General features: G+C 32.0%; 5 protein-coding genes, 1 long non-coding RNA gene and 1 pseudogene across 6 annotated transcripts; 2 read left to right on the top strand and 5 right to left on the bottom strand.

Annotated features, from left to right (window-relative positions):
• Nucleotides 1–604: 604 nt before the first annotated feature.
• Nucleotides 605–7,363, top strand: LOC114752721 (methylmalonate-semialdehyde dehydrogenase [acylating], mitochondrial). The gene is made up of 17 exons (XM_028941449.1): nt 605–676; nt 781–942; nt 1,078–1,156; nt 1,258–1,412; nt 1,711–1,774; nt 2,671–2,750; nt 3,142–3,207; nt 3,528–3,578; nt 3,693–3,844; nt 4,233–4,323; nt 4,553–4,633; nt 5,573–5,650; nt 5,739–5,774; nt 5,939–5,982; nt 6,062–6,140; nt 6,894–6,984; nt 7,122–7,363. Exons 2-17 carry the CDS (start codon nt 907–909, stop codon nt 7,232–7,234), a joined length of 1,296 nt encoding a protein of 431 aa, XP_028797282.1. The 5' UTR covers nt 605–676; nt 781–906; the 3' UTR covers nt 7,235–7,363.
• A 5,004-nt stretch (nt 7,364–12,367) lies between these two features.
• LOC114752716 (anthocyanidin 3-O-glucosyltransferase 7-like) lies at nt 12,368–14,115 on the bottom strand. The gene has a single exon (XM_028941446.1). The coding sequence runs from the start codon at nt 13,955–13,957 to the stop codon at nt 12,584–12,586; it is 1,374 nt and encodes a 457-aa protein (XP_028797279.1). The 5' UTR covers nt 13,958–14,115; the 3' UTR covers nt 12,368–12,583.
• An 8,139-nt stretch (nt 14,116–22,254) lies between these two features.
• Nucleotides 22,255–24,665, bottom strand: LOC114752715 (L-type lectin-domain containing receptor kinase IX.1-like). The gene has a single exon (XM_028941445.1). The coding sequence runs from the start codon at nt 24,550–24,552 to the stop codon at nt 22,570–22,572; it is 1,983 nt and encodes a 660-aa protein (XP_028797278.1). The 5' UTR covers nt 24,553–24,665; the 3' UTR covers nt 22,255–22,569.
• Nucleotides 24,666–26,365: 1,700 nt separating this feature from the next.
• Nucleotides 26,366–26,979, top strand: LOC114752719 (uncharacterized). Its single transcript, XR_003740887.1, has 2 exons — nt 26,366–26,459; nt 26,597–26,979. It is a non-coding gene; the product is annotated as an uncharacterized LOC114752719 (long non-coding RNA).
• An 8,424-nt stretch (nt 26,980–35,403) lies between these two features.
• Nucleotides 35,404–36,821, bottom strand: LOC114752724 (anthocyanidin 3-O-glucosyltransferase 7-like; annotated as a pseudogene).
• A 7,987-nt stretch (nt 36,822–44,808) lies between these two features.
• LOC114752723 (L-type lectin-domain containing receptor kinase IX.1-like) lies at nt 44,809–46,845 on the bottom strand. Its single transcript, XM_028941451.1, has one exon. It carries the CDS (start codon nt 46,807–46,809, stop codon nt 44,809–44,811), a length of 2,001 nt encoding a protein of 666 aa, XP_028797284.1. The 5' UTR covers nt 46,810–46,845.
• A 2,135-nt stretch (nt 46,846–48,980) lies between these two features.
• On the bottom strand, nt 48,981–50,407 carry LOC114752717 (anthocyanidin 3-O-glucosyltransferase 7-like). The gene has a single exon (XM_028941447.1). The coding sequence runs from the start codon at nt 50,340–50,342 to the stop codon at nt 48,981–48,983; it is 1,362 nt and encodes a 453-aa protein (XP_028797280.1). The 5' UTR covers nt 50,343–50,407.
• Nucleotides 50,408–61,314: the final 10,907 nt, after the last annotated feature.

Below are 61,314 nucleotides of genomic sequence, written 5' to 3'. Positions count from 1 at the left end.
GAAGAACCTCATGACTATATTTAAGCTTACTTGGCACTTGAAAATACAATGGAGCGTCATGCTGAGTTCTAAGCTTTTCTGGTGAACTATCATTAAGGGGGTGTTTAGGTGAAAAGTTTGCTATATACGAAGCAAGTAATTATGTGAGAGGAGCTTTGTCTTGACTTGCATGGAAACACTTTGTTCTTTTGGAGTGAACCAAACACCCCCTAGAATGAATCTGCGGGAAATCTTTGTTTTCCCTTTTATTTGTATCCAACTTCCATTGTGTAATAATCTAAGGACAACTTAGCAATATCTAAACGAGTAACAGGATATATGTTGTCTTGCTCCTGCTGCAATGATCTTGCACCTTCGTGAAAGGTAATTTTTAAGCTTCAAATCTAATTCTAAGTTGATTATTTTGCTTTGTTTCTTCTTTATCATAATGAAAATATAATATTATTTGCTGGGGGCCCACAAATAATTTCACTTTGTCATAAGAAGGTTCAAAGTAGAACTGAATCTGGCTGACTTGGATTTATATGCATGAAACTGTGGTAGCATTAAGATGAATGCTTCTATTTCGGAGAAGTTTCATCGTTTTCTTAATGTATTGCATCAGAGGGTTCCAAATCTTATTGGGGGCAGTTTTGTTGACTCGAAATCATCTACATTCATCGATGTGATAAACCCTGTAAGTGTCGTTTTCATTTTTTAAGAGTGTGGGATATTGAGCTTATAGTTTTCTTTGTTGATTTGAGGAAGGCAAATTTCTGATGATGTTAACGTTGATAATAGGCAACACAAGAAGTTGTGTCACAACTTCCTTTGACTACAGATGAAGAGTTTAAAGCCGCAGTATCTGCAGCTAAAAGAGCTTTTCCATCATGGCGTAATACTCCAGTCACAACTCGCCAACGTGTTATGCTGAAATTCCAGGAGCTTATACGCAGAGATATGGCAAGCATAATAAGATTTTTTGTTACTTTGTTCATTCACGAATGTGTCCCCAACAGCTACACTGCCACCCATACCTGTAAGAGTTTTTCCGATGATGAGATTACATTGCTGATAAATACTTTGCAACTGTTTTAGGATAAACTCGCTCTGAACGTTACCACCGAACAAGGAAAGACATTGAAGGATGCACAAGGAGATGTATTCCGTGGGTTAGGTTAGCCTGTCCATTTGTTTCTGTAGAAGTTAATGTATTGAGAAAATGATTAAACTCATAATTTGATTATGAATTTCTCTCAAACTTTAATTGTCTTGTAGAGGTGGTGGAACATGCTTGTGGGATGGCAACTTTACAAATGGGGGAGTATGTTTCTAATGTATCGCATGGAATTGATACGTACAGCATTAGAGAGCCACTTGGTGTTTGTGCTGGGATATGTCCTTTCAACTTTCCTGCAATGATTCCCTTGTGGGTAAGCTGAACTCTACTTATTGGCGTGTAGTAGGCTATTAGGTGATCTTGAGATTTGGGTGGTACATCTATTTCTTTTATGCAGAGGTTTGTCATCCCTGTTAGCATGCACAATGTGGCAATGTATGGATGGCCCAAACACATCACCTTCGATAATAGCTTAATAAATATTAATCCATATCATTATTAGTCATCAAAGGAATTTAACGTAAATCATATTGCATTTCACTCAACAGTTGTCATTCTGTTCATTAAATCTACTCAGTGACAAATTCCAGATTTAAATTATCTAACTGCAGATGTTCCCAGTGGCAGTTACTTGTGGGAACACCTTCGTTCTAAAGCCATCAGAAAAAGATCCAGGTGATTTTTCTACTTTGGTTTGTCGTATGTTATTACCTTAAATTAACTCATCACATCATTGATGATAAATTGAAATTTCACTTACAATGACCTTTTCATCAATTTAAAGCTTTTTATTCTCATGGCTTTTCTTGAAATAAGTTAATCTGAGTTTTGGAATCAGTAGATGATATAATTTTCTTGGCTATGAACTTCACTAAGAAAAATTTATTGCTAGGGACATGGAATGCTGTCAATGGTCTTTACTAAATATAATATTTTTCAATTCTGACTAGATATGTTCTCCCGTGCAATGCGAAGAGTCTAAGAAATGGGCCACATTATTTATAGCTTATAAATAGCATGGCTTGCTGCAATACATTAGGTATATCACATTGATTAAATAATTAAATTAAATACTACGTAATACATAATAAAAGCTTCTCTGTCTGTACCTGTTATGATCGATGCTTATGTAATAACTGTGAATGCGTGTTTTCTAAACATCACCCTAACATGAAAAATAAGGCTAATGATACCTAAGGGACAAATTCATGTGCATTGACAGTGGCTATTTTCCTTACCTTCCATGGATAATCTTTTTACTTTTGATCGCTGAACATTTACGAATTTGTTTGGAGGGAGATTCTCATGTTCCTGTTTGTCTGAGAAGTCCATATTAGATTTTCAGTATCAATTATAGGTGTGGTCATAATTATTCATCCAATAGTGGATTATGTTTCCTATATCCTGAAAAAGTGACTGTTGGTTGCTGGCACACTACTGTCCCTAATCACAAGAATGCATTCATGCATCCACTTCTATGATTTATCATCTTTGGTTTCTTATGGCATACAGATAATTGTTTGCTGTAGTTGGAACTATATGACCATATCATGACTTTGGTGCTTTTTTAGGTGCTGCTGTAATGCTTGCAGAATTAGCATTGGAGGCTGGTCTGCCTGAAGGCGTCTTGAATATTGTTCACGGAACCAATGTATGTTGTCATTGATTCATTTAACTTCTGTTCCTGACCTGTTTCTTTTGATACATCTCGATGAAAGTACTCACATGCTCACTTGGATTATTTTAATATAACCATGAAGATGTTCTAAATTTTAACTAGAAGTTGAGTGAATTATTGTTTCACACCTTGGGTATTTGAAGGAAAACTCTATTAACAAATTCTAAAACTTTTTGTCCTATAGGCAACTAGTTACGGGTTTAAACAAGAAGTTGGATGTATTATTATTTCAAATGTTGAGTATTTGAATGAAAAATCAATGAACGAATTCTAAAATTATTATTCCAGAGGAAACAACTAGTTACTATTATGCTTCAATGCCACTCTGATTGGATAATTTTGTTATCTTTCCAATTGGTTCCAGGGTATTGTAAATGCTATTTGTGATGACGACGACATCAAAGCTGTATCTTTTGTTGGTTCAAATGTTGTAAGTGATCTCATGAATTTATTATTCCAGTCCAGTTCTTTTATGATGCCTCTTTATATGAACCTCAACTAAAGTTCCATTTTGATCAAGGGAAAACAAATAAGGGGAACTTTTGAAAATGTCATAAGTTCTCTTCTTTGGATGGATGGAAAAGCAAGGGACAGCTAATAAAGTATTATGAAGTTTTAAAATTTTCATTTCTCTTTGGACATTTAAAATTTTATTTGCTAATCCAAGGATAAAACCTGTTTAAATGCTTCTTTCATGAGAATGCTTGTGTTCATTGTATGCTCATCTGATCATCCTTTTCTATTTTTAAGGCTGGAATGCATATATATTCAAGAGCATCAGCTAAAGGAAAACGTGTTCAAGTAAGTGCAGTTCATCACTGGGGTTTCTTTTTCCTTAGAGAGATTGTTTATTCATGCACATGATATGATATGAAATCAACTTGGGTTGGAAACTTAATGAACTCTTGTTTTCAGTCTAATATGGGAGCAAAAAATCATGCAATTGTCATGCCTGATGCCAACGTTGATGCTACTGTGAACGCTTTAGTTGCTGCTGGCTTTGGTGCAGCAGGACAAAGGTGTATGGCTCTCAGCACAGTTGTTTTTGTTGGAGGATCAAAACCATGGTATCTTGCTTCGTATTCTCTTAAACTTATTTCATGATTATAACTTCAACAGCACCTTATACTTGTGATTAAATCTTGGCCACAAGATTTAAAGCAAGTCTTTGGCCTCTGCCTGGTTGTATCGTTTCTATTAATTTACCTTGTACTAAAACATGATTTCACATTTCTAAAGTTAGCAACTTATTATTTCCATGCCTTTCTGTAACCGTGAGGGGATTTGTCAGAGGATAGCCAGGTCCACGTATTTGAACTTGTTGTGATGATGTCTGTGGAAAATGTGTTCCAACTCTTTTTAGCTCCTAAAGCCACTAGCAATCTAGCAGTCTTTTCTATTTATTGAGGCATCTGGAATTTGGGTATAATTGCAGCCTTTATAATATCTTTCCAGGGAATCTATATTAGCGGAGCGTGCCAATGCACTCAAAACGAGTGTTGGAACTGATCCAGATGCAGACCTTGGTCCAGTCATCAGTAAACAGGTTTGTATGAGGTTTTACATGTACTCACTCCACATAGTGGATTTGAATTTTGAGCTAAACATCCCCGATAATTGGCTAAAAAGGGGGGAAAAAAGCCTAAACATCATAATCACAAATCATCAGAATAACTTGTAAGCATTACTGACATGGTTTCTAGATGAGCCTCTTTTTCACATTGATCGTTTGTATAGTTCTAGCTTTTTGTGTGACATTATTACTGCTTCCACAGGCAAAGGAGCGCATACACAAATTAATTCAATCTGGTGTTGAAAGTGGGGCCAGACTGCTGCTTGATGGAAGAAATTTAGTGGTAGCTTCCAAATCCTTGACTAGTTGTATTTTCATGTGTTTATTACACATTTACTTACTTTTGCATGTATGATCAGCATAACACCGTCAATCTTTTTCATTACCAGAAGTAGTTGGAAACTCAGGCAGCTGAAAGATTAATTTAAGTAAATACTCTGATTGGAGTAATCTATTTTCAACACGGCCCTTCCCTTCACCTGCTGAGCTCTACTAGAAAGTAAATAGTAAGAAAAAAATAATATAAAGTAAAATACAAGAGAAACAATAAAAATTTGGTGGAATACTTTACAAAGCTATGTTGACCAGTGTAGATATCTGGACGAGTAGTACTCATTTTTTAAGAGCAATTAGTGTCAACTGCATGGTGACTTGACCACGAGCCTATTCACCTGTTTCAAATATGAAATTTTTTATTTTAGATGTTTTTGGGATGAATTCCTAACTAATAACTCTATCAACCTTTTATCTAATTAGAAGTCAGTACTCAGTAAGCAACCAAGAAGAATTGTTTATTTCATCCCCCATAAATACAAGTAAAAGGAAATGCAATCTCATCCTTTAATCGGCAACCTGGTAAACATCTCATGATAATTGTGTTTAATTCATTTGTTTGGTCGTAGATATAAAGGGGAAATGCCTTATGACATCCCCATATATTTGGTTTGATCATGAGCCGTTGAGTTATGGTAGTTTTTTATCGTCCTTGCTTCCACTCCTCGACTTTCACCAGCCTGAAATTTAATAAATGAAGCTTTCTAAAAGGAAAGGAAAAATGGCACATTGAAGTATACATTAATGCGGAGATATTTCAGAAAAGCTATAGATGAGTTCTTGCATGGTCTTTTCAGTAGACTCTAGATTATCACCTTATAACGATTCCCCTCTTTTTCACTTAAAAAAATGAAGGTTGCTCACCAGTTTACTCATGCGTGGCAAGTAGGTTCCAGGCTATGAATCTGGCAATTTTATTGGCCCAACCATCTTATCAGATGTCGGTGCGAACATGGAGTGCTACAAGGTATCTTCTTTAAAGCCTGAACTGTCCAGAAATGTAGAAAAGTTTACATATAATTTAAACCTGGTTGGCTCTATAATGACCTTCGCAGGAGGAAATTTTTGGCCCAGTTCTTCTTTTCATGGAGGTGCGTTTGTGATCTGTCTTGTCTTTAAACTCCTTTAAGTTAAAAGTTTTTTCCCACCCTTTTTTTCCCTTGTCTTGTATTATATTTGGTGCTGTGTTAGTCTTTTTGCCCCGCATTTTATATAGAAACATGCTGATACAATGATTTTCTTTTCGTCTTTCCAGGCTGACAGTTTGGAAGAGGCCATAAACATTGTAAACAGAAACAAGTGTGTTAAAAAGTTTCTTATGTTTGTGATCATTTTCCGTTGAACAATATTCATTTCTTACTGGTGACTTCTCCAACAGATATGGAAATGGTGCTTCTATATTTACTACATCTGGTGTTGCAGCAAGGAAGTTTCAGACCGAGATTGAAGCTGGACAGGTAGAGTCACTCTAGATGCAATTTCTGATTATGCACATAAAGCAGGGAATTTTCCTCAACTAAACTAACAATTTGCTCCTGAGCTCAATTAATTATATACGACTTCCAGTCTTTTATATAAGATTTAGTTGAACAACAAATTAGATCTTATGTTAAGAACTAGGAGTAATACCTTTTATCCTTGAAAATTAGTTACTTGATGGACTAGTTCTTGGAAGGTAGTAATTTTGTTATGTATTTGGCTCTTTTCAACTGGCCAAGAGATGTTGAAGAGATTGAGAGGCAATGAGTTTATTATTTTAAATAATTAGCCTGCGTATTTGTTAACTTTTGTGGATTTAGACTAAATAAACCTAATAAAAAAAGGTAAACCTTCACTGGGTAACACAAAAAATGCCTTAGAAGGAAAATATAATAGCAGCGAGGGATTTTGACCAGTATATGAAATTTCGCAGTATTTACCGACCAAGTAACCTGTATTTTAGTTTTGGGTGTGTCGTCTTGCCCACCAATAGAAAGGAGAGGACTCAAGCTTTTTCTTGCGTGTTTATTAGTAAGGTCTTTAACAAAAATACCTTGAGAGAGCTTTTTGAGAAACCCAGTCATATTATGTTGGAGTCTAAACATCTGTCATGTTTTAATTGACAAACCTAATATTGAACATGATAAATATGTGCCTAGGTTTTGTTGTAAATGAAAATAACTGATATAAGATATTCTTGTGGATCATGACTTGTCCTGTGCTGAAACCAGGTTGGCATCAATGTTCCGATTCCAGTTCCATTGCCCTTTTTCTCATTTACTGGCAACAAGGCATCATTTGCCGGAGATCTCAATTTCTATGGTAAACAGTTTACCTCCAATCCAAAGCTTCCTCATCCCCACTTCATTTCTTTTCAACTTAAGTTTTATTAGTTACAGATTGTTCATGATTTAGACAACATCACTGAGCTTGTGTTTCGTGGTTTGAATGAACTACAGGGAAGGCTGGGGTTAACTTTTATACTCAGATTAAAACAGTGACTCAGCAATGGAAGGATTCTGCTGGTGGCAGCAGAATTAACTTGGCAATGCCGACCTCTCAAAAATCTTGATGAAACACTGTATAGTAGTTAAATTTGGATCCCTGGAAGCATTTCATATTTTAGAGGGTGAAATAGAGGCAGATAAAATAGAAGAGTGACCTTCGATTCTGTCGGACATATATAAGCACAGGTGAAATCTACTTTTCCCTCTCCCTCTATCTACTTTGGAGGTGAACTTTTTCAGAAGATCCAAATTTATTATGACAGTTTGGTTTTGTCTTTCTCCCCTTCGCCCCCAGGCTTGCTCTGTTCAATGAATAAAGGGACCCTTCCTCTTAGATGTGTCTTTAGATTTTCTGATCTCTTGAATAAAAGTGGATTGTAAATGACATATTTCCGCATCCATAATTTACAAAGATAAATTTGCAAATTATTAATTTTTTTTTTTTTACATATTCCGGTTCACAACATAATCACAGATCACAAGTGGCAATTCAATTCACGATCTAAATTATCATTTCCAGTTCTCTATAAAATCGACACTTTGCAATTTACATTTCGCAAAGAATAAGGAGGAAAGAGAAATCCAGTGCTCGTGAAAATTTAAGATAATTGAGAAGTATTTTTTAAAAAATAAATAAAATAAAACAGATAAAACCAGCCTACACATTTAATTATTGAAAAATTGTAAAGATAAATATTCTCAATGTTATTATACTTTGTTATTATCATAGTCAATTCATTATTATATTTTTTTGTATTTTTTTATTAGTAATAATTAATGTTATTGTATTTTATTTAATTTTAATTAAATTATATTATTTTAATATGACTAGTTTGATTCTAGTTTGGCCAATTAACTTTTAAATCATTACCTTAACTAGTTTTTCACCTGATCCCGTTTTTTAGCCTTGCTATAACTAATGTTTTAAAAGCCGAACTAGATATTGAACCGAAAAACCTAGCGGGTCATGATTCAAACGGTCGGATCGGTTGGACCGATGACGTAATAATTAAATTAAAAATAATATTATATACTTATATAATAATATAAATATAAAAATAGATATAGAAATTATTCTATGACTTGAGAATAAAAATAAACAAACTCACATATAATAATATATATCCTAATTCTCAACTCCCAACACAATAAAACTATTGAAATAAAAATTTTTTGACATTGTACCTTTGAATATGATATTATAATAGTACTATTTTTAATTTCCTTTTCAGCATAGAACCATTTTACTCTGTTTTTTTGGGCCAACTCTTTCACTGCAATTAATACATGTCAGATGGCTTTTTTTTATCCTCACAAGCAAAGATGTCGTTTCTTTTCAGTTTTACTTCTTCATTTTCTAAGTGTGGGGTATAAAAGTGATGTCTTTTCTGTCAGTCTTTCTTTTAAATTTTTGACAGTGCAGCAATAGGAGCAAGACCAGATGGCTTTTACTTTTTAGGTTTTACAGTGTATTCATGCTGCCTATAACCCATAAATGTCGTGGCTTTTTCTCCCCCATATAATTCTCATGCACATGTAGGGCCCACTCAAATATGTAAAACTTTTTAGTGAAAAATGTCGGTGCTTCGTTCCAATGACAATTAATGTGCCAGTTTCCTCATCATATCGGATATAATATTCCTCACAAAATTCCCTTGTTAATAATTTTTCGGGGAACTGCGAAACTGCAAGAATTTCTAGAAAAAATTTTCTCCAACTCTACCCTGGAACCAAAGGGGGGGGGGGACCTGTTCTTTGTAGGAGCAGTAAAACCTACTTGATATCTCTAAAATTCTCTGTAATGTCAGTTTTATTAAAACCTTTTTCTTTGTGTAATGAATTTAAATCCCGTTTCTTACACTCGGATCTCTAACTCTCAGGATTCAGACTATAAGATTACAGAAAATAATGGCGGGAACACATAACAGCATTTAGATAGGCGATACTATCTCCACTCCTGAGAACTAGTTAACTAATTTTAGTAAATTAAGAAAATAAATTACGTTATTTATTTGTAATAAATATGTATCATCTTTTTTAAAATATCTTTGCTAATCAAATTTATTGGCTAGAGCTATCATTATTAAAAGGATTATCTTAAAAAAATAAATAAATATTAGAAATAAAGTAGATTACGGTCTTATATTTAAAACTAAAATAAAAATTAAATGAAGTATTATGTTAAATAGCACAGGCAGTATAATATAACATCAACAATTTAAACAGTAAGGCTAATTATGTGTTCCTTTATACATCTCTTTTTTTGAAAAATAATGAAGAGCAAATGTAGAAGATGGGGAAAATGTATAGAATGTGTTAATTAATAATAAAATAACCCAAGCTCAAAGAAACACAAAAGATGAGCCAAATGTGTGTGTGTGTGTGTGTGTTTGTGTGTGTGGTTTACGCTGTTTTAACCTTTCAAAGCAAGAGATCGATCAATCCGAAAATGTAAAACTCAATTCAAGATCCAGCTTTTTTGAAAAAGACGCAATTGAGGTACAACTAGAAAGAATTTTCCATGGATTTGATAGTTTTTTCTTAGTAAAATCTTGATTTCAAATATATGATAGATAATTGTACGCGTGTCCTCGGTAATTTTTCCGTATATGCTAAACTAATTATGTAAACTATTTAGGATGCTCCCTATGATTTAATTTAATGGCTTTATTAATTAACCTGTAGCTACTCTATATATATATATATATATATACATATTGTAATGATAACTTCAAACCTTGCTAAGGACTGTTTTGATTTTGCTTTTTTTTTAATGATTTCTCAGAGAAAATAAATCAAAACTACACAATTTTGGACTATTTTTTTAAAAAAATTGTTAAAAAATACAAAACCGCGCAGTTCAATCACAGTAATTATATATCAAAACATCTATAATTTTAGCTAATGATTAAAATAAAAAATAGGAGGAATTATTGTTAGGTCCGAATGAAACAGGAAATGACGACACATTTAAAATGCTCACTTGCTTGGGACCTTGTAATAATTCTCCTAAAAAAAAAACTGAAAAATTGGGTTATTGTAAAAGACATGGGATATCCGCTGTAATGTTTACATTCCTTTGTAAAGGAGAGGACATTTTGTCTGGATGCCATCACTGCATAGTTGTTTCTATCTGCAAAATCTGGTGTTAATTAATTTCACATCACTGCTCTTAAAGTTCACACACCATGTGTTCATTGATTGTGCAACGACCTGTCAGTTGGATAACCATAAATACGGCAATTTAAAAAATATTTGGATGAAACCAAACTATAGTTTAAAAAATAGCTTTTGAAAAATAGATTCTAAGAAAAATAAATTTTGTGAAGAATAGATTTTGTGAAAAATTGATTCTGATAAAATGAGAGTGTTTAGATAATTGTTATCAGAAGCACTTTTTACATATACAAATTACTAAAAATGGTATAAGTTAATATGATAATTATATAAAGGATAGATTTTATAATATATTTTAATTTGAAAAAATAAAATTGTTAATAAAATAATTTTTATTAACATAATTAATAATATATAAGATAATATAATTAATAATTAATTAATATGTGTATATATATATTTATAAATTATAAAATTAAATATGTTTATAAAAATGATTTTTTTTCTAATAGAAAAATATTAATTTGCTAGGAGCAAAGGACCGAAGGCGGAAGAGAAATGAATAATTGAGAGGTATATGTGTCTGGTCAAAAAAACAAATCTCATATCTGAAAGCAAACCATTTGACACTCTTCTATCATTTTCCCAGAAGCAGGTTCAAAAAGCGTCTCACAAAACCATGATTTTGAAGCCAAAACCATGATTACTGATTTTATATAGGTGTTTGGGTAATTTTTTCTGTAAACGATGGTTTGGTTTCCCAAACCATGGTTTGGACAATCACTTAAACACCCCCTTAGCCTAAAAGTATCTAGGCAGTGTTTAGGTGAAACAAGAAACATTTTTAAAAAGTGTTTTTATGCTAATCAAGACAAACTTTTTTTTATATATTTATTTCGCATATATCGTGAAATTATTTTTAAAATTATAATTTTGTTTTCACCCAAACTCTTCCTTAATCTTGTGGTACCGGTAATCTAGTGGTATAGGGACAAGATGTGCCCATGGTGGCTCTAGGAGCTTGTTCCGCAGCTATTAATCAGGCTCTATGCCCATCATCCAAATCCCAAAAAAAAAGAAATAAAGAAGAAGAAATGAGGCAATTTATGATGAGCATCCCTTTCAAGATATTACTAATAAAATTGAATTGAATTATTCTGATGATATACATATATATTGCTTCTCAATTAAGTTCTCACCTACGGAGATAGATAGTTTACATGTCTTGAGTGCCTTGATCATAACCTCCATTCCACATCAGAGAGGAAGAGCTCCCACCCACAGCTTAATGATTTAGATCTTTGTATTAAATGCCTTGTGTTGCAGGGTTCCATCAATATATGATTTTATTAATGACGTATCAGAAGGAAACAAGAATTAAATATGAACAGAAATTGATTAACGTGGTGAAGCCTCCACAGGAGAAGAGTACAGATGGAATCACGAGATTCTGTTTGATTTGGTTTGACTATTTGTTTTAGATTTTTTTTGTATTTTCATATGATCTTGATAAAATAAATTATCTTAGTAGATGTAGGATTAAAACTTTAAATTAGTCTTTTATATTTTCTTATTTATAGTTAGCAGGGTGCTATATATAAATTATTTTTTTCATTGTTATCATCTCAGTTTTTCAGTTTTTTTACTTTTTTTTGTTTTATTTATTTCATTCGCTTTTTTGTTCTATTTACTTAATCAATAGAAACTTAAAGCATAAAACAGCATCATTTTCCCTAAAGCATCTATATAATAGATTTTTTTTATTAATGATATATAAGAGATTTAATTTTAATAGCTCAACCACTCGTCCTTTTCCCTAAAGCATCTATATATACATAGCCTTGTTAATAGGTTGATCTACAGATATATGGGATTTTATAACTTGTGAATGTAACTTCCCAATCTCAACGTAATTCAACATTCTTAAGGATATACTTAATTATTGTTTTTTCTTATTTAATTTTAACTAATGCCTTATTTTCAAAAGAAAAAAGTCGCAAACTTCCACTAAATAGAAGCATCAGAAAAATTTTCCAAGTATATATTACAATTTCGAGTAAAAAGCACAGATCCGAGAACTCTTAAAACAATGAACAATCACCTGCGATATTGATGTTCCATTTAATCTTGGAGAGTAACAAAATCTCATGATGATGACCCTACATCAATCCCAAACAGAAGGAAAAACAGAAACTTGGGAAAAAGAATAACATTAAATGAACTGAATCATAAGGAAGCCATTAACTAGCACGGCTCCTTCATTATTATTTCTTCCAGATCGAAAGAGACTTGACGACTTATGAACAACTAATTATATCCACCAAAGTCTTAAAATCTTGTGCAGCTTTCCCGTCTGCCCCAGAAGCAATTTGCATCGTCTTTTTCATCTTCAAGGCATTTTCTCTGATTTTCTTACCTTCTTCCTCAACCAAAACCAGATTCAAGCTTTGAATCAGTCCATTTTTGGTGAAAACCCCACCTTCTATTTTAACCCCAATCTTCCATAAATCCGCCACCGTTCTTGCAGCCATTCCATGATCTCCAAAGAATGGCCTACAAATCATCGGTACTCCTTTGGCCATACTCTCAATCACTGAGTTACTTCCACAATGAGTCAACAAAACTCCTACAGACTCATGTGCTAAAACCTGTGTCTGAGGAACCCAAGGTACTATTTTCCCTCTTTTGCTTGTCCTCTCAACAAACCCATCAGGCAAAAGACTCTTCTGATCATCCCTTAAAGACCATAGAAATGGAAGCCCACTAGCTTCCAGCGCATCTGAAACTTGTAGAAGCTCATGATGAGGAACAGGAACAACAGTTCCAAAGCTAAGATAAGCCACCGATCTAGAACCATGCTGGTCCAACCATGGCAAGCAACCATGGATATCAGTGTGAGATTGTGACAACGGAGGACCAACGTAAAGCAGTGACTTCAACTTGGACTTCGTGTCTTGAACAAAGACTGGAGGATCTAATTCCTCGTAGAAAAACATAACCAGTGCTCTTGCCTGAGGCAGAAGTTGTCCCGTAGAAGCTAGTATTTTACTAAATACTGTCTCTTTATGTTCTTCGCCAGGTTTGAGTAAGACATCGTGTGGTAAGTCCTCAACTCTCAAGTGGGACAACCCAGGAAGGAAATCCAAGGATATGCTTTTGTCTGGTTCATGAGAATCACTGAACTTTTGGCGTATTAAGTGAGTGTAGAAGTGAGGAGAGACTGAAATTGAAAGTGAAGGCCAACAAGCAACCCAAGGGACATTGAGTTTAAGAGACAAAGAAAGAGAAGGAGCACTCACAAAAGTGTCAGAAACAATGCAAGTGACTCTCAGGTCTGTGCTCTTCACTGCCAAATCTATAGCCTGTTCAAGCTTCTCGAGACTGGCCTGGAGAAACAAGTCCACCAGTACTGGAACAGGGGGGAGCGTCCCTGGCACGTGATCCTCTGGAACTTCATCAGACACATTGTAGGGTTTGATGTTGTGTGGGATGTTTGGTTGGTTGGAGAAGAGAGATTGGTTGGATTTTGCAGTGCTGATGAAAGAGAAAGTGACATTTGAAGCAGCAGAAGCTAATCTGATGGTCTGGTTCAGAAGAGCCAGAGGGTGACTTCCAAAGGGGAAGGCAATCACTACAACGTGTTTATTCTCATCACATAATGGAGTCGCCATGTTTAGCAAGCCACAAGAAACGAAGATATATGCACACCCGCACACACACACAGTTTAATTTGGGAGCTTTTATGATCTGTATATCTAGCTCTTGGTACGCTACATAATATAGAAGGATGATGGGGGAGGATAGCGAGGATATGTGTAGGAAGAAAGACATTTAGGTGCCGTTTGGTACGGTGGAAATGAGGGGAAAGAAATGGAAATGGAAATGAAATCCAGGCCTATTGTATATTTGGTACACCAGAGCTCCATGGAATTGGCTTCCACATGGAAGCCAAAATGATGGAATTGGCTTCCATCCTACAACCCCAAGATTTGCATTTCCATGAGGCAGAGTTCATTTTTGCCCCCCCACGCCCACCACCGATAAGCTTCATATATATCGCTAGCACACGTCACATGCACCTAGCTTCGGCAATGAACCCCGTGAATGGCGACTCCGGTGACCAACGACGGCGACTCCGGTGAACAAGGTGGTTTCGAGCTTGTCACTCTCCTCTCTCATCGTCTTCTTCTCCGCTCTGCAGATCGACGGCGACCATACTACCTAGAGGAAGAGACAAGTAGATTAACAGCAGCTGCAAAATACTGCTTAAAAGGGGCAGATCTCTAGTTGATAGCAACCCATCGTCGTGCTAGATCTCCGATGGTCGATGACCCATCATCATGCTACATCTTTGATCTCCTTTTCTGTTTCATCATGTTCCCCTATACCCACAAACTCTTCCTCCATTTGATATTCCTTTGCTTCTTACATCACGCATCATCTTCCTTTTTGGTCTCTTGGGTCAGCAAAAGTCTTAAGTGTTGAGGAGAGAAACTGCCGTGAGAAGAGGACGAAGATGGGTTTGTCACTTTTTCTAAAGATTTTTGTATTTCTTAATTTAGAAGGGTATTCTGGCCTTTTCATATAAAAGGTAGGTCTCATTTCTATCACATACCAAACACACTTTTAAACCCCATATCCATATCCATATCCATCTTTATATCCATATCCATTTCCATTTCTATCAAAATCAATTCCAACGTACCAAACGGATCCTTAGTGGCTGTTTGGTTCATTGAATTAGAGGGAATGCAATGATAAGGAAAAGAATGTAACGTAATAATAATTACATAGTTTGTTTGGTATGATAGTAAAGATGGCAATAAAAAATTGAACTTTTATTTATCTAATTTAATAATAATTTCAGTAAAAAGACTAAAATAGTCCATCCCCTTTTCCTTCATCTTCAGTTCTTCACCTTGTCCACTGCTGTTACTTGTTTTCCTTCATCTTCGTTATTACCGTCTTCTCTCAACACCATAAAACATCAGTATCCTACCTGTGCATCAGTATTCTACAAATGGTTTTGATGAAGAGTGTCTGGTGGAGAGCTGGAGAGAGGGAAACGTTCACGAAAGGGGAAAAGGAGATTCTTTGCTTCTCATCCATTCTCCCTCATTGCAGATCTGATTGAGCTCATTGCTAAAAAATGGAGATGTAGATTTGGGCTCATCTTGATGGTAGATGATGACAATGATGAGGTTTGATGGTATGAGGAAGAAATATGAAAAAAGTTGCTAGATCTATTTCATTGGAGATGAAAATGGTAAGGAGTTTTGCAAAAGTCGATGGCGGTGGTGAATGTATAGGACGTCCTACGGTAGTGGTGACAGTAGGGTGGGTGGAGAGAGGAAGACGAAGAAACAAATTCAAAGATGAATAAAGTCAATTTTAAAATTATAAGGACAACATTGTCTTCTTCACTCAATTACAAGAGGTGTGCAAATTACAAGAAGTGTGCATCTCTATTTATGAGTCCTACCAATGTATCCATAGTGCACTCACTTAATATAATCAGCTTTACAAAATATAATTACATTTATATTACATAATCAAACATTTGAATGAGCTACTTACATTAAGATTACATATAATCCTTTTTCATGTAATCAAATCAAACGGCATCCCTCAAATGTGTGCATCCTAAAAATGGTTCCACCAAATGTTTTAATTCTTATGAAATCGTTGATACTTCCTCCGGTCCTTTTTATAAAACTCTGGTAACTAAATTACATAATTTAAGAAAATAGTTAAAGTAATAAATATGTAAGAAAATTTCCTAAACATGCCCTTATTTATAAGGGGCAAGTAAGAGAGAGAAAGTATGAAAGAGAATGTAATAAAAATTTTAATTAATGCAACATATAAAATTAATTAAGGAAAAAATAGTAAAAACAAGTTAAATGTTCAGACAATTCAAAGTTCAGGCTCTTATAAGAAGGACCCGGTGGAGTATCATTTTGGAATTAATTTTTTTCCTTTATAATTGCTTTCATTTATAAAAAATTATTAAAAAAAAAAAACTCCTACTGTCACTGGCGGCTGGAGAGTTTTTTGGCGAAGGTTGGTCAAAATATAGGATAAAATCCCACTACCTTTTTCATGGGGAAAATTATAATGAGATCTCAAAAAAAAAAATTACATAACAAGTTTCGGAAGTTATCATTTCCTATTTTAAAAGTTGTCATTATAGACTATTTAAGTTGTTATTAAGATTTTTAATAATTATTTTTTTGGGACTTCATTATCATTCTTCTTTTTTATTTCTTAAAAGTTAAAAACCATAAGCCCACTAAAACTTCTTAATGATAATAGTGCAAAAGTTGGGAATTTTTTACCTGATGTCGCTTTAATTGAGAAGATTATTAATCAAGGGACAAGTACAGAATAATATCTAAAGCTTGGAATGTCATCAGTTTCCTAAGATATGAAATGGAAGGTTTTCTTAAAAAAAAAAAAAAAAAAACTCCTATCAAGTTATTTATAACGATTATGTCAAGCTTTCAAAATTCAAATTACATATGACCATATTTTATATTTTTTCAAGCGGGTATATAATTAAATGATATTAAATACTGATATTTTAAACATACCTTGACATAATAGATATAAGGAACTTGGCCTAAATATTGAGGTTTTTTAATAATTTCTCCTTTTTTCTTTTTCTCTCTTATGTTATGCTACTCTGCTTAACGAATGGCAGGAATCCCTTACGCAAAGCCAAGTTATTTGTGCGTATAGAGGTTTAAGTAGAGCCCGTGGAACGAGGATATATGTATGATGAATAGATTTATCGTAATTATTTTTTTTTTTGAGATCTTGAAATCTAGTCCTCCAGTTCTTAATATAAGACCTATTTAACTAATTTGATTAAATTAAGAAAGTTAGATAAATTAGTTAATTATAAAAAATATGAGATGTTTTTTTTTTAAAATACCATAATCATCTTCCTTAATATCATTCTTCCCTCTCCTACTTGATTTGGTTGAAGGATATTAATAGGTATAATTAGGAAAATTAATAAATATGATAAATATGTTTTATATTTAAAATCAAGATCAACTCAATAATTAAGTCCTATAATAAATAACGAAAGAGTACAAAGTTATGCTGATGCAATTATTGTTCCCTTAAATTTGTTACCTCAACCGTCTTTCTTAGTCAAAACAGTACAACTCATCATGAGTTTACCTTCTGCTCTAAGCATAATAATCCATGAAATATCTACCAGTTTTCCCTAGCCAGTCTTCCAACGTTCATTAATTCAAGAGGGAAAAAATAAGTTTTGGCCAAAAAAAAGAGGAAAAAAAGGGCAAGAGACTCCCTCAATTCCACTTGCACACCTCTGTGTGTGTGTAGGCAAGTAAGAGGCATCTTATTAATTTCAAAGACTACAAATTAAATTCAATACTACCTCTTCTACTTAATATAAAAGCTAGACAACTAATTTAAAGATATTAATTAAAAAAATTAAAAAAATTAGTTAAATTAGTTATTTATCACAAATATGTGTTAATCACAAAAATATTTTCTTCAATTATGCGCATTAGATGATTGAAATTCTTCCTTGATGAAAACTCCGCACAATCAATAGGAATATTTTTAAAAAAATAAGAAACAAAGTAGATTAAAGTCTTATGTTTATAATCAAATTGAACCCTTAACTAGTTCTTATAGTATGAAGCTAAGGTAGTATGTGTATAACTGTCCAAAAAATCACAACTATTTGAGGGCCAAATATTGTGTAATCCATATTTGATATTATATTCAGTATAGTAATCGTCAACAAGTCCTTTGATTGATCTCCGGCGCCTCTGTTTCCATGGCGCGTTTCTGTTTAATGATGAAGTACGACGTGTTAAATATGCAATTTTTGTAGTGTGTAAATGAATTTAAACCCTATTTGCATATACATAATCAACGAATTTCATTTCTCTTTTTGCTCTCCTTACTGGATTCATTTCAAAAACAATTCTTTTGAATTTTTCACATTTAAGAAAAAAGTCTAATCGAGTACATCATTGGTTCTTTTGACAACTTAATCCCTGTGTACATGGCAACCCTTTTTTCTCTTTTAGGGTAACTCATAAGTGACGATCTTACATGAAAGGCCAATACTTATGTTAAATGTTTACAAGTGTATGTTCATATAAATTGAAATACAGCTCTTTTCATATACTTATCATAAGTCTTCACGTACTTATCTCATATTTCATAAATTATTATTAAAATAACTACTCCTTTGGTTCTATATACAAGGTAGAGAGAGAAAATTTTTTTTTTTTGTATTATTTATAAATCACTTCATTAAATTTTCAATATGAATATATTATTTTGTCCTTCATTTATTATAGCGTGGATAGTTATTTCTTTTGAAAAGTGTATATATCAAATATGGATAAAGTTAAAAAATTATTATATTTTAATAGAGAGTTAATACATTTTAAGATTTTTTTTAGTCTATATAAAATATATTAAAAGTGTTTTATAAATAGTATAAGCGGAGTACTTTAAAAGGATTCTACTAGCATTTCAAACAAGCCGCGACAGCTATTGCGTAGCAGCGCCAAAGAGAGACAGATAGACGCCTGCAAGGCTCGGGTCTGACTGGTCACAAACGGGAACGCAAGGCGCCTTTCCTACCGTGTTATGGGCTCGATACTTGCGAGTGCATCTGGGATTAGTCTGGCCGGTTGGCTGAGATATCCTGAGTTAGCGATACCATCCTACTCAAAAAAAAAGAGAGAGACAGATAGACGCTTGGCATTTATTTTGGGGCAATCATTAAAGCAACGCACCACCACAAGGTCACGAGATAAACTTGATGGCTTTGAACTACCAATTCAATTTATAGAAGTACGACGAAGCATGATTCAGAGCCACACACCTGTTGGAAACGAGATGACAACGACGGGGTGGGGTCATTTTAATAGGTTTATATATTTGATTTGATTTGATTTGATTTTTATGGTAGAAGTCTTTTAATTTTAATAAATATGGAACGTAAAAATAAAAAGAATATTATAATTGTTATTTTCAAAAACCGGCCCACGAGAACGGGATAAGTTTTATTATTTCAATTTTAAAAAATAGTAAAAATATATGGAAATTTTGGGAAAATTCTCCTATTAAAATTTTTATTGTGAAAATGACCTTATAAATTTTTATGATAGGAAGATCCTCACTAAAGGAAACTTTTCCCTAATTTACCTAAAAGACAAAAAGAGAAAGAATTATTTGAGCTGAGATTTATGAGAGGGTAAATAAATAGGAGAATTGCTGTGAAATCTCAAATCAGAAATATAACTACTAAAACATCACAGTGATAACAAAACAGTTTATAATGATAAGTTTGAAAGTAGTAAATAACAATTACTTACTTGTTATTAAATTTTACTAGTAATTATTTTCTTTTTTTAGGATTTAATTGTAATTCTCGTTTAAAAAAATTGACCTAATACTGTTTCTTTCACAAGAAAGGAGAGACTATGGATTGTGCACTATGACTGGTGTGCGGAATTAATCTAATTGACTTCATTGGGGATATCAACCTCAATCTTTTGGCTCCTAAAGCTCTATGGCTTTGTTGATAGATTAATCTACAAATATGTGTGACTCTATAATCAATATAACGTTAAATACTCTTCCACCTTAGCCGATCAGTATATACGGCTTAATATTAGCTTCTCACCTAAAATATCATTCATAAGCTGTCCAATTTACTCATCTTCCTTCCGTGGGCTGCATGCAAGCCATTTATTGAAGCTAAACAATAGCTCCTCAACAAGTGCCGCCTATGCACTAACACAAAATATTTCTCCCTCTAAACAGATACTTTTCTAGTCCTATTTATAAGGTAGAAGGAAAAAAAATTTTAGTCATATTTATAAGTTACTTCATTAAATTTTTACAATGAATGTACTATATTATCTTTCAATTATTATAGTATAGATAGTTTTTTTATAAAGGTGTATATATTAAATAAGGGTAAAGTTAGAAAGTTATTATATTTTAATAAAGAGTTAATGCAGTTTTAGATTTTTTTTTTATCTGTGTGAAATATGTTGAAAGTATTTTATAAATAGAATCAGATGAGTAATTCAAAATTCTTCATTCCCTCTTCATCACACATTTCGAATTTCAAAATCCCTCATTTCCTCCTCTTCCGCTCTTCGTTTATGTTTATGTCATCCATTTCAAGTTTCAAAACCTCCCATTCAATTCAATATGACAAGGCATGTTTGGCAAATGGCCAAAACCATGATTTTTGGAACCCATATTATGGTTTGGATCAAAAATTTGCCAAACAAAGGGAAAAATCAGCAAACCACGATTTTGGGTCAAAACCATGGTTTTAGGCTCAAAATCATGGTTTTAGAAGAAGTAAATTCATTCTGCTTCTGGTTCAAATTAGAGACTATGATTGTGCCTGTCAGAGGAGATCCTAAAGGTATTATGACTTTAACACCCCTTAATTATTTTTCTATAAACATATTTAATCTTATATTTTATAAATATATATACACATATTAATTATTTATTAATTACATTATCTTATATATTATTAATTATGTTGGTAAAAAATATATTATTAACAATTTTATTCCTTCAAATTAAAATATAATATAAAATATATCTTTTATGTAATTCTCATATTAACTTATATTCTTTTTAATAATTTACACACATGAAAAGTGCTTTTGATAAAAACTATTCAAACACTCTCACTTTATCAGAATTATTTTTTTACAAAATCTATTCTCCAAAAATCTATTTTCTAGAAACTATTCTCCAAACCATGATTTAGTTTTATCCAAACACCTCCGTAATCTCCCAGTCTAATAAAATAATACTTGTTGTTATTATATATAGTAATCTCCCGGTCTCAAAAGTACTTTTGGCTTGCAAGAGCTACGTTCAACACTACCAAAAAAAAAAACATTAGCAATGAAACTTTCTATTGCTAATTTACGAAATTTTGCTGGTAATCAATTTAATGGCAGAATTTAGGTACGAATTTCATGTATTTTTGGATATACATAATCACTGTATATATATGGTCCATATTAATTAGTCCAGCAAATACATTAAAAGGGAGTAACGGTATTGGTTCTAACCCAACTCTAAAGGACTTATTATTAATAATATATAATATAAAATCTATAGAAAAGAGTAATATTCATGATTCTTGAATAGAGAGAGTGACTATTTTCAAATTCTGTGCGAACACAAGGGCAACAGTTTAGTTTCATTAGTATTCACTTTTTATTTGTTGGAGTTTTGATTGAATTTGGAGTTCAAATATTTTTATAGAATATATGTGTGTCTGTGTTGATAAACTTATTACAGTTAGAAGACTACATTTTCAGACCAATTGTACATGGAAGTTTCTTTAGTTCGGACGCACTTTGGGTGTAGAAGGGGAGTCTTGGGGCTTAAATTGTTATGGGTAATATCCCTGGGCCATGTTGGGTTGCTTGTTGGGTCATGTGGGGTGATATTGGGCCACGCTTTGAGTTCTAAGGTTGATCTAAGATGACTTTGAGTCCAGATGAGTTCTCTCCGTTTGGTACAAGAGAAATGAAGGAAGAACTAATGAGAGGCTGGTCTAATAAAAAAGGCTAAGTTCTCATAATATGATGAATCAATATTCGAATCGTCACTAGGAAAGGAGCCCAACAAACTTAGTCTACTCTAATTTGACAATTAGCTCTTATATTAAGAATTGGAAGTAGTATATAATGATCATATAAGAATTTGCAGCATTTTCAAATTATAAATAGTACATGTAGTGTATTTCTTAGAGGAGATGGAATGCCATGGGAAAGCGGAGACCTCAAATATGCTCCTTATTTAGTTTACAATACAAGCAGGTTTAAAGGATTATTCATGCGGCATTGCCTTTCACATTCAGTGAGATGTGTAGAATTTAGGAAAGAAAGTTTGTGTTTGATGCAAGCACGTGAAACACATTTGAAACGAAAAATTACACGTTGATCCATATTTGTTTCTCTGTCTCAACTGCAATAAGTACAATGAACAATACCATAACAAAGTTTCTCTTCTTCCAAAATTACAAATTTTACAAGTAATAGTTTAAAATCTTCCTTTGAAAATCTATTTAAGAAAAACAAGTCCAATGCTAACATTTTACTTTTCAGACTGCTGCAAATCGCATCCAAAATATGTGATTCACACATTAGGAAAGCGAACAACATTCACAAATTCAGAGTGAAGTTGCAGTGAAACCAGAGGAGTTTGTGTTGGAACTAAATGTTGAGTTCTAGTTTTGACTAACCTCTGAAGCATTGGTGGTGGATGGAATTGAAGATGATGATCCCACTGGAGGAAGTTCATGATATGTGAGTTCTGGATAGCTTAATGGAAGACTAGGAAATGGAACTTCAAAGTTAAGCACATTCATCGCTTGCCTTATGGAAGGCCTATGCTTATGATCAGGATGAGCACACCATAGCCCAACAATCATCAAACATTTGATTTGATCATGGTCAAAATCTCCTTGGAGTCTTGGATCGACTGCTTCAAGAATTCTCCCACTTCCATATAGTTCCCATACCCAATTCACCACGTTTATTTCATTTTCTGGAGCATTGTGGTTTATGCACTTTCTTCCACTAGCTATCTCCAAAGCAACAATTCCAAAACTATACATATCGGATTCTTTGCTTGCCCTCCCAATAATAAGACATTCAGGAGCCATATAGCCCATAGTTCCTGCCAAAGCTGTGGTTGGTGAACTTTTCGTGTGGTCTACAAGTCTGGCCAAACCAAAATCTCCAAGTTTTGCATTGAAGTTAGAATCTAGCATGATATTGCTTGACTTTATGTCCCTATGTACAACACATCGTTCCCATCCTTCATGCAGGTATAACAATGCAGAGGCCAAGCCTTGAGCTATTTTGAATCTTTCCGACCATCTTAGCAAACTTTGATCCTTGAAGAGATGAAAATCTAAACTTCCATTTGGCATATACTCATAAACCAACAATAGTTCTTTCCCTTTATGACACCAACCAAGTAGTTGCACCAAATTTCGATGCCGTAGTTGACTAATAATTCTTACTTCCGAAGCAAACTCCTTCATTCCTTGTTTAGAGCCCTCTGATATTCTCTTTATGGCTATGCAGGTGTTTGAATCTTTGAGGAAACCTCTATAAACCTCCCCAAATCCTCCTTGTCCTAACTTCTGTGCATCTTCAAAATAATTTGTAGCACTTGCTAGATCAGCATATGAGTACTCCTTTGGTCCTATTCCTCTTCCAAAGCTGTCATACATTTGCTTATCAAACTCATGATCATCCTCTTCCATCTTCCTTCTCTTCTTCTTCAAGCCTACAAAAACCAAACTAAACACACAAATTAAAATAAACACTCCAACCCCTAATCCAACTCCAAGTTTTGTCCTGTTCTTTCTACTCTTCGAGCTCTGGCTCGGGTTAAAAGGTGTTTCTGAGAACTCATTTGGAGTATTCGAATCATCATTATTCGATAAGAAACTCCATGAGTTGATCTTACGTATTGCTGAAGTATTTCTAGTGGAAGCTGAGAAGCCAAAAGTAACCCATTCAGGTAGATACTTTCTCATATCGACGATCTGATAAAGATGTTGCTGCACAATAGTACCATTAACAAAGCCAGTGAAGGAAATGCTTAGATTTTGTGTATTTGTGCTGTAACTAATGAAAACCTCATTAGTTCTCCCTTCATTGATATCAGCCAACCACGTCAAGTTATTAACAGATCTCATGGAATTGATATTGACACCAACGTGTTCCTTCGGAGGATCCCAATCATTCTTAAAGATATCAAATTCCACAGCAACAAACGGATTGTCTGTTGAATTTAATGGCTGGTCATCGAGAGTCAGACCCATAGAGCCTCCTTTTGTGACATTGGGAAGCTTTGAACCAGCAGGGGCTAAGAAGAAAGCCAACCCACCTCCCCGCACTTTCGGCTTTGAACGAATCACAAAAGTGAAACGGGTTCTGAAGTCTGTGAGCTTCCCAGTGGCTCTATCCCATAAACGCATTGGTTGGTAATATGTGGCTCGACCAACACTAGCCCTCAGGGATTGGTCTTGCTGGTTTCTTGTTAACTGGATGGATGGTGGTGCTGGGTAAGATGATCCCTCGTACGATATGTTTCTATCATTTGGACTGAAACTAGAGAAGTTGAAGGATATGGAAAATGCATGAGGGATGATCAAGAGGAAGAAAATTATTGAAGATAGCATCTTCATCGTCATTACAAGAAAAACGAAAATTCTGATTTGTTTGAGAAACCTTATTCTACTAAAAGTTGGATAGGAGGTGAGATGATTATAGAGTCCAAGACATGACTAAGGAAATTATGGGTTTTTTTCCTTAGCCTACCAATGTCTACCATTCTCTGCATCCACAGGTTTTTCATTTTTTAAATATTAAGACTAATAGACTGACCATTTGCGAGAGGCCATGCATTGAATCTGAACCTGGAAGTCATAAAACGACATATACATAGCATAGGCAAGTGGACATAAACAAATGAGGTCCTTCTCGCTGTCCTTTTTGGAAAGTTCTTCGAGATTTGGGAAGACGTATAGAGTATGACAACTTGTTCTCCTCCTCATTATCATTATTATTATTATTAGGGGTGTTCAAGGCCGGCCTGTCCCGATCGGCCCGTTCCGGTCCCGGTCTTATTGCGACGGGACGGATTTGTTCCAAAATTTTTCGGGACGAGACACGAGACGGGGTCATCCATCCTAGTCTCGTCCCCATTCCTTTTTTTTTTTAATTTTTATCATATTTATATAATATCATTTTTTTTCATATTTTTTAAGATTTGAGACTATTGTATGGAACTATGGATATATTTATTTAGAGTTTTTATATTTGTTAATAATTTGAGATTATTGATGATTCAAATTTTTAGCAAATTTTTATTGTGTTAAAAGCTTTTGTTCAGAGTTTTTAATAACTATTATATATAATATTTTGAGCTTTTATTTAAGAGCGCCCAAACAAATAAATAAAAAATAAAAACGTGTTTTTATAAGGTTTAAACCCAAAAAAAAAAAATTAAGAAAAATCAGATTTATTAAAAAAATTTAAAAAATAAAAAAAATTTGGGACGTCCCGGTCCCGTCCCAGATCTGTCCCGTCCCGGTCCGGGACGGGCCGGGATGTAATGTCCTATTATAAAAAAAATAGATAAGAGTCAACTTTCCACCAACTTTGGGTGGAAAGTTGAAACTTGAGGGTTGAAAATTTGGAAGAGAGTAGAAAATGGGCAAACGTGTGGAAAAAATTGGCATGAAGGAAGACTTTGGGAGAGAGAAGGAAGACTTAGGGGAAGGAGAGTTAATACAAGGAGGAAAATTTTGCAACAGGTGGTTAGAATTGTAGAATAAAAGAGAGTAGGAGGCAGAAGGCGAGAGTGCATGAGAGAAGGAGAGAAGGAGAGAAAGAGAGAGAATTAGAGAAAGAGAAAACGAAAAAGGCGCAGAGAAGTTCTGGCATTTTGAAGGATAATACAAGCTTTAGGAATCATCTAGATACACGAATATAATTCTTTTTATCAAACTTTCTTTATGAATATTTCTTGTATATTTCGAGCTTATTATTTTAAATAATTAGCCTGCGTATTTGTTAACTTTTGTGGATTTAGACTAAATAAACCTAACAAAAAAAAGGTAAACCTTCACTGGGTAACACAAAAAATGCCTTATAAGGAAAATATAATAGCAGCGAGGGATTTTGACCAGTATATGAAATTTCGCAGTATTTACCGAGCAAGTAACCTGTATTTTAGTTTTGGGTGGATCGTCTTGCCCACCAATAGAAAGGAGAGGACTTAAGCTTTTTCTTGCGTGTTTATTAGTAAGGTCTTTAACAAAAATACCTTGAGAGAGCTTTTTGAAAAACCCAGTCATATTATGTTGGAGTCTAAATATCTAGTTGTCATGTTTTAATTGACAAACCTAATATTGAACAGGATAAAAATGTGCCTAGGCTTTGTTGTAAATGAAAATAACTGATGTAAGATGTTCTTGTGGATCATGACACGTGTGCTGAAACCAGGTTGGCATCAATGTTCCCATTCCAGTTCCATTGCCCTTTTTCTCATTTACTGGCAACAAGGCATCATTTGCAGGAGATCTCAATTTCTATGGTAAACAGTTTGCCTCCAATCCAAAGCTTCCTCATCCCCACTTCATTTCTTTTCAACTTAAGTTTTATTAGTTACATATTGCTTATGATACAGACAACATCATTGAGTTTGTCTTTCGTGGTTTGAATGAACTACAGGGAAGGCTGGGGTTAACTTTTATACTCAGATTAAGACAGTGACTCAGCAATGGAAGGATTCTGCTGGTGGTAGCAGAATTAACTTGGCAATGCCGACCTCTCAAAAATCTTGATGAAACACTGTATAGTAGTTAAATTTGGATCCCTAGAAGCATTTCATATTTTAGAGGGTGAAATAGAGGAAGATAAAATAGGAGAGTGACCTTCACTTCTGTTGGACATATATAAGCACAGGTGAAATCTACTTTTCCTTCTCCCTCTCTCTGCTTTAGGAGGTGAAGTTTTTCAGAAGATCCAAATTTATTATGACAGTTTGGCTTTGTCTTTCTCCCCTTCGCCCCCAGGCTTGCTCTGTTCAATGAATAAAGGGACCCTTCCTCTTAGATGTGTCTTTAGATTTTCTGATCTCTTGAATAAAAGTAGATTGTAAATGACATATTTCCGCACCCATAATTTACAAAGATAAATTTGCAAATTATTAATTTTTTTTACATATTCCGGTTCACAACATAATCACAGATCACAAGTGGCAATTCAATTCACGATCTAAATTATCATTTCCAGTTCTCTATAAAATCCACACTTTGCAATTTACATTTCGCAAAGAATAAGGAGGAAAGAGAAATCCAGTGCTTGTGAAAATTTAAGATAATTGAGAAGTATTTTTTAAAAAATAAATAAAATAAAACAGACAAAACCAGCCTACACATTTAATTATTGAAAAATTGTAAAGATAAATATTTTTAATGTTGTTATACTTTGTTATTATCATAGTCAATTCATTATTATATTTTTTTGTATTTTGTTATTAGTAATAATTAATGTTATTGTATTTTATTTATTTTTAATTAAATTATATTATTTTAATATGACTAGTTTGATTCTAGTTTAGCCAATTAACTTTTAAATCATTACCTTAACTAGTTTTTCGCCTGGTTCGGTTTTTTAGCCTTGCTATAACTAATGTTTTAAAAGTCGGATCAGACATTGAACCGAAAAACCTAGCAGGTCATGATTCAAACGGTCGGATCGGTCGGACCGGTGACGTAATAATTAAATTAAAAATAATATTATATACTTATATAATAATATAAATATAAAAATAGATATAGAAATTATTCTATGACTTGAGAATAAAAATAAACAAACTCACATATAATAATATATATCCTAATTCTCAACTACCAACACAATAAAACTATTGAAATAAAATTGTTTTGACATTGTACCTTTGAATATGATATTATAATAGTACTATTTTTAATTTCCTTTTCAGCATAGTTTTTTTTTTTTAAAAAAAACCATTTCACTCTGTTTTTTTGGGCCAACTCTTTCACTGCAATTAATACATGTCAGATGGCTTTTTTCATCCTCACAAGCAAAGATGTCGTTTCTTTTCAGGTTTTACTTCTTCATTTTCCAACTGCGGGGCATAAAAGTGATGTCTTTTCTTTCAGTCTTTCTTTTAAATTTTTGACGGTGCAGCAAAAGGAGCAAGACCAGATGGCTTTTACTTTTTTAACCCATAAATGTCGTGGCTTTTTCTCCCCCGTATAATTCACATGCACATGTAGGGCCCACTCAAATATGTAAAACTTTTCAGTGAAAAATGTCGGTGCTTCGTTCCAATGACAATTAATGTGCCAGTTTCCTCATCATATCGGATATAATATTCCTCACAAAATTCCCTTGTTAATAATTTTTCGGGGAACTGAGAAACTGCAAGAATTTCTGGAAAAAATTTTCTCCAACTCTACTCTGGAACCAAAAGGGGGGGGGGGACCTGTTCTTTGTAGAAGCAGTAAAACCTACTTGATATCTCTAAAATTCTCTGTAATCTCAGTTTTATTAAAACCTTTTTCTTTGTGTAATGAATTTAAGGGAGTGTTTGGATAAAAACCAAACCATGGTTTCAGAAGTGCTTTTACGGATTACGAAGTAAATATGTGGAGGAGGTTACCTCGTTTCTTACACTCGGATCTCTAACTCTCAGGATTCAGACTATAAGATTACAGAAAATAATGGCGGGAACACATAACAGCCTTTAGATAGGTGATACTATCTCCACTCCTACATATGAGAACTAGTTAACTAATTTAAGTAAATTAAGAAAATAAATTACGTTAGTTATTTGTAATAAATATGTATCATCTTTCCTAAAATATCTTTGCTAATCAAATTTATTGGCTAGAACTATCATTATTAAAAAGATTATCTTAAAAAAATAAATAAATATTAGAAATAAAGTAGATTGCGGTTTTATATTTAAAACTAAAATAAAAATTAAATGAAGTATTATGTTAAATAACACAGGCAGTATAATATAACATCAATTTAAACAGTAAGGCTAATTATGTATTCCTTTATACATCTCTTTTTTTGAAACATAATGAAGAGCAAATGTAGAAGATGGGGAAAATGTATAGAATGTGTTAATTAATAATAAAATAACCCAAGCTCAAAGAAACATAAAAGATGAGCCAAGTGTGTGTGTGTGTGTGGTGTTTACGCTGTTTTAACCTTTTAAAGCAAGAGATCGATCAATCCGAAAATGTAAAACTCAATTCGAGATCCAGCTTTTTTGAAAAAGCTTCTGGAAAATAGATTCCGAGGAGAATAGATTTTTTGAAGAATAGATTGTGAAAAAGTAATTCTGAGAAGTGAGAGTGTTTGAATAGTTGTTACTAGAAGCACTTTTTACATGTACAAATTACTAAAAAAGGCATAAGTTAATATGATACTTACAGAAAAAATATATTTTATGATATATTTTAATTTGAAGGAATAAAAATTATTAATAATATATTTTTTATTAACATAATTAATAATACATAAGATAATATAATTAATAAATAATTAATATGTATATATTTATAAGATATAAGATTAAATATATTTATAAACAAATATGTTTATAAAAAAAACAACAAGATACATATCCTATAGACTCTCATACTCTCCCTTTTTTTTCAAAAGCAAAAAATTTTTATTTTTCCAAAACCATAGTTTTAGTTTTTATAAGGGTGTTTGAGAGATTTTTTCCCAAACCATGGTTTGGGTTGGAACCCAAACACGCCTGTGATGGATTTGATAGTTTTTTCTTAGTAAAATCTTGATTTCAAATATATGATCGATCATTGTACGCGTGTCCTTGGTAATTTTTCCGTATATGCTAAACTAATTATGTAAACTATTTAGGATGCTCCCTATGATTTAATTTAATAGCTTTATTAATTAACCTGTAGCTACTATATATATATATTGTAATGATAACTTCAAACCTTGCTAAGAACTGTTTTGATTTTGCATTTTTTTTTAATGATTTCTCAGAGAAAATAAATCAAAACTACACAATTTTGGACTATTTTTTTTAAAAAAATTGTTAAAAAATACAAAACCGCGCAGTTCAATCACAGTAATTATATATCAAAACATCTATAATTTTAGCTAATGATTAAAATAAAAAATAGGAGGAATTATTATTAGGTCCCAATGAAACAGGAAATGACAACACATTTAAAATGCTCACTTGCTTGGGACCTTGTAATAATTCTCCCCAAAAAAAAACTGAAAAATTGGGTTATTATAAAAGACATGGGATATCCGCTGTAATGTTTATATTTCTTTGTAAAGGAGAGGATATTTTGTCTGGATGCCATCACTGCATAGTTGTTTCTATCTGCAAAATCTGATGTTAATTAATTTCACATCACTGCTCTTGAAGTTCACACACCATGTGTTCATTGACTGTGCAAACGACCTGTCAGTTGGATAACCATAAATACGGCAATTTAAGAAGTACTGGATGAAACCAAACTATAATTTAAAAAATAGTTTTAAAAATAGTTCTAAGAAAAATAAATTTTGTGACAAATATATTTTATGAAAAATGATTCTGATCAAATGAGAGTGTTTAGATAATTGTTATCAGAAGCACTTTTTATAATGTATAAATTACTAAAAAGGGTATAAGTTAATATTATAATTATATAAATGATAGATTTTATAATATATTTTAATTTGAAAAAATAAAATTGGTAATAAAATAATTTTTACTAACATAATTAATAATATATAAGATAATATAATTAATAATTAATTAATATGTGTATATATATTTATAAATTATAAAATTAAATATGTTTATAAAAATGATTTTTTTCTAATAGAAAAATATTAATTTGCCAGGAGCAAAGGACCGAAGGGGGAAGAGAAATGAATAATTGAGAGGTATATGTGTCTGGTCAAAAAAACAAATCTCATATATGAAAGCAAACCATTTGACACTCTCCCATAATTTTCCCAAAAGCAAATTCAAAAAGCTTCTCACAAAACCATAATTTTGAAACCAAAACCATGATTACTGATTTCATATGGGTGTTTGGGTAATTTTTTCTACAAACGATAGTTTGGTTTCCCAAATTATAGTTTGGACAATCACCCAAACACCCCTTAGCCTAGAAGTATTCAGGCAGTGTTTAGGTGAAACAAGAAGCACTTTTAAAAACTGTTTTTATGTTAATCAAGACAAACTTTTTCTTATATATTTATTTTGCATATTGTGAAATTATTTTTAAAATTATAATTTTGTTTTCACCCAATCTCTTCCTTAATCCAGTGGTACCGGTAATCCAGTGGTACCAGTAATCCAGTGGTATAGGGACAAGATGTGCCCATGGTGGCTCTAGGAGCTTGTTCCGTCAGGCTCTATGCCCATCATCCAAATCCCCAAAAAAAAAACAAAAAAGGAAATAAAGAAGAAGAAATGAGGCAATTTTTGCAGTTGTGTGCTGGTGGCTATGGAAACGCCGTAACCTGGCAATTTTTGAAGGCAAACAAATTCATAACGATCTGATTATTGTCAATGCAAAAGCATAGGTGGAAAATATTAGTAACCTACGGAGCAGCCTCAGTGGGGTGAAAATCGCAGGAGCAAGGACGATCCCTCATACCAGTAAGTGGCAGAGGTCTACAGCAGGCTGGGTGAAGGTGAATGTAGATGGCGCTTATTCTCATATCACTTGTGCCAGTGCTTGTGGAGGTGTCGTCAGAAACTCGGCTGGAGAACTTCTTCGGGCGTTCATGCATCGACTTGAAGGGGGTGATGCATTATCAGCTGAGTTGTGGGCATGTTTCAATGGACTCAGACTTGCATGGGATGATGGACATCGTCAAGTGATATTAGAAACTGATGCTGCAGAAGTCATTGCACTCATTCAAAACGAGCCGAATGACAGTCACGAGGATTATAGTGTTATTAATGAAGTTCAACGCCTTCTCAGAAGAGAATGGAAGGTTTGCGTGGAGTTCTTGAACCGTGACAATAATAGAGCGGCGGACTACCTAGCAAAGAAAGCGCTGGATGCACCGATAGGATTTCAAATAATCTCTGACATTCCTGATGTTTTTAGTTGTATTCTGGATTCTGATCGCGTTTCTGACATTAGCGATAATGTAGTGTCTTGATGAGGCTTCCTTCTGTTATCAAAAAAAAAAAGAAGAAGAAATGAGGCAATTTATGATGAGCATCCCTTTCAAGATATTACTAATAAAATTGAATTGAATTATTCTGATGATATACATATATATTGCTTCTCAATTAAGTTCTCACCTACGGAGATAGATAGTTTACATGTCTTAAGTGCCTTTGATCATAACCTCCATTCCACATTAGAGAGAAGAGGTCCCACCACGACTTAATGATTTAGGCTGTGTTGGGTGATATCCCACCCAAATCATAGTTTGGGGAATAAGGGTCCGTTTGGATCAGCGATTAGAAAAGTAGCTTATTGAAAAAGTAGCTTATAGATAAGTGAAATTGGATAAAAGCTAAATTGGATAAGCTGAATTGTGTTTGGATTAGAGTTCAGAAAAGCTAGATTGCAAAAGTGAGATTGGTAAAAGGTTGTTTGGATTATGATTGAGTAAAAGTAACTTTAGTTGTAAAATGATCAAAATAGATATGAGTTTTAATAAATAATGAAACATGATTAAAAAAATAATTTCACATAATACAATGAAATTAAAATAATTTAATATGAAGAAGTCATAAAAAATATTTTAAATATAAAGTGAAACATGAAAAAATAAAAGTATATTTTTAGGAGCATATTTAAAAATAAAAATATATTTCTAACTTATTCATTACTTTCAACTAATTTTAACTGATTTTTTATTATCTACAAATTAGTTATTTGAGGCTTATAATAAGAACCAAAAGAAGTAATAAATTTCTTAACTTTCTCTCTCTCTATATTTCAAAAGCTATAAGCCATAAGCCATAAGCCATAAGCTGTTAATTTTAGCTTATAGCTTATTGTAACTTTTCAGACAAAGCCCGATTGCAAAAAAGCCAACCAAACAGACCTATTATATCAATCGGGCTTATGGAGTTTATAAGCTACTTATAAGCTCAAAATAAGTGATGTCAAACAGGCACTAAATCACCCAAACACCCACCCAAAAACCAAAACCATGGTTTGGAAAAAGCAAAAAATTTTTGCTTTTGGAGAAAAAGAGAGAATATGAGAGCTTATAGGATATGTATCTTGTTATTTTTTTATAAACATATTTAATCTTATATTTTATAAATATATATACATATTAATTATATTATCTTATATATTATTAATTATGTTAATAAAAAATATATTATTGACAATTTTATTTCTTCAAATTAAAATATATTATAAAATTTATTTTTTCTGTAATTATCATATTAACTTATGTCTTTTTTTTAGTAATTTGTATATATAAAAAGTGCTTCTGATAACAACTATCCAAATACTCTCACTTCTTAAAATCACTTTTTCATAAAATCTATTCTTTCCAGAATTTATTCTCCAGAATCACTTTTTCAAATCACGGTTTGGATTCATCCAAACATACCCTTAGATCTTTGCATTAAATGCCATGCGTTGTAGGGTTCTACCAATAAATGATGTGTCAGAAGGAAACAAGAAATAAATATGAATAGAAATTGATTAACGTGGTGAAGCCTCCACCACAGGAGTACGGATGGAATCACGAGATTCTGTTTGATTTGGTTTGACTATTTGTTTTAAATTTATTTTACTATTTTTTTGTATTTTCATATTACCTTGATAAAATAGACTATCTTAGTAGATGTGGGATTAACACTTTAAATTAGTCTTTTATATTTTCTTATTTATACTTAGTAGGGTGCTCTATATAAATTATTTTTTTCATTGTTATCATCTCAGTTTTGCAATTTTTTTACTTTTTTTGTTTTATTTATTTCATTCGCTTTTTTGTTCTATTTACTTAATTAATAGAGACTTAAAGCCTAAAACAGGATCATTTTCCTCAACTCTTTTGAGCAACAAAGAAGAAACCATAAACACGCATCTATCATATTCACATAAGATTAAACTCATAGCTTCTTTCTTAAACCAAGACTTAAAAAGGTTTTTAGTATCAATTAAACCAAACAGTTTGACATATTATATAGGATTAAGGTACAATTTTAATAACAAATAACACAAAATTAAGTTGGACTAATCTCTGTAAATTTATTTGAATGTAAAAATATATATAAACTTTTTAAAATGGGTCAAAAATAACAACACCGTTAAGTTGGACCTACCTCTGTTGTTTTTTTATTGGTGGAGCCATGAAGTCAATCCAATTCATCTCCCCCCCCCCTCTCTCTCTTCTCTTCCTGTCACTGTCACACCACCAGTGTTGTTATTATTTTTACCCAATTTTACAAAAATTATCTATATTTTTGCACCTAAAAAATTTTTATGGTGCTAGATGCTCATAGGTAAAAACTTTATTGTTAAAATTGTATCTTAATCTTATTATATATTGATGTTCTGGATTAACATACTTTTTGTCTTCTATTTTAATAAAATTCAATTATTTCTGCAAATTATCACAATTTCAGAATTTAATTTCTGCACAACTACCTACTTACTCTTCTGTAGTGATATTTCACTTGCTAAGAAAAAGCTAAGCTTGGAGTTGTCTTTTCATTTTATGGTAGAAATTTATACATTCATCATGTAATTATTTTGTGATTGATACACGCACACATCTCAATAACGAGGTGTATACCCTTGTCTCCCATGGATGCGATAATGAGATAGATAGTAATTTTAAAATACATAAAAGAATACGCCTTTTTTTTTCTCCTAATTTTCTAACCATGCTGAAATGTGTTGAACAAACTGAAGGTTTGGAAAACTGTGAACTGCAGGAATGAACTTATATAATAGAATTTTTTTATTAATGATATATAAGAGATTTAATTTCAATAGCTCAGCCTCTCATCCTTTTCCCTAAAGCATCTATATCTACATAGCCTTTTTAATAGGTTGATTTACAGATATATGTGATTTTATAACTTGTGAATGTAACTTCCCAATCTCAAATAATTCAACATTCTTAAGGATATACTTAATTATTGTTTTTTCTTATTTTATTTTAACTAATGCCTTATTTTCAAAAGAAAAAAGTCGCAAACATCCACTAAATAGAAGCATCAGAAAAATTTTCCAAGTATATATTACAATTTCGAATAAAAAGAACAGATCCGAGAACTCCTAAAACAATGAACAATCACCTGCAATATTAATGTTCCACTTAATCTTGGAAAGTAAAAAAAATCTCATGATCATGACCCCTGACTCAATCCCACACAGAAGAAAAACAGAAACTTGTTGGGAAAAAAAATGACATTAAATGAACTGAATCATAAGGAAGTAATTAACTAGCATGGCCCCTTCATTATTATTTCTTCCAGATGGAAAGAGACTTGACAATTTATGAACAACTAATTATATCTACCACAGTCTAAAATCTTGTGCAGCTTTCCCGTCTGCCCCAGAAGCAATTTGCATCGTCTTTTTCATCTTCAAGGCATTTTCTCTGATTTTCTTACCTTCTTCCTCAACCAAAACCAGATTCAAGCTTTGAATCAATCCAGTTTTGGTGAAAACCCCACCTTCTATTTTAACCACAATCTTCCATAAATCCGCCACTGTTCTTGCAGCCATTCCATGATCTCCAAAGAAAGGCCTACAAATCATCGGTACTCCTTTGGCCATACTCTCAATCACTGAGTTACTTCCACAATGAGTCACAAAAACTCCCACAGACTCATGTGCTAAAACCTGCGTCTGAGGAACCCAGGGTACTATTTTCCCTCTTTTTCTTGTTCTCTCAACAAACCCATCTGGCAAAAGACTCTTCTGATCATCCCTTAAAGACCATAGAAATGGAAGCTCACTAGCTTCAAGTGCCTCTGAAACTTGTAGAAGCTCATGATGGGGAACGGGAACAACAGTTCCAAAGCTAAGATAAGCCACTGATCTAGAACCATGCTGATCCAACCATGGCAAGCAACCATGGGTATCAGTGTGAGATTGTGACAATGGAGGACCAACGTAAAGCAGTGACTTTAACTTGGACACCATGTCTTGAACAAAGAGTGGAGGATCTAATTCCTCATAGAAAAACAGAACCAGTGCTCTTGCTTGAGGCAGAAGTTGTCCCGTAGAAGCTAGTATTTTACTAAATACTGTCTCTTTATGTTCTTCGCCAGGTTTGAGGGTAAGTCCTCAACTCTCAAGTGGGACAACCCAGGAAGGAAATCCAAGGATGTGCTTTTGTCTGGTTCATGAGAATCACTGAACTTTTGGCGTATTAAGTGAGTGTAGAAATGAGGAGATACTGAAATTGAAAGTGAAGGCCAACAAGCAACCCAAGGGACATTGAGTTTATGAGACAAAGAAAGAGAAGGAGCACTCACAAAAGTGTCAGAAAAAAATGCAGGTGACTCTCAGGTTTGTGCTTTTCACTGCCAAATCTATCGCCTGTTCAAGGTTCTCGAGACTGGCCTGAAGAAACAAGTCCACCAGTACTGGAACAGGCGCGAACTTGCCTGGCACGTGATCCTCTGGAACTCCATCAGACACATTGTAGGGTTTGATGTTGTGTGGGATGTTTGGTTGGTCGGAGAAGAGAGATTGGTTGGATTTCGCAGTGCTGATGAAAGAGAAAGTGACATTTGAAGCAGCAGAAGCTAATCTGATGGTCTGGTTCAGAAGAGCCAGAGGGTGACTTCCAAAGGGGAAGGCAATCACTACAACGTGTTTATTCTCATCACATAATGGAGTCGCCATGTTTAGCAAGCCACAAGAAACGAAGATATATGCCCAACCACACACACACACACACAGTTTAATTTGGGAGCTTTTATGATCTGTATATCCAGCATTGAAGGACGGTAGGGCGAGGATGGCGAGGATATGTATAGGGAGAAGGGCAAGGATCGCGAGGATATGTATAGGGAGAAAGACATATTTAATTATCCCTTAAATGTGGGTATCCTACAACCGGTTCCACCAAATGTTTTAATTCTTATGAAATCATTGATACATGGGGAATTACAAATAAAGGCTCTCGAATTAGCAAAATTACTCTATGGTCACCTGAATATGTCAAATTACTATGAGGGACCCGGTCTCAAATTGTAATTATGAAATCATGACCAAATTACCAAAATACCCCTCTTTAATTTTTTTTTTTAAAAAAGAAAGCCACTGCCTCATCGGAATCTGGCCACCGGCGCCGGAGCTCTGGCGGCCGCTTTCGGCCACTGTCGGCGGCAGGACGCCTCCGGTGGCCTTCCTTTGTTTTTTTTTTTTGCAACTTTTTTTTAAATAGTGGGGGAAGTGAGGTTGGGGGGATTTGATCCCCCAGCCTAATGCTTTCCAAAATAAGAAATGACCATTGAGCCAACAAATTTTTGTTAATATTACAATGCAAAAAAAAATATAAGTTAACACATTTACTCTTGTTCCAGGTGATAACAATAATACATTTGGAAATAACAAGTTCTGATTGTAAAATAACACGTCTGGAATAAAAATTTAACAATATGTTTTTTTCTAACAATAAATTTTGTTGCAGGTAATAACAACAATACATTTAAAAATAACAAGTTTGGGATTAAAATTTAACAACACGTTTTTTTTTATAACAATACACTTTTTTTCAAGTGATAACAACAATACATTTAAAAATAACAAGTTCTGATTATAAGATAATAAGTCTAGGATTAAAATTTAACAACATGTTTTTTTATAACAACATACTTTGTTTCAGGTGAAAATAACAATACATTTGAAAATAACAAGTTCTGATTATAAAATAACAAGTTTGGAATTAAAATTCAACAGCACCTTTTTTTTATAACAATTAATTATTTTATACTTTTGGAAAATAAATTATTTATATCTTATAAAAAGTACTTGTAATCTATTTAATTTGCTAAAAAATAATTTTTATCTCCAATTTATAATCAGAACTTGAAGTATAATTTTTTATAGATTAAAAATACTTTTTTATTGTTCAAATTTATAAATAAAATTTAGGGAAAATGGCAACACACTTTTTTAATTTTTTTTAAAAAATTTTTAATCTATATATCTATACAACTTATTATAAATCAAACTAATTCTTATAAATTATAAATAGTACAATTTATTGTGGATTAAAAATACTTTTTGACTGCTTAAATTTATAAATGAAATTTATCTCTAATTTATAATTAAAAATACTATTTTATTCTTTAAATATAAAAACTATTTTTAATATTTAAAGAATGAAATAATATAAAATTTATACTATGATTAATAGATTAAAAATGCCTTATTATAAATACTTTATAATTTATAAGAAGTAGTTTGATTTATAATGAGTTGTATAGATATACAGATTAAAAAGTATTTTTTAGAGAAATAAATATATTAAAAATATTTTTTATAAGTTATAAATAATTTATTTTTTAAAAGTATAAAATAATTAATTGTTATAAAAAAACGTGTTGTTAAATTTTAATCCCAAACTTATTATCTTATAATCAGAACTTGTTATTTTTAAATGTATTGTTGTTATCACTTGAAACAAAGTGCGTTGTTATAAAAAAAAACGTGTTGTTAAATTTTAATCCCAAACTTGTTATTTTATAATCAGAACTTGTTATTTTTAAAAGTATTGTTGTTATTACCTGCAACAAAATTTATTGTTATAAAAAAAACATATTGTTAAATTTTTATTCCAGACGTGTTATTTTACAATCAAAACTTGTTATTTCCAAATGTATTGTTATTATCACCTGGAACAAGAGGAAATGAGTTAACTTATATTTTTTTTTGCATCATAATGTTAACAAAAATTTGTTGGCTCAATGGTCATTCCTTATTTTGGGAAGCATTAGGTTGGGGGATCAAATCCCCCCAACCTCACTTCCCCCACTATTTTTAAAAAAAAAAAAAGCAGTTGCAAAAAAAAAAACAAAGGAAGACCACCGCGCCGGAGCTCCGGCGGCTGGACCCCGCCGGCAGTGGCCGGAAGCGGCCGCCGGAGCTCCGGCATCAGTGGCCGGATTCCGGTAAGGCAGTGGCTTTCTTTTAAAAAAAAAAAATTAAAGAGGGTATTTTGGTAATTTGGCCATGATTTCATAATTATAATTTGAGACCCGGTCCCTCATGGTAATTTGCCTTATTCAGGTGCTATAGAGTGATTTTGCTAATTCGAGGGTCTTTATTTGTGATTTCTCCAAGAAAGTATGAAAGAGAATATAGTAAACATTTTAATTAATGCAATATAAAAAATTAATTAAGGACAAAAATAGTAAAAACAAGTTAAAAGTTCAGACAATTACGAGTTCTTATTAAAAAAAAACCAAGATAATTCAAAGTTCAAGCTCTCATAAGAAGGACCGGGTATAAATTTTTTTTTTTAAAAAAAAAGAACTCCTACCGTCACTGGCGGCTGGAGAATTTTTTGGCGAAGGTTGGTCAAAATATAGGATAAAATCCCACCACCTGTTATATGGAGAAAATTATAATAAGATCTTAAAGAAGAAAAATAATTACATAACAAGTTTCAAAAATTGTCATTTCTGATTCCAAAACTTGTCATTACATACTGTTTAAATTGCTATTGAGATTTTTAATAATTATTTTTTTAGGACTTCATTGTAATTCTTTCTTTTTATTTCTGAAAAGTTAAAAACCATAAGCCCGCTAAAACTTCTTAATGATAATGGTGCAAAAGTTGGGAATTTTTTGCCTGATGTCGCTTTAACTGAGAAGATTATTTATCAAGGGACAAGCACAGAATAATATCTAAAGCTTGGAATGTCATCAGTTTCCTAAGATATGAAATGGAAGGTTTTCTAAAAGAAAAATACCTGTGTCAAGTTACTTATAACTATTATGTCAAGCTCTCAAATTACGCATGACCGTATGTTTTATATATTTTTCAAGCGGGTCTATAATTAAATGATATGAAATGCTGATATTTTAAACATATCTTGACATAATAGATATAAGAAACTTAATCTAAGTATTGGGGTTTTTTAACTATTTGTCCCTCTTTCTTTTTTTCTCTTATGCTATGCTACTCTGGTTAACAAATGGCAGGAATCCCTTACGCAAAGACAGGTTATTTGGGTGTAGAGAGGTTTAAGTAAAGACCGTGGAGCGAAGATGCATGTGATGAATAGATTTTTCTTTTTTTTCTTTTTTTCTTTTTTGAGATCTTGAAATCTACTACTCCAGTTCTTTAAATAAATTAAAAAAGTTAGATAAATTAGTTAATTATAAAAAATATGATCTGTTTTTTTCTAAAATATCATAACTATCTTCTTTAATATCATCCCTTCCTCTCCTACTTGATTTGGTTGAGGGAATATTAATAGAAATAATTTAAAAAAAATTGATAAATATGACAAATAAATCTTATATTTATATTTAAGATCAAGATCAATTTAATAATTAAGTACTATAGTCAAGAGCGAAGGAGTACGAAGTTATGCCGACACAATTATTGTTCACTTAAATTTGTTTCCTCAACCGTCATTCTCAGTCAAAACAATACAAACATCATGAGTTTACCTTCCGTTCTAAGAGGCAACATAAGAGGCATCTTATTAATTTCAAAGACTGCAAATTAAATTCAACACTACTTCCTCTACTTAATATAAGAACTAAATAACTAATTTGAAAATATTAATTAAAAAAATTAGTTAAATTAGTTATTTGTCATAAATATATATTAATGTCACTAAAATATCTTCTTCAATTATGTGTATTAGATTATTGAAATTTTTTCTTGGTGGAAAGTGGGAACTCCGTACAATCAATAGAGATATTTTAAGAAAAAATAAGAGATAAAGTGAATTGAAATCTTATGTTTATAATCAAATTAAACTTTTAATTGGTTCTTATATTATGAACCGGAAGTAGTGTGTACGTACAACTGTCCCAAAAAATTCACAACTATTTGAGGGCCAAATATTGTGTAATCCGTATTTGATATTATATTCAGTATAGTAATCGTCAATAAGTCCTGTGATTGATCTCCGTTTACATGGCCCGTTTCTGTTCGATGGAGAAGTACGAGGGGTTAAATATGCAATTTTTGTAGTGTGTAAATGAATTTAAACCCTATTTGCATATACATAATCAATGAATTTCATTTCTCTTTTTGCTCTCCTTAATGGATTCATTTAAACAACTCTTCTGAATTTTTCACATTTTTTTTAAAAGTCCAATTGGGTACATCAGTGGTTCTTTTGACAATTTAATCCCAGTGTACATGGTAACCCTTTTTTCTTTTTCTGGGTAAATACTTACATTAAATGTTTATAAGTATATATATTCATATAAATTGACACATAACTTTTTTTATATACTTATCTCATATTTTATAAATTATACTTAAAATAACTATTACTTCTGATTTTATTTATAACACTTTATTTGTAATCTACAAATAAGATTTTATAATTAAAATTGTGAATAGTATTTTAAAAGGATTTTAAGCCATTGCGATTGCGTAGCAGCGACAAAGAGAGACAGAGAGAGGGTTGGCATTTATTTTGGGACAATCATTAAAGCAACGCACCACCAGAAGGTCTCGAGATAAACTTGGATAGCTTTGAACTACCAATCCAAATTATAGGAGTACGACGAAACATGTTTCAGAGCCACACATTTGTTGGTCACGAGATGCCAACGACGGAGCTCAGGGTGGGGTCATTTTAACAGGTTTATATATTGTTGATTTGATTTGATTTTTAGGGGAAATCCTTTTATTTAGAAAAAATGACCAAAAAAACCACTGAAATAAAAAAAAATTATAAACAAGGACTCACGACAACAATAGTATGGGTTTTGACAACAATTTTTTAGACCGATCCCTATGTATAATTTTTCCATTTTGGTAGTTTTTTTTGGCCATTTTCTCTTTTATTTAGTTGTTATTTTCAAAAACCAACCCGCAAGAGTGCGATAAGTTTTATTATTTCAACTAATTTTAATTTTAAAAAATAGTGAAAATATATGGAAATTTTGGAAAAAATTCTCCTATTGAAATTTTTATTGTGAAAATGACCTTATAAATTTTGATGATAGGAAGTACGCAGAGTATTAGTACTCTAATTTAGGTCCTCACCAAAGGAAACTTTTCCCTAATTTCCCTAAAAGAAAAGGAGAGAGAGTTTATAATGATGAGTTTAAAAATAATAAATGATAATTGCTCACTTGTTATTAAGACTTTCCGGTAATTATTTTCTTTCTTAGGACTTAATTGTAATTCTCACTAAATAAAAAATTGAACTAATACTCTTTCTTTCATAAGAAGGTAGAGACTATGGACTGTGCACTGTGACTGATGCGCTGAATTAATTTAATTGATTTTAACGGGAATATCAACCTCAATCTTTTTGCTCCCAAAGATCTATGGCTTTGTTGGTAGGTTAATCTACAAATGTGTGACTGTATAATTTTGTACACATGTAATCTCCCAATCTAATGCAATAAGATTTGTTGTTATTATATGTAGTAATCTCCCAATCTCAAAAGTACTTCTGGCTTGCAAGAGCTACATTCAACACTAAGAAAAAGAAAAAGTTAGCAATGAAACTTTCTAGGGTAAAGGTGCACCTAGCGTCTTGAACTATTTTCTCATATGTATCTAGTGTCCTAAAGTAATTTTTGGTGCATCCAGTATCCCAAACGAATTAAAACGGTGCATCCATATCCTAAGCTAATAGAAAAGTTAAGTTTGACTGTTATCTTGTTGACTCAACTGAAGGTTAATCGAAAAATCTTACATGACAGACGCACAGGTGTCTAATGTGTATTATTTTAACTAAAGCTCCTGAGAAGAGCCTGGTGGCAGCAGGAGTTTTCTCGGGAGGCGACAGTGACGTCGACGAAGTGACTAAGGGGAAATTTACTGTGTTCTACAAAGAGAAAAGCAAATGCGAGTCAGATGAGGAGTTGACAAAGATGGAGACGGAAGTGTGCTGTGACGGTGGTTGCGGTTTCAAATCAGAGTAGTGGAAGAAATAAGATAAAATGTTAAAGATGAGAATGGGATTGAATAGGTGGTACATGTACCAGGATTTAAAAGGATGGATCAATGGTCTTTCTTATTTTTAAGTTTAAAAACTAGCAGAAGATAAATGTTAGAAGAAGAGGAAATAAATTGAATTTTTAGTCAAAATAATACATATCAGACGCCTACATGTCTGTCATGTAGGATTTTTTTATCAACCTTCAACTGAATCAGTAAGGTAACGGTCAAACTTAACTTTTCTATTAGCCTGGGATATAGACATACCGTTTTAATTAGTTTGGGACACTGGATGCACCAAAAATTACTTTAAGACACTGGGCGTATCTGGGAAAATAGTTCGAGGTGATGGGCGCACCTTAACCCAACTTTCTATTGCTAATTTATGCAATTTTGTTGGTAATCAATTTAATGGTAGAATTTAGTTGCGAATTTCACGTATTTTTAGATATACATAATCACTCTCTATATATATGGTCCGTATTAATTAGTCCAGCAAATAAATTAAAAGGGAGTGACGGCATTGGTTTCCAACCCAACTCTAAAGGAGTTATTATTGATAATATATAATATAAAATCTATAGAAAAGAGTATTTCATAATTCTTGAACAGACAGTGTGACTATTTTCAAATTCTGTGCGAACACAAGGCAACAGTTTAGTTTTATTAGTATTCAATTTTTATTTGTTGGAGTTTTGATTGAATTTGACGTTAGAGTTCAAATATTTTTATAGAATATATATGTGTGCCTGTGTTGATAAAATTAATATTTTTTTTTTTAGCATAGGTATCCTCCTATTGGAGGTAATACTATTTGAGACACTGTCAGGCACTAAATATCGGTACCTCTCTTAGTGGGGATTCGTCATATTATAAGGGACTAACTTATTCTAGTAAACCCAACTCTTGTTGGTAAAATTTGTACAGTTAGAAGACTACATTTGCAGACCAATTGTACATGGAAGTTTCTTTAGTTCGGCTTTGGGCCACAACCAAGTTTCTTTTGGGTGTAGAAGGGGAGTAGCTAGAGGCTTAAATTGTTGTGGGTAATACCCCTGGGCCATTTTGGGTTGCTCGTTGGGTCATGTGGGGTGATATTGGGCCACGCTTTGGGTTCCACGGTTGACCTAAGATGACTTTGAGTCCAAATGAGTTCTCCCCATATGGTACGGGGGAAATTGAGGGAGGACTAATGGGGGGGGGGGGGTTGGTTCTACAGAAAAAGACTAATTTCTCACTGATCAACCAAAATTTGAATCCTTACTAGAAAAGGAACCCAACAAATTTAATTTACTTTAATTTATTAACTAGCTTTTATATTAAGGACAAAAAATAGTGTATAATGATCATATAAGAATTGGTAGTATTTTCAAATTATAGATACTACATGCAGTGTATTCCTTAGAGGAGATGGAATGCCATGTGGCATTGCCTTTCACATTCAGTGAGATGTGTAGAATTTAGGAAAGAAAGTTTATGTTTGATACAAGCATGTGAAACACATTTGAAATGAAAAATTACACGTTGATCCATAGTTGTGTCTCTGTCTCAACTGCAATAAGTACAATGAACAATACTATGACAAAGTTTCGCTTCTTCCAGAATTACAAATTTTACAAGTAATAGTTTAAAATCTTCATTTGAAAATCTATTTAAGAAAAACAAGTCCAGTGCTCACATTTTACTTTTCACACTGCTGCAAATCGCATCCAAAATATGTGATTCACACATTAGGAAAGCGAACAACATCCACAAATTCAGAGTGAAGTTGCAATGAAACCAAAGGAGTTTGTGTTGGAACTAAATGTCAAGTTCTAGTTTTGGCTAACCTTTGAAGCATTGGTGGTGGATGGAATTGAAGATGATGATCCCACTGGAGGAAGTTCATGATATGTGAGTTCTGGATAACTTAATGGAAGACTAGGAAATGGAACTTCAAAGTTGAGCACATTCATTGCTTGCCTTATAGAAGGCCTATGATTATGATCAGGATGAGCACACCATAGCCCAACAATCATCAAACATTTGATTTGATCATGGTCAAAATCTCCTTGGAGTCTTGGATCGACTGCTTCAAGAATTCTCCCACTTCCATATAGTTCCCATACCCAATTCACTATGTTTATTTCATTTTCTGGAACATTGTGGTTTATGCATTTTCTTCCACAAGCTGTCTCCAAAGCAACAATTCCAAGACTATACATATCAGATTCTTTGCTTGCCCTCCCAATAAAAAGACATTCAGGAGCCATATAGCCCATGGTTCCTGCCAAAGCTGTAGTAGGAGAACTTTTCGCGTGGTCTACAAGTCTTGCTAACCCAAAATCTCCAAGTTTTGCATTGAAGTTAGAATCTAGCATGATATTGCTTGACTTTATGTCTCTATGAACAACACATCGTTCCCATCCTTCATGCAGGTATAACAATGCAGAGGCCAAGCCTTGAGCTATTTTGAATCTTTCTGACCATTTTAGCAAACTTTGATCCTTGAAGAGATGAAAATCTAAACTTCCATTTGGCATATACTCGTAAACTAACAATAGTTCTTTCCCTTTGTGACACCAACCAAGTAGTTGCACCAAATTTCGATGCCGTAGTTGACTAATAATTCTTACTTCCGAAGCAAACTCCTTCATTCCTTGTTTAGAGCCCTCTGATATTCTCTTTATGGCTATGCAAGTGTTTGAATCTTTGAGGAAACCTCTATAAACCTCCCCAAATCCTCCTTGTCCTAACTTCTGTGCATCTTCAAAATAATTTGTAGCACTTGCTAGATCAGCATATGAGTACTCCTTTGGTCCTATTCCTCTTCCAAAGCTGTCATACATTTGCTCATCAAACTCATGATCATCCTCTTCCATCTTCCTTTTCTTCTTCTTCAAGCCTACAAAAGCCAAACTAAACACACAAATTAAAATAAACCCTCCAACACCTAATCCAACTCCAAGTTTTGTCCTGTTATTTCTACTCTTCGGGCTCTGGCTCGGGCTTGGGCTCGTGCTCGGGTTAAAAGGTGTTTCTGAGAACTCATTTGGAGCATTCAAATCATCATTATTCGATAAGAAACTCCATGAGTTGATCTTATGTATTGCTGAAGTACTTCCGGTGGCAGCTGAGAAGCCAAAAGCAACCCATTCAGGTAGATACTTTCTCATATCAACTATTTGATAAAGATGTTGCTGCACAATAGTACCATTAACAAAGCCAGTGAAGACAATGCTTAGATTTTGTGTATTTGAGTTGTAACTGATGAAAACCTCATTAGTTCTCCCTCCATTGATATCAGCCAACCACGTCAAGTTATTAACAGATCTCATGGAATTGATATTGACACCTACATGTTCTTTCGGAGGATCCCAATAATTCTTATAGATATCAAACTCCACAGCAACAAATGGATTGTCTGTTGAATTTAATGGCTGGTCATCAAGAGTCAGACCCATAGAACCTCCTTTCGTGACATTGGGAAGCTTTGAACCAGCAGGGGCTAAGAAGAAAGCCAACCCATCTCCATATGCTTTCTGCTTTGAACGAATCACAAAAGTGAAATGGGTTCTGAAGTCTGTGAGGTTCCCAGTGGCTTTGTCCCATAAACGCATTGGTTGGTAATATGTGGCTCGACCAACACTAGCCGTCAAGGATTGGTCTTGTTGGTTTCTTGTTAACTGGATGGATGGTGGTGCTGGGTAAGATGATCCCTCGTACGATATGTTTCTATCATTTGGGCTGAAACTAGAGAAGTTGAAGGATATGGAAAATGCGTGAGGGATGTTGAAGAGGAAGAAAATTATTGAAGATAGCATCTTCATCGTCATTGCAAGAAAAACAAAAATTCTGATTTGGTTGAGAAATCTTATTCTGCTAAAAGTTGGATAGGAGGTGAGATGATGATAGAGTCCAAGACATTGTTAAGGAAATTATGGGTTTTTTTCTTTAGCCTACCAATGTTTACCATTCCTTGCATCCACAGGTTTTTCATTTTTTAAATATTAAGACTAAAGACTGACCATTTGCGAGAGGCCATGCATTGAATCTGAACCTGGAAGTCATAAAGATATATATATATATATATATATATATATATATATAGCATAGGCAAGTGGACATAAACAAATGAGGTCTTTCTCGCTTTCCCTTTTGGAAAGTTCGTCGAGATTTGGAAAGACATGTAAAGTATAACAACTTGTTCTCCTCCTCATTATCATTATTATTTCCTTTCTGCTCGTGATCTTGAGCCCCGCAATAATTCTATTCTACACGTGATCTTTGGTCCACCATGATTATTCTGCGGGAACTCAGCTGGAGAAATGTGTTCTTGTCATATTTGGAACTAGTGAGTGAATGATGACTCACTTTTTTTTTTTTTGAATTTGACGTATTTAAAAAATTATAAAAAGATTGAAAATTGCACAATTTTTTGCCCATGATATGTTAAAATATCACTCTTTTTATGCAGAACCTAAAAATCTAAAGGGAAAAAATACCTTTGGTCCTTAATATAAAACACAATTAACTAATTTGAAAAAATTAAGAAAGTTACTAAATTACTTTAAACTATTTGTATTTATTGTTTTTCTCCAAATTAATTTGCCTCATCTATAAATTGATATATAATTGAATGATCTACGTGAATATTTTAAAGAGATTGTTTAAGATATGTTATTCAGTAGTTTTATTAATCTTCTGAAATTAGTTAACTAAGTCTTATATTAAGCACCAGAAGTGGTATTTACTATTTAGAAAGTTGGGGAAATTAGGAGGAGGAGCAGAAAATGCCTCCTAAATAGTTTGGCTAACAGAGGGAATATTATATCACAGGTGGTTGTGACGCAAAACGTGCCGTCTCCCCCAGAAGCAATATTCTGCATTGTCTTTTTCATCTTCAAGGCATGCATTTCCTCTGATTTTCTTACCTTCTTCCTCAACCAAAGTCAGATTAGAGCTTTAATCAATCCATTTTTGGTGAAAACCCCCACCTTCTATTTTATCCAACTATTCTCTTTCAATTCTATCCAAACATGTGGATAAAATGGAAAATGAGTATTTCCACGGTCTATTTGACATGAGAAACATGGAGTGATAAGGAGGAAGAAATTTAATGAGTTTAATCTAAGAAATTAAAGAGTTGGAGTTAAAAGCTTTTTATTATTTTTTTCTTTCTCTTTTATCTTATATATTATTTTATTAAAATTTTATAACCACATTTTTCTTATTTTTTAAATTGAACTCTTTAAAAAAATTTCTTCCCTTCATTTTCCTCGTTTTAAATATAAAGTTAGCTTGTGTTTTGACAGATAAGCATTCCTAAAGTTAATTAACTTTATCGAAATTTCTTGTTCTATGTGAAATAATTAACTTTCTTTTTCAATCAGAAATCAAATGTCATGCCTAGCAGACTACCTACACTGTGGTCTTGCAAAAAACATGCAGAAATTAACCAACGTGCCTTCACTGCCATGATCAGAGAGAGAAACTAGAGAGAAGCTCCAACATTAATTGATTCATCCAATCCAACCTTTAAACAGAGGACCAAGTTTTTCTGTTCCAACCTCAGAGGAGAAGCATATATATGTTCTACAGCTTCATGTATAGCCCTTTAAATGAAATGTGTTTCCTCTTCAGCAGTAGACATATTGGGCTTTACCTCTCGTTTGGTTGGAGGCAAATAGAGAGAAAATGAGAGAAGGGGAAATTTTAGTGAGTTCAATTTAAATTTAAAAAACAAAGAATAAGTGGAGTTATAAATTTCAAAGTCGAACTTATAAAAACACTCTCTCATACGTATACACTGCGAAAAAAGCAATAACTTCATTGAAATGACAAAATAAAGCTCCCGTGAAGCAAGAAGAAAACTTATAGTAATTATTAAGCAGCATTCATTAACCAAGCATGACTCCTGTTCTGTTTTTTTCCCCCCTTAAATAAGTAGCGTGACTCATTTATTTCTTCCTGGTCAATAACAAAGATTGAAATGAACTTTAGCTCATTATGAGCTACTAATGATTTCCACCAAAGTCTTGAAATCCTGCTCAGCTTTGCCGCCTGCCCCAGAAGCTCTTTGCATCGTCTCTTTCGCCTTCAAGGCATTTTCTCTGATTTTCTTCCCTTCTTCCTCCACCAAAATCAGATTCAAACTTTGAATTAATCCATTTTTGGTGAAAACCCCACCTTCTATTTTGACCCCAATCTTCCATATATCCTCAACCAATCTGGTAGCCATGCCTTGATCTCCAAAGAAAGGCCTACAAATCAAGGGCACTCCATTGGCCATACTCTCAAGCAATGAGCTATTGCCGCAGTGAGTCACAAACACTCCAATAGACCCATTTGCTAAAACCTGTGCCTGAGGAGCCCAAGACACTATTTTCCCTCGTTTATTTGTCCTCTCAACAAACCCATTTGGCAAAAGACTCTTTTGATCATCCTTTAGAGACCATAGAAATGGAAACCCACTGGCTTCCAGTGCTTCTGAAACTTCTAGAAGCTCATGTTGTGGTGGGGCCACCACAGTTCCAAAGCTGATATAAACCACTGAACTAGAACCTTGCTTGTCCAACCATGGCAAGCAACAATCTGGATCCATGTTTGTGTCTATGTTTGTGTCGGATGGTGATAAAGTAAGAGGACCAATGTAAAGCATAGACTGTAATTTGGATTTCATGTCCTGAACAAAGAGAGGTAGGTCAAGTTCCTCATAGAAACTAATTACTACTGCTCTGGCATGAGGCAGTACTTCTCCCATAGAAGCTAGTGATTTCGAAAACACTGGCTCTTCTTCATCAGAACGTGGTACGACGTCGCCTGGGATGTCTTCAAGTCGAATCTGGGACAGACCAGGAAGGAAGTCCAAGGATCTGGTTTTGTTTCTGTCAGCACAGTGTTGTCGGATCAGGTTAGTGTAGAAATGGACAGAGAGTGAAGTTGAAAGTGGAGGCCAAAGTGCAATCCAAGGAACATTCAGGTTCTGAGCCACTATAAGAGAAGGGGTTACAAAAGCATTAGCAAGAATGCAAGTGACTTTCTGATTTGTGCTTTTAACGGCCAAATCTATACCCTTTTGGAGATTCTCAGGACCAGCCTGAAGAAACAGGTTCAGTTTCTCAAATGGATGTGCTCCGAGGACATGTCCCTCTGCGATTCCATCAGAAACATAATAAGATTTGATGTTTCCTGGGATGTTTGGCCTGGAAAAGAGAGTTTGATTGGATTTAGCAGTGCTGATGAATGAAAATATGACATTGGGACAAGCTTGTGCTAGCCTGATTACTAAATTCAGGAAAGGAACTTGATGGCTACCAAAAGGGAACACAATGGCTGCAATATGTTTGTTCTGAAATGAACTTGTCATATTGAACGAGAAAGTAGCCTATATATGAAAATGAAACAACAGAGAAGAACCAAAAAAAAAAGGGAATAATTTTGAAGATGAAGATTTGGAACTGAGGAAAGGAGACATTAATATGGCAATATATATAATGGGGTAATAGGTCAAATATAGGAAATAATAAATGGATGTAGTCATGTTGAGTGGTGGTTGATTTACTTTCCAACATGAGCAACCTGACGCTGGTTGACAACCCCCATCTGTTCACGTTGTAACTGTACTCCAAGCACTGTGACAGCCAGTTAATTAACATTATGTGCTTTCTTAACTTGATTGTAGTATGTAAGACCTAAATAACTAATTTAAGTAAATTAAAAATGTTCATTAAATCAGTTAATATGATATGTTCTTTTTAAAATATTATAAGCATCTTTCTTAATTCATTCCCTCCCTCTTCTATTTGATTGTTGTTGGGGGAATATTATTGAGTTTAATTTAGGAAAAAATTGATAAACACATAAAATAGATCTTACATATAAGACTAACATCAACTCATTAATTAAGTCCTATATTAAAGACTAAAGGAGAATCCATTTGGTGTTTAGTATAAGAACTAGATAGTTAATTTGAGGAAATTAAGAAAATTATTTAAGTTGGTTATTTGTAGCAAATGTGTATTGACTTTCCTAAACTATCATTTTTAATCATATGCATTGCATTAAAAATACTTCTTGGTGGGAACTCCCTTATAGTCAATAGGGATATTTTGGACTTACTCCTTGAATTAAGGTCTTATATCTAAAATCAAATCTAGCCTACAACTACGCTTCCATTACGACAGGAGATAGTATTATTTTTTCAAGAAATGCACTCTGGATATTGGAGATAAGTATATTTTTATAAATAAATGAAGTTGTTTCTTTTTTCTTTTTTCTTTTAAAAAAAAAAGGTTTCTTGAAGAGTGAAGACAGGCCAATTCAGTGTTGCATTATCAGTACGGACTGCGGGGGTATGCTGGGGGCACTCTGAAGGATATACCTGTAAACTTATTAGCCTCATATCATCACGATAAATTAGTCAATAAATAGATACTCTTCCGTTCTTTAATATAAAACCTAATTATTGAATTAGTTCTAGTCCTAAATATAAGACTCATTTATCATATTTATCAATTTTTTCTAAATTATCCCTATAGATACTCTCTCAACCATAATCAAGTAGGAGAGAAAGAAGAGGTATTAAGAAAGATAATTATGGTATTTTAGGAAAAATGTGTCACATTTCTTATAATTAACTAACTTACTTAACTTTCTTAATCTATTCAAATTAGTTAAATAGGTTTTATATTAAGAATCGAAGGAGTATAATAATTTGGGACAAAACCCGTCGGTCAAAACCCGACTAAAACGCATTGAATTGATAAAACAATAAAAAATGATTAAACTAGCCGGTAACGAATGAGAATCATTGGTATTTTATACTACTTACAGATCTTACTATAAGATCCAACTTTTTAAATAGATCTGTTTCTTTTTATAAGATTCTTTTCAAGTTTATTTGAGCATTTAATGTATTGTTACCTATTTTATTCTAATTTAATACATTTAATATATTCCTTTTTTTCATTTATCTTACTATTACTTTCTTACATCTACTCCATTTACATATAATGGTGTATTTGGAAAAAAAATTGCATTTGCTTCGTATTAATTGTTTTTAACTAATTTTAATAGTTTTCTTAAATCATATAATTTAGTTAAAAAGTTTTATAATAAGGAACAGAAGGAGTATTTGTATAAAACCAAAAAGAGAATTGGTCAACTTTCAAAAAAGGAACATAATTACTAAAAAAAATCTTACCGACAACAGGACAATTTGCAATTACAAATTTTTAAGATAAAAAATATAATTGCTCACTTATCATTATGACTTATTAATTAGTTATTTTCTTTTCTTGAAACATCATTGTAGTTTCCCCAAACCTATATTGATTTTTAACTTCTTTACGGCCAACAAAAAATATTCTGATTTCAAAAACTAGAGGTTACGTTATTAAACATGTACTCCTCCAATCCTTAATATAAGATCTATTTAACTAATTTGATTAGATTAAGAAGGTTAATTAATTATAAGAAATATAATATGTTTTTCTTAAAATACCATAATCATCTTTCTTAATATTCTCCCTCCCTCCCTTACTTGATTATGGTGAGGAAGTATCTATAGGGGTAATTTAGAAAAAAATAATAAATATGAGAAATAAGTCTTATATTTATGATCAAAATTAACTTAACAATTAGGTCATATATTAAGGACTGGATGAATATTTTTCTGGTTCTATTTTTAGTATAGATTCTGTGGAGAGATAGTGCTTTTCTTTTCTTTTTTTCCCTATTTATAAGTTATGATATCAAATTTTCATATCGATACATGATTATACTTTTATTTATTATTCATGAGAACAAGCCATTAAAGCACAGAATACTCCTTCTATCGAGTTTAAAGTTTGAAGCAATTCAAACAAATTAAATAATAATCAACTCATTAAATATAATTAATTATAGTAAACTTCAACATCTATCTATTAATTCCTAAAACTATGAATAAAAAATATTTAATACTTCTTAAAATTATCAAATTTCTCATAAAAAAAATCAAGAACATTTTTATAGAAGACGCCTTATAATAAGAACGAGAGAAAATACATATTAAAATAAAGATAAAAATGCAAAGTTATTAATTTTAAGATGAAATCATTGACATATGTAGAGCTGTCTTATATAGTAGGAGTATTAAATATTTTTGTGTGATTGAAATTTGAAACACGTGTGCAAGACGAAAAATAGTTGAGACTTTGAGAGGGAAAGTCGGTGGGGGTTGAGGCGTGGCCCGTGGCCGTGGGTAGGTAGTAGCTACTAGTCAATGAGTATTTGAAGGGCTCGAGTGCTTGACTTTGATTTCTTTCTTTGATTTTGTTTTGTTTTGTTTTTTCTTTTTTCTTTTTTTTTTTTCGGGGTTTTAGGTGACCTGACCCTTCGGCTTTTGAGACTGAAGGCTCCACCGCTCTAGTCCCCCTCAAAAATATCCCTTCTGTTCTTTTCCACAAGACAAGTAATAAAAATATAAAAAAATATAACATTTCTGTTGCAAATATCCTCACTTAGGTTTTGTTTGGTTGGAAGGAAAGGTAGGAGAGAGGAGAAAAAATAATCCCTCCTCTCATTTGGTTAAAAATTTTGGAAGGGAGGGAAGTCAAAATGTCTCCTCCCCTCAATTTTAACTTCCCTCCAAATTAGGGGTTTTTGGAAGGGAGCTAAATTTTTAGACTATTATACCCTTATGGTTTTTTTAATATTATACTACTACCCATAAAATGTATTATTATAATATTTATTTCAAATAAAAAATATATTATCCTAAGTAAAAAATAAAAAATATAAATTATTATAATTAAAAAATATATTATAAAAAATTATTTAAAAATAAAAAATTATAATATTATAAAATTAATTGTTTTTATAAATATATTATTTATTAAGTATATTTTAAAGCTAACAAAAAGGATAGCCTAAAGAGAATAAAATTTCATTTTTCTTACAGCATATAAAATTTGTTAATTTGATTATTTTAAATATATTATCATATTAATTAGAATAAAAAATTACTGTACCAATTTTTTAATGCACATATTAATATGATAAGACTAAATTTTCATTAAATTATATAATTTAAATTAAGGTGTGAATTAATTTATATAATATATCAATAATAAATATAAACTAATATGTAAGGGTAAAATGGTAAATTAATTATTACTATCCCTCTCCTCTCCTTCTTGAACCAAACAAGGGATTATTAAATATCCTCCCATCCCTTATTTTTTAATCAAACCAAACAAGGTGAGGATAAAACCCCCCTCCCCTTCCCTACCCCTCCCTCCACTCAAACCAAACAGGCCCTTATGCGGAATAGAGAGAATGTATTAAAAATAAATACTTATAGAGTCTTTAATATAAGATCTAATTTGAGAGTTAATATTGATCTTATATATAAGACTTATTTCACATATTTATTAATATTTTTTAAATTAATCATATTGATATTCTCTTAACAATAATTAAGTAAGGGGAGGAAGGAGAGAATTAAGAAGATTATTATAGTATTTTAAAAAGAACATATCATATTAACTAATTTAATTAACATCTTTAATATACTAAAATTAGTTAATTAAGTCTTATATTAAGGACTAAAATACAATGATATGAGTAATATGAATAACTACGTTAGACAACGTATCTGCATCTGTCCTTAATGGGTTGAACTATTTGATCTAAAAGAGAAGAATCTCTTTGATAAAAAGAAATCAATCACAAATCAGGAGTAATGATTGATTAGCTAGGAAATATTTAACCAAAAATTAAGGACTTGATTAATTGAAAAGAAATTAATTAGATATTTATGGCTATTTCTCCTTCTCCCTCTATTCTCTCTTGCGTCAAATTAAATGGGATAAAATGAAAAATTAACAAATAAAATTTAGATAATTTTTAAATGTTTCTTATAAAAAAGAGAATACAGCATACTCCAACATTTTCTTTTATTGAAAAAAAAAACGAAGGGAGTGGTTGATGCACATAAATGCATCTTCTATATATAATATTGAAAAATGTATTATCCATAAGTTGGTCGATTCAATTTCGTAATGCCCTTTTTTTCCTTCTCTTTGGTTGCCTCATTTTCCCTAAATGTTCAACTAAAGGGCGTTGTAAATACAGCCATGCCCTAACCATAAATGTCTTATGATATTTCTTTAGTTACACACACACATATATAATATTTATATGCGCTTTATTCTTTTTTTTTTTTTTTATTTATTACTCCCTCTAGTTTATATGTATCCTTCATTCTTCCTCTTTTATTTACTACTCTCGCTAGTTTTGTTGTAAATGTAGGGATTAGTTAAAATTTTTTTTTTTAGTTTTAAATGTAAAAATCTAAGAGCTCAATCTCATTTCACCAATATTTATTATTTTTTTCCAGAACTAAGCCTATTGACTAAACAAAAAAAATATAGACAAGAAAATGGAAATAATTTACAACATAAATGAGTAAAAAGATGAATATTTATGAGAAATCAATATACATTTCATATAAATAACCAACTAAATTAATTTTTATTTCAGCAAAAAAAAGTTATGAATTAATTATTTAACTTATACATTTAAGATCGATATCCAATTTAAGTGGACATGGTGGGTTATTTTTTTCTTTTATTAATCTTCTAAGACCGATTCCATGTAACTAAACATAGGATGATATTAAGGGTTTATTTAATCACTAGATATTAAGTTTACATTATTAACATAATGGAGATTGAAAATACTATGTCACAAAAATTTATCCTTGGCGCCTATTATAAAAAACTTCTAAATTAAAACTATCCACAACCGATATTATATTAATGCAAATCAAATTTCTTTTTCTCCTTAATTTTGGTGAGACCACAATCTCATACGCGATATAATATCAAATTTAATTCAAGAGCTTCATTAATTAGGTTTTAATTAATTAAATAAAACTTTCTGACCATGAATTTTTCTTCTTCTTTTAATTATTAGAGGTCTCAAAAGTCAACGATATTAACGTAAGTTCAGAGCCCACATATATAACAGAGCCTTTGGTATGGCTGAAAGGGTACGACCTTCCTTCAACATGATCTGCCCTGTAATCAGGTCTCGTCCCTCCCAGTTTTCAAGTCCTAAAGTGGTTTGGTTGGTTTAATGGCTTTATAGAAATGAGAATAAGAATGAAAATGAAATTTAACGTGGAATGACATAAATATGTTTAGAATGTTGTGGACGAGTTATTTGTATCCAGTTGGATAATAATGCCCTTAAAATAAGAATATATATTAAAAATAGTAAAATAATCAAATTTGATTTTCTTAGTTTGAAAAAAAATTCTTAAATAATGTGATTTACTTAAAAAATTATATATTATATATTACTCATATTTTAAAAAATATCAGTTATAAATAATATTAAACTGAGTAATGATTAAAAAAAAGGGGTTAATATTATTGTTAGTCCTTATATATGATCAAATTTTGGTTTTGATATATGTAATTTCAAATCATTAGTTTTGGTCTCTATAATTTCATAAGAATTTGTTATAAGTTTAACTAGGAGACCGTACTTTTAAGAAATTTTAATTTCAATCACCTATGCTTAATCTCAAATAAATTCTTTATGAAACTATAAAAGTGAAGACCAACTATTTAAAATTACAACAATCAAAAACAAAATTTGATTAAATAGTAATGAAACAATGGTACTTCTTCTGATTTGTAGTATAAGTGTTCGTTTGACTTTTATTTTAATTCTAAATATAAGATTCCAGTTTACTTTGTTTCTCATATTTATTTATTTTTTAAAATAATTTTTGTAATAATGATAATGAAAAAAAAAGAGAAATAAATTAGAGTTGACTGCTAGGCACTCGGAGGGAGCCGCGGAACGTGGAGGCAGAAGAAGCAGAGGAGGAAATTAATGGCCCTTGGCACTTGGCAGCGTGTGGTTTTGCAAGGGTACTAACGACATTTCATTGGGCCTCTGTGGCTTTGCTGCTGCAAGTTGTACTGATCACGTGAGTGTGCGTAAGGATTAGCAGCATGTGGATTATGATTGAAGAAGACGCTTCGTAAAACTCTTATAAAGAAATTTAATTATTAAGAAATCTTATTATAAATTTGTTGTAGTTTCTTATCTCAAAATTTGTCATTGCATACATTTTAATTATCAATATATTTCAAGGTAATTAAATTTTTTTCAAAATCTAATTGTAAATTCTTCCATTTTTTTTAAAACACGTTAAACAGTTTCAAACATAAGAACTGATAAATTGATGGAGCAAACTTAAAAGACTTGATTAAAAAAAATTAATTTAAGGATTCGATTCAAAACTCAAAAAAGCTGTAAGGATCGGAAAATTCGTTAACCCCATGATTTATGATTTTATGTATGTACTCTTCAGGTCTTAAATATAAAACTCTTTTTGTAGTGTAATTTACACTAGAAAAGAGATATTTTACACTATAAAAAGAATTTTACATTTAGCACCTAACGAATACAATGTTTTAGACGATCAGAATATCCGTATATATTCTTCTCCATTCTTTTTAATTTGTTCAATGTTTGAGAAATGTCCATATCCCATTGTGGGGTCTTGTTCAGCGACCTTCTTGTTCTTCCACGCAAATTAAAGCACGTGTGTATATGTACACATCCTATCTCTACCATAATCATTTCAGCATGCTTCCTCTCAGGCCTTACCTTACTCTATTAATTCTATTTCCACGTTCTCTGCCAAAAAAGTAAATGAACTAAAAGAGCAAACGAAAGCATATGATATTGTTATCTTCTTCTGCTTGCTTGTGACTTTGATGCATTTTAACGTGTCGTTTTGGCCATACTAAACTGGCTATCCCCTTTATGAGAATGATATTAAAATCAAACCCAAATCCGTGGGTCAGAAAATCAATTTTTTAGTTTGGTTAAGATTTCTGAATAGGTTGATTGGTTTAGATTTCATTTTCTCCCCTCGATTCATTGAGCTTGGAACGATGTCGTTTTGAGTTAAAAAAATAGTTGCCCATCATATTTGTGTTCGTTTGTGTTAAATTATGTAATTTTCTTTTTCGCATAACTCGGAATATCATTAGGTTACTTTAGATTTGAGATTAGTTTATGTTAGATTGATAGTACTAAAAGTTAAAATCCTCCCAATAAGTATACTTTTTGAAAATCAAGCTTTTGAATATTCTGTTTACTTATACACTAATGCATTTTTTTAATTAAAAATGTTGTCCTTTTTTGAAATGTATATAAATATTTTGTATTTTTTAATTAATTATATTCTATTATTTTAATTATGAGTGGATTAATTTCAGTTGGATCACAATTTAGAGTAATGAACTTGTACCATTTTCATTTAATTCTATAAATAGTTTTATTTCTTTGATTTTGTTGACATATTTTAATGGGAGAATTAGGGAGAAGGACCAATAAGAAATGTTAATTATGGGAGATGGTCATAAAAATTAAAATTATTTAAAAGCACTAAATATTAAAATATAATTTTAAAAATACCATATTATCCCTATCTAAACCTCCTACATTTTCTCCTATATTTTCTTCTAAAATAAATTTCACTAAATTAAACATGATTTTTCTTAAAGTTTACAACCTGCATAAAAATCAATTAAAAAAATGCAAACATGTTTAGTGATGTAAAAATTAAAGTTTTATTTTTAAAACCATCACAAGTTTTAATTGAAAATAAAAGTTATATGATTTTAGTAATATTTAGATTATTATATAATTTATCATATACACAATTTTAAAAATTTAAAGAAAATTCGCATAATTTACTCATTTCATTCTATAAAGAATTTATATCAGATTTAAAAATAACGAATTCATGTAATGATAAGAAATTTAAAGAATTTAGATAGTCTATTATAATTTTATAGGACCACTCCTCAAAATCATTTAACAAGAGCCGCCTAATTACATGATATATTAATATAAATAAAACATAAGATATAAAAAAAATAACAAATATAAAAGTAATTATATTTCACTTAAAAGAATTACAATAAGGGAATATATTTCTGAAAAATAATTTTCTTGTAAAAGAAACTAATTTTAAATATGTTAAACTTTCTACCTAATATTTTAGTAAGATATTAAAAAAAGCATCATTCTCCATTAAAAAAGAAAAAAGAAAAACCCTATTATCATTTGTCTATATTGTGATTTATTATAGGATTCATTGAAATTTTGTATTGACAATATTTTTTGAATTACGATTAATTATTCTCTAATAAAATTATATAACTTTTATTTTTAATTAAATTTTTTGATGGTTTTAAAAGTAATTTTATTTTTTCAAAAAGAAAATAAAACTTTAATTTTTACTTGACTGAGCAATGTTTGCTTTTTTTTTTTATTGATTTTTATAGAGGTGTTAGACTTGGAGAGAAATCAAGTTTAATTTTGTAAAATTTATTAATTCGTATTAATTTCACAAATAAAATGTAGGAGGTTTGGATAGAGACAATATGGTATTTTTCAATTTATATTTAAATTTTTAGTTTTTAAAATAATTTTAATTTTTATGATCATTTTTCATAAATATTACTCTTTATTGGTCCTTCTCTCTTATTCTTCCTATTTTAGTTATGCTTTCAATGTTAACAAGGAGCAGTGCCTGTAACATTAAAAAAAAAATTAAACTAAGAAAAAAAATTACATATAAGAAATTTTACGCCAAACTGTTGATATTTATGGGCGTGCATACTAAAAACTAACTTCTAAACCCGCTCTAATATATAATTAAACTTATCTGCATGATTAGTTAATATAATTAAAAGATGTGGATGAAAAAAAAAATTGACTGCATTATTGCGGATGTCATTATTCATGCCTCGAAAATCTTTCTGTGTTGTTAGCAACACAAAAAAAAAAAAAAAAACTTTCTGCGTTACTTGCCACCTAATTGATGCCAATGGAACCAAATTGGACACACTATTATTTATATAAATTTTCAAACACACACCCACTGACACACATATATATTGCGAACGAGTTGTAGAGGACAATACTACCTTATACACTTAATATAAAAGCTAATTAAGACTTAAATTTGGTTTTAAATATAAAACCTTAATCATTTTGTCCTCTAAATTTATAATTCATTCTACAAAGTATTCCTTATTAATTGTACATATTAAGAAATTTTTATTTAAGACTAGTTATGATTAAAGAGAGTATTTTAAAAAAATTAATTCATATTTGTTATAAATAACTAATTTAATTAATTTTTTATATACTCAAATTAATTATATAACTTTTATATTAAGGGCCGAAATATATTGAATTATTTACTTGTTTTCCTTTTTTAGGAAAAAAAACAGAATTCGCACGCACCTGTAAAGAGTGGAACTTGCAATCTCACATTTCAAAAGGACATAAGGCCACCAGTGAGACTACTATTATCTTCTGCCCACATTATTAAATAGAATTTTGGACACATTGGAAGGCAAAAATGAATCTTTTTCTTTCCAGAATATGCAAACACCTGTAGTATGTTTTTGAGAACAATTAAAATTAAAATCAAGATGAAAAATCTACTAAAACTTTAGCTTGTTTATAATCGATTATGTTTTCATGCCAGTTAACATTATAATTAATTTCTGTAGAATCTAGAATGTCTACTAAAACTTTAAGTTATGATAAAAAACTATGATCAAGCATATTTTTATACCGATTTATTTTTAACCCATGTAAAATCTTAGTAAAAATTCTTTTTTTTTCCCCCTAGTGTTACTTTCAGCAATTCAATTATTTTGATGTGAAAGGTGGTTTTTCAAGATTTTTTTAAGTAAAAACCAAGGTTCAAAAAACCGAACCGGACCGGACGGTTCAGACCGACAACTGTTGAACCGGTTCCTGGTTCGGTCTAGTTTAGTTTATGAACCGGTCTTGCAATCAACTGGGAAGAATCGGGATGAACAGGAAAAAATCGGTACAAACCGGGAAAATCGTTGGGCTGATGGGTTGCCGGTTCTTTTTTTTTTTTTTTATCACTTCTTTTCCACTCTCACCATTCGCCGGAGAAGCCATGAAACGTCTGATGTTGGTCGAAGAAGCTGTAAATACTAAATACTGGACACTGCTGAGATACATGGTAAGAGCAGAGAAAATCACGGAGAGAAACTTAGAAGTTTGTTTGGAAGTCTACTGCGTGCGTGCTTCTTTGATTCTACTCATGGGAGACTAGAAGGTAAAGAGGACACCGGAAGATAATGGAGGGGGATGAGATATGTATAAAGAAAGAAAAATGACACCGGAAGAGCACGAGAGAGGCAAAAAGCAATTGAGAAAGAGGAGTAATGATGAGTGTTTTTAAGGAGCAAGTCTGTCGTTTCCATTGT

This window comes from Neltuma alba, unplaced genomic scaffold, assembly GCF_004799145.2.
Source record: "Neltuma alba isolate B1F8T4 unplaced genomic scaffold, ASM479914v2 tig00007519_pilon, whole genome shotgun sequence".
In the NCBI taxonomy this organism is placed as follows: domain Eukaryota; kingdom Viridiplantae; phylum Streptophyta; class Magnoliopsida; order Fabales; family Fabaceae; genus Neltuma; species Neltuma alba.
Note: the sequence above shows the minus strand (reverse complement) of the source record. Positions and strands in the feature narration are given on the sequence as shown.

Excerpts from the sequence above, each read along its gene's own strand:
- LOC114752721 (XM_028941449.1), top strand. The coding sequence starts at position 907 with ATGCTGAAATTCCAGGAGCTTATACGCAGAGATATG. Across the intron at positions 2,751-3,141 it reads ATATTGTTCACGGAACCAAT|GGTATTGTAAATGCTATTTG; the intron begins GTATGTTGTCAT and ends AATTGGTTCCAG. Across the intron at positions 4,634-5,572 it reads TTGATGGAAGAAATTTAGTG|GTTCCAGGCTATGAATCTGG; the intron begins GTAGCTTCCAAA and ends CGTGGCAAGTAG.
- LOC114752716 (XM_028941446.1), bottom strand. The coding sequence starts at position 13,957 with ATGGCGACTCCATTATGTGATGAGAATAAACACGTTGTAGTGATTGCC.
- LOC114752715 (XM_028941445.1), bottom strand. The coding sequence starts at position 24,552 with ATGACGATGAAGATGCTATCTTCAATAATTTTCTTCCTCTTGATCATC.
- LOC114752723 (XM_028941451.1), bottom strand. The coding sequence starts at position 46,809 with ATGACGATGAAGATGCTATCTTCAATAATTTTCTTCCTCTTCAACATC.
- LOC114752717 (XM_028941447.1), bottom strand. The coding sequence starts at position 50,342 with ATGACAAGTTCATTTCAGAACAAACATATTGCAGCCATTGTGTTCCCT.